This window comes from Martes martes (genome assembly GCF_963455335.1).
Source record: "Martes martes genome assembly, chromosome: 12".
NCBI classification, from domain to species: domain Eukaryota; kingdom Metazoa; phylum Chordata; class Mammalia; order Carnivora; family Mustelidae; genus Martes; species Martes martes.
In genome coordinates, this window is record NC_137900.1 from 21,886,836 (window position 1) to 21,958,924 (window position 72,089).

The 72,089-nt window shown below is 40.3% G+C and overlaps 2 protein-coding genes and 1 pseudogene across 3 annotated transcripts; all 3 read left to right on the top strand.

Moving 5' to 3' along the window:
- Window positions 1-7,615: 7,615 nt before the first annotated feature.
- Window positions 7,616-9,282, top strand: LOC308353294 (spermatogenesis-associated protein 31D1-like; the record flags this gene model as incomplete). Its single annotated transcript, XM_080820169.1, is given in 2 exon segments — window positions 7,616-9,077; window positions 9,080-9,282. Coding segments are annotated over 2 exon segments (1,665 nt in total).
- Window positions 9,283-10,406: 1,124 nt separating this feature from the next.
- LOC308353296 (spermatogenesis-associated protein 31D1-like) lies at window positions 10,407-26,578 on the top strand (annotated as a pseudogene). Its single transcript has 5 exons — window positions 10,407-10,571; window positions 13,470-13,494; window positions 22,657-24,249; window positions 24,360-25,132; window positions 26,285-26,578. The product of its transcript is annotated as a spermatogenesis-associated protein 31D1-like (transcript).
- Window positions 26,579-26,695: 117 nt separating this feature from the next.
- LOC308353297 (spermatogenesis-associated protein 31D1-like) lies at window positions 26,696-46,594 on the top strand (the record flags this gene model as incomplete). Its single annotated transcript, XM_080820172.1, is given in 14 exon segments — window positions 26,696-26,701; window positions 34,782-34,908; window positions 36,425-36,479; window positions 36,713-36,789; window positions 36,792-36,815; window positions 36,818-36,967; window positions 36,970-37,026; window positions 37,029-37,062; window positions 37,064-40,886; window positions 41,809-42,021; window positions 43,323-43,347; window positions 45,324-45,568; window positions 45,886-46,076; window positions 46,447-46,594. Coding segments are annotated over 14 exon segments (5,175 nt in total).
- Window positions 46,595-72,089: the final 25,495 nt, after the last annotated feature.

Consider the following 72,089-nt stretch of genomic DNA (forward strand, 5'->3'; position numbering starts at 1 on the left):
GGTAGCATGGGGAGAAGAAATAAATACGTATAACCATCAACAAAAATGACATGATTATTTAACATTGGTAGAGATGACAATAAGGTATTTTGGTGAAAAGGTAGAAGCTATCTGGGAAAAACCGTTTTCATGGAAGAGATAAACATAGGTGTCATTCAAAAATCCAAAAGGTATTGCTAGGTATAGTTCCAGTTGTGCTCGTTAGACATTATGCTAGAGGAGCCCACTTCCTAAATAAAGGTGAGTTTGGTCTGCTGTGATGCAGCACCCTTTCTCTGTAAAATAAAGGAATCTTTAAAAATGTTGGGGTGGGGGGAAGGGGCACTTGACAGAGAGGAAAGAGGGAGCAACAGGGAGAGACACTATACATGTGGAAGAGAACCTGTAGGGCGTGAATAGCCTAAGAGGGATTTGGGGAAATGAAAGAATTACTAAAAGTTTTTAAGTTTGCCTCAGTTCCATGGGTGTGTCGTGCCCTTGTCTCCCTCTTTGTCATGCTTTCTGTTCCTTGGTGTAGGCTATTCTGCTTTCTCGTGCTTTTTAGTAAACTTTTGAATACTTTTTGGTATTCAGTACTTTTGGATACTTTTGAGGAGCTATGGGGGTGGGGCTGCTGCTGTGTCCATTTCTGGCTTCATACAGGGAAAGATGCATGAGGGAGAGCTGCAGCTGAAGCAGAGTAGATCTTGAGGATGTAAATCCCAGGGTAGAGCAAACCTTCAGAAATGAACTGAGGTCCAATGTGAGATCATCAAGTAGAGAGAAGGGTCTCAGGTAATATCAGGGTAACAGGGGACTGAGAACATTTCACTAAGGTAAATATATGATATGGGACTAGGTGGAGCAGGAGGGTAGGCTGGAGGTATCTAACAGGCCAGGAAGGATGGACACATCTGCTGGGCTGGATAGTGGGGGAAGGGTTGCATGTGAGTTTCTCTCTCCTGTGCTGTCCCCTCCCCAGCACTCAGAAATTTTTGGTGTCTGAGCTAAAGCCCTGTGATGTGGGCCTGGAACTCTAGTCTAGCACATGGATCCTCCATGCCCAGCTGCCTGAGGCAGGAGTGCATTTGCAATGATGTGAATCATCTTTGTCTGAGAAGTCTCTCCCATTACACTTGCTCAGTCTTCCCATCCTTGCTTTCCGGTGTCAGGTGGGACTCCTTCTTCTGGTGCTGTGCTACCAAAGAGGAAGCCGTGTTTACCAGTATTATGGAAACAGAGATGTCATTCAGGTAAGTAAAGTTCCTCAGAGATACTAAATCTTCCCTTTCAAATAGATGAATTCAAAACAACTTCCAAATGAGGCTTTTGCTGAATCTTACAAATTTTAAGTAGATCTTACCTTATCTTATCTTATCTTATTATTTTATTTTATTATTTTATTTTGAGTCTCTATGCTCAGTATAGAGCCCAAGACAGGGCTTGAACTCATGATCCTGAGATCAAGACCTGAGCTGAGACCAAGATCCAGATGCATACTGATTGAGCTACCTAAGTGCCCCTTCAGTTGTATTTTAATTTTCATTTGGTTTAAATATATTTTTTTCTTTTGAGTCTCCTTTCTTGGGCTTTGTATTAGTTGTATGACATTTAATCTAATCTAAACATGTTGGGATTTCCAGTTATCTTTCTGTAGTTGATTTCTTGTTTAAGTCTACTATGATCTGAAAACATACTTCATGTGATTTCTATTTTATATTTGTTAAGGTGTGTTTTATGCCCCTCCATATAGTCCATCTTAGTGAACATTCCATGTAATCTTGAGAAGTATGTGTATTCTGTGGTTGGGTGAGGTATTCTATAAATGTCAATTAGAGCAAGATGATTGATGATGTTTGTTTGGGTCAACTTATCTTTACTGGTTTTCTGCCTGCTGAATCTGCCCATTGCCAATAAGGACTGTTGAAATCTCCAAAAGTAACAGTGGATTCATCCATTTTTTTCTTGCAATTATACCAGTTTTTGCCTCACATATTTTGACACTATGTTCTTACAAGTGTACCTGTTAAGGAGTGTTCTGTCTTCTTGGAGAATTGACCTCTTTGGTGTTCTGTAATGCTCTTCTTTACCTCTGATAATTTTCCATGTTGTGAAGTTTGCTTTGTCCAAAATAATAGAATTACTCTTTTTTTTCTTTTCGTTAGTGTTAGCATGGTACATTTTTCTCTCTTTGTTTTTAACCTATCTGTATCATTATATTTGAAGTGAGTATTTCATAGACAACATATAATTAGGTCTTGTTTTTTTTTTTTTAAAGATTTTATTCATTTATTTGTCAGAGAGAGAGAGAGAGCGAGAGCGAGCACTGGCAGACGGAGGCAGAGGGAGAAGCAGGCTTCCCGCCGAGCAAGGAGCCCGATGCGGGACTCGATCCCAAGACGCCGGGACCATGACCCGAGCCGAAGGCAGCCGCCCAACCAACTGTGCCACCCAGGTGTCCCAGGCCTTGTTTTTTTTATGTGCTCTGACAGTCTCCTCTTTTAATTGGTGAATTTAGACTACTTCCATTTAGTGATTTTATTTTATTATTTTTTAAAGATTTTATTTATTTATTTGACCGAGAGAGGGAGCACAAGTAGACAGAGCAGCAGATAGATGGAGAGGAAGAAGCAAGCTCTCCACTGAGCTGGAGCCCCATGCGGGGCTCAATCCCAGGACCTTTGAATCATGATATGTGCAGAAGGCAGCCGCTTAACCTACTCAAACACCCAGGTCCCCCAAATGATTTTTAAATATAGTAGGATTAATATCTCTACCTTGTCTGTACTGTTTGCTATTCATTATACTTATCCTTCACCTCTTTTTCTGCCTTTTATGGTTTTGAAAAAGCATTATATATAATTCTATTTTCTCACCTTTGTTAGTCGATCAATTATTCTCTGTTTAAAAATATTTTAGTGATTGTTCTAGAGTTTGTAATATATATTTACAACTACTCTAAGTCCACTTTCATATAATGTTATGTCACTTCATAGATAGTGCAGGAGTGTCCAATTCCTCCTGTCCCTTATACCATTGATGCCATTCATTTCACTTATCCATATACTATAATCACCCAACACACTATCATTATTATTATTACATCAATTGAGAATAAGATGAATGAAAGTTTTATTTATCCTCATTCATTCCTTCTCTTCCTTTCCTTTATGTAGATCTGAGTTATTTTCCTTCTCAACAAAGAACTTCTTTTAACATTTATGCAGGGCAGATCTTTTGCTGATGAACTCCCTGTTTTTATTTGTCTAAGTTTTTATTTCTCTTTTACTTTTGCAGGATAATATCACTAGGTATAAAACTTTGGATTGGTGTTTTTTTCTTTCAACACTAAACATTTCACTCCAATCTCTTACTTTCATGGTTTATGATAATAGGTCATAATTCTTATGTTTTCTAAATCTAGAGGTAGGGTTTTTATTTACCTCTGGGTTATTTCAAAATTTTATCTTTTGTTTTCATACAATTTGAATATGATATGTCCAGGTATAGACTTTTAAAATATTTTCCTGCTTGGTGTATCGCTACACCTGTATTGCTAACCTGTTATTAATCTTGGAAACTCTTGGCCATTATTACTTCAAACATTTTTTCTGTTCTTTCTTCTGGAATTCCAATTACATATCTATTATACAGTTTGAAACACAGTTCTTGGATATTCTAGATTTTAGCATTAAGAAAATTGTTTTCTTCTTTGTATTTCAGTTTAGAAAGTTTCTATTGACATTTATCCAGACTCACATATTCTTTCCTTGACTTTATGCAATCTACAGAGAAGTTAATCAAAGGCATTCTTCATTTGTCATACTGCTTTTGTTTTCTAACATTTCCTTTTGGTTCTTTCAGAGAATTTCCCTCTCTCAGTTTACATGCATCATCTGCTTTCATAAATTGTCTACCTTTTCAAGTAGAGCTCTTAACAGAATAATCATGGTTATTTTTGTTTCTACGTATGAGAATTCTGAAATGTGTCATATCAGAATGTACATCTGATGTTTGGTTTGTCTTATCAGTTTGCTTTTCCCTGCCTTTATCATGCCTTGTAATTTTTCTTTGAAAGCCAAACATGATGTATTGGGTAATGGGAACTGAAATAAAGATACCTTTAATGTGAAGTCTTATGTTAATCTGGTTAGGTGTTGGCATGTCTTTAATATTTACTGTAGCTATACATATCAGAGGCTGTAGTTTCCTCTAGTGTCCTTGTTTTTGTCTCCCCTAGTGTCTTTAGGTTTCCCTAAATCTCCCTAAATAAAACCTATACCTTGCAGTTCTTTTTAGCTATGATCCTGTTCCTACACCAGAGCTGTCATACTGTAGTAAGGTGTCAGGGGAGGGGATATGATTAATCATTCATCTTTTAATGGCCTTATGTTCCTGGATTGTGATGTTCACTAGTATTTCAGAGATTTTTGTTTTGTTTTCTTCCACTCTATAGGTGAGAGAGGAAAGCTAGAGGGGGATGCTGTAGTTGGGTAATTTACCTTCTCCCATGGGGCATAATGCTCTGGTAGGCTTTTCCCATTGAGCAGACTTCTGTTATGAAAACACTCTGGGAATATTTCACAATATTTTCAAAATGGGTTACCTTTCTCCTTTCTCTCAGACACTACACTCCCCTGCCAGAAACAAGAGCTTTTTTTCTTTCTTTTCTTTCTTTCTCTCTCTTTTTTTTTTTTTTTTTTTTTTTGTAGTTTACTATGAGAACCAGGTGGGGTTCCTGGTAATATAACCCATGAATAAATGGGAGGCCCCCATTAGATTGTGACCCCAGGAGTTTCTCACTCTCATGCTAGCCCATATGCATCCTCCAGCAATTTGTCAAAGTGTTTGTTTAAGTGTTCGTACCAGGTGAGCAGTGTTGAGCCTCCAGTGTCTTCTGTTTCAGGTAAGCGAATCTTAGGTATGATTTTCTGCACTGACACTCTTGGAAGATTTGAGGTAGTAGTTTGCCACTATGGTTCCAAGAAATGTCATTGATTTTTAGTCTGTTCAGCATTTTGCTTCTTTCACAGACTGAAGTGGTGACTCCCAGGCTTTTTAAATGTTAGATCTGGAACCAGAAGTTGCCCTTCAGAGAATGACTCTTTGTTTTCCTGTTCCTCTTCCCACATTTCTAAATGAGTTTGGTAGGGTCAGAGAAACACCTAAAATGGGAAGTCTTAGGAAAGAACAGACATTAACTCCTCTAGGAAAGGAGATCTGACAGGGCGAAGGATTAAGGAAGCACTAAGGTTTCCACTTGAAACACATAGTCTATTTTGGTATGGTGGTGGCTCTTGGGTAAAAGCCCAAACACAATGATTCTGCAGTTCTGGATTGGGTTATTTGGAGAGTATGAGGTCTGTGTAAGAAAACAAATTTTCCCAGGTCTTGATCATGAGACACATTCCCATGTCAAGCATCACTCAAGCCTGCCTTTACATTGGGCTTATCAGGAGAACAGTGCTGAGCCTCTGAGAAGAGACTGGGGTCTGAGCTATAGCCTAGGATACAGGGTCTACCTAAGGGAGCACAGATGTGACTATCGGGCTTCAGTTTGTAGGTCCTCATTGAACAAAGAACTTCTGAGTGAGAATATCAAGTGTGGACCTCCCAGACAAAATCCTCTTTTGTTTTTCAAAATAAAACCTTAAAATTGAGGAAAGCAAGGAACACCAAGTTCTATAAATTAAAATACAGTCCTGGTGTTCTTGGATAAAGAATGTCTCCATTTCTGAGAGAAGAGTGAGAGATGAGTCCCCACCCCCCATTCTTTTCTTTTTGTTCTAGCATCAGGGGCAAAGCCAAGAGGACGAAAGGTGGGACTCTGGAAGGTAAGGTTCTGCCTATTCCACCTGAGCTCTCCAAGACTGACCCTTCCTGTCCTTTCCATGAGGGCTCAGGTCCATGATCTCTGAGGATGCCAGCTGCTAGGTACATTCCCTCTCAGAAAACAGAGGCCTCAGAGAAGAGGCTCATGGAAATGCAGCCAGAATGCAAAACCCTCCTCAGATTCCCTGCTCTGACCATTACTGAGCATGAAGCAGTGATGGATCTGGGCAATGGGTGCTGTCCAATATGTAGCCATGTGAGACATTAAGAGTCAGAACTTCTGAAGTTCTGAGACTTTCTGAAAGACCTGTGACATCATGGATACTCAACTTCCTCTTTGAGGTAACCATTGACCCATGTTCCACATAAGTTTGTTTTCAGTATCACATGGGATAGATAATACATACAAAAGCCCATTGTGAATGATTAAATAATGTAAGTCTTATTATTATCATTGATCATGTGACCTTATATCCTAATACTTGGTGCTTTCCAAGTCCAATCTACCAAGGATATCTTTAAAGGACACTCTATTCAGCCTCTTATAAGATGTCTTGCTTCTCTCTTCATCATTCTCCTGGTTTCCCAGGGTAGAGAACTTGACAGAATTAGGGGAGGCAAGAAAGGTGATTTCTCTTCTGTAAAGGTGAGTAAACATTACCTTCTTTCCTGTACTGCTCTTTTAAGCAGAGTCTATGTATTTCTAGGGTCTCAGGGAAGCCTGGAATTGACATGGGATAGAAAATTCTCAGAGTTAGAATTTGAAAGTGTTGGGGATGTTGGTGGGTGGGGGGCAACCTTTTCCAGACCAGCCAGGGTCACATATGTTTGTTCTGGTCCTGGTTGCAGTTTTGTACCTCCTGTCTCCCACAGCCCCTAGGCTGGCATCATGATACCATCCACTTTCATTAACTATTATGTCGAGACCCTTTCTGTGGGGTGTGTAACAGCACAACTGCTGAGATGAATTGGCTCCTGTTTCCAGAGGCCCTGGAAGATGCTACTCCCTCTGTGATCCCCTTGGTTTCTACAGCTTCTGTGACTGACTCATCATTCACTTCATCTCCTGACTTCACTACAGTTGCTCCAGGAGACCCAATACCAGCCTCTTTGCCTGAGCCTTCCCCCCAATCCCATCCACCTTCTCACCTAACCCAATGACCCTTTTAGCTGACTTTTTCTTACTCTCTCCCCTGGGCATTCCCTGTCACTAGAGCCAAAAGCATAGGATTCTTTATCCCAGGGAACCATTCCATACCTCTACCCCTTCCTTTTACTTCTTTCCTACTGTATGATGCTCAGACAACTAGAGGCCACTTTACCTCTGAATCCCATCTCTGCTCTTGACCCAATCATTTCACAGGGTATCAACCTCTTACCAAATCTGTCTCAGACAAGGAATCCCACTGATTCATTTGCTTGTCATCATGCACCACCAATGTCATCTGTTTCACCACTGCCAGACTGCCTTTTAACTGTGATTCAATCTAAATCAATTTCCATCTCATTGAAACCTGTTCCTGAGAAGTCATCTCCAGATAGCCCGGGTGGGTTGTCTACTTATGTCCCACAATCAGAGGTAGTGACTGTTCAAACCCATCAGGATCAGATTCTCCTATTGACAGACCCATGCCAAGAACATGTTCCCTTCCTCCCCACATTATCACACTCCGATGTTCACCAAGAGCAAGTTTACCTCCATCAATGAGAAACCTATCTCTGGAGAGACTCTGCTACTAAGCACAAGGAGGCCAGTGGAATTTCTTTCCCTGGCCTTATCTTCCAGGCCCTATTGGAGAGACAAATGGAGAAAAGAATGGATTTCCAGATTTTAGAGAAGAAAGTAAAAGAGGAGGGGCCATCTTCCAAACAAATGTGGTCAGAATACCAATGGACATCTTTAGGGAATTTGTTGCATCCACTTGATGTACAGGTCACCACAGCCTCCAAAAGTGGCTGGAACACTGAAGGCAAACCAGAGCAGCTCTCTATTTATCAACAGCTCCTCTATGTCAAGGCTTTGGCAGAAAACTTGCATCAGAAATATAGCCAGCTCTTCTGGGGTCTTCCTTCTTTGCACAGTGAGTCCATAGTAGCCACTCTCCTGATTTCTAGTAGTACTTCCCCACTAGAGTCTCACTTTGTCTTATTCAATGGAATTCATAATACCTCTGCCATCAAAATACAAGCACCTCCACCACTTCCTCATTCCCAACCATTTCCTCTCCCCATTGTACACCCCCAATCCTTGCCTCAAACCCTGTCCCCATCCCAGCCTCCACCTTTCACTAAGGTGAACACCCACGCCCATTTTCAATCCTGCCTCCCGATCATACCACCTTCTTCATCCCTGATTAGGGACTGTGGAGTGTCTTTCCATAGATCCAAGAATGAATCAGACTCTCCTATCTTGACTGAAAATCAACACCTGGGATGGCACGTGTTGCAGAAGCAACAGGAAAGTTTGTGGGCTTTAGTCCCTGTGTTCCAGAAACCTGAAGAAACCATTTGTCCTCGAGCTCCCAACATTCCGCTGGTTAGCCGGCCATCCCATGCCTATGTACCAGTCTCCATCCTTCCTGGCCATTTTCCTATCATCTGTGAACCCCAGGAGACACTGGAGTTACATAGCCCAAGGACAGTAATCCCACACTGGTGCCTCCATGACTGTAGAAATCTAGACTCCCTAGCAGTGATGGAGCCTCAGCACACATTATCAGAACTCTCTCAGCAAAAAGGCAGACACATTCACTCACAATTCTCTGAGTTTCAGAGCCATAGTAACAGGGATCTAGCAAAGACTGAATTGAATCTCCCTGGAAGTTTCATTGAGAGGGTCCAAACAAAGTTTCAGCTAAGGAAGGTTATGAGGAGGAATCTTGGGTATATTCTAGAGAAGAGTCCAGAAGACAGGCCACAAAGGGTCTCAGAATGCCACCGAGTGAAGGGTCTGAGGGCAGCCTTGGAGACAAGTAACTGTGTGTGTCATTCAAGGAATCACTCGGGGAATGAACTATTGAATGTCTCAAGGAAGGACACAGACCAGAATCAAATGAAAAGTAATCTTAGTTTACATATGAGCAAGAAGTTTTGGCAGATCACTGTGGGTAGGATTCCTATAGGTGTGTGTTATTCATGGCTGGCTGATGACAATACATTGCCTTTCTCTGTGATTCCCCAGACTGCTCTGGAAAACACAGATTCTAAAAAGACAATGGTGGGTAGGGTTTACTGCCAGAGCACCACTCGAGAGCATTCTTTTTTTGATCCCGACAGGTGCTAGAGGCCTATATTATAAGTTTTCATATGAATGAGAGGTGGGGTCTACCCCTCAGGGTTCTTGAATCCATAAAATTCTATACGTTGAGAGTAGCCAAAATATGGCCTCTCCCCCAATTTGACTTTCCCTCCTCAGCTATGCTTATTTCTGGGGTGGATTCCAAAGCTGTCTTTTTAAATCTCCTTGGGTAAGTTCTAAACTTTTTTTTGGGAAACAAGGTGAGAAAAACAAAGTCAGTCCCCACTGTGGATCATCCTCTCCCCGCTATGTCATCTGTGAGCAGTGAAGGAAAGGGGGCCTGAAGGCATCACACTCTGACACTGACCATAAGACTTCAGAGTGTATCCAGATAGCTCAGTGGGGCAGCAGGAATTTTCAACCCCTTACACACAGCATCAGAGCTCAAGTGCAACCCAGTGAGACTGTACCAGACAACACATGTGGCCCAGAGGTACCCACAAGGCAAGCTGGGACTGGACATGAACCAATGCATGAGAATATGAGTTTCAGTAACAGAGTAGAAATGGAACAGGGCAAAGTTATGGAGGGGAAGAATATACAACATTTTGCCATGCCCAACCTATCCAGGGATATATTCGAAACCAAGGAGCTCTATACCCTTCAATCCCAATCTCGGGAAATCTTGACAACCAGTGAGTTGGGAAGCTCCAAAATGATAAATGTCAACATGAATAAAGTAGAAACTGCCATGACCACGGAACACCCCTCACCAAAAATACTGGTTCCCCAAGATTCTAAACTATCAGACCTGAAAAGACAGATCCTGAGTGAGTTAAAGTTTAAACTGGAGAGTGAGGAGCATAACCAGGCTCAAGGATGTCCCACTGACATGTGCCTTCCTTCAGATAGCTTGACTTCGAAGGCTTAACTGACTCAGTCCCAGAGTGTGTGCAGCGGGGATCTGGAAGCATCCCAGGTGCTGCACGTCCAACTGAAGGACAGCAGAATTAGCACGGAGGAGCACCAGGAACCTGGGACTCAAAACTGTCCTTCTGTAAGAGCCAGCCTATGAATTTCTCACAAAGTAAAAGTGCAAAGAAAGTGAGACCTCAGGATCCCAAAGCAAGAAAATGCAGAAGTGAGGACTCAGGAGTAGGGACATCTGCAGGCAAAGAGGAGGGCCACCAGGCTGAGGTGAGAAAATTAGAGAGTGCTTCCTCAACTCTGTCACAGAATGAACAGTTTCCTCTTGAAAGTTACTTCAGAAAAAAGATGAGGCAATTTTCTCAGTGGATCAATTCCAAGAAAAAAAATCACATGGCATCAAGAAAGTCCCCAGCAAAAAGCCAAGTTCATGTCCACCTTAGCGCAGCACCAAGACCCAGTTGAAAGTGTAGCTACTTTTGGGAGTGCTTGGCCTCCTGAAGCTCAGAAGCTCACTACCTTTGAGAATGTCCTAGAAGAGAAGCTGGCACATATGTATGCATCTGAGTTAAGCCAGCAGCAGGACAAACTACAGGTCTGACAAAAGACCTCCTTACAACTACTGGGCTCTCTCTGACCCAGAACAAAAGAAACCGGCAAGTATCATGTCCTGCAGCCAAGAAGCTGCCTGTGCTAACCAGAACCATCTTAAAAGTGTCACACAGAACAGAGATAGGGTCAGACATCCCCAGAAAGCTGAAGCCTTCAAGGATCAGCTATTAAGCCGGGGTCAACCCCCTTCTTCTCTGCCCTCTGGGTAGTCTGTGCCTCATCCAAGCCCCACCTGTGTGCATCAAGTATGCCAGGTCCTTTGGGCCACCAGGGGTGACCCTGACGAAAGTACTGTGTTTAGCGATTTGACTCTACTACTCAGGCAGAAAATGCTTCTCCAGCACCTCCAGGGAGAAAATTTCTCTAAAGAAATTATTCAGCCCTTATTGATGAAGCTTTACAATTTTCATGACAATATATCCTCTGTTGAGAACAACCTTCAGTACAACCAAGAATATTAATCCTCCTCAATAAATGTTTCTTCTAATAGAGAGTGGTGATCTCTGTGTGCTGCACTGGGACTGGGGCTAGGGCTTGTGCTCACAGAAGGGAAGCAGTGCGTTCAACTCTTAGTAGTTAATGCTTTTGGCTTCTACCAGTGCACCAGTCCCTTGTACAAAGCCTGACAGTGGCCTTCTTCTCAGTTTTATCCTAGGGTTTTTTATTTGGTTCTGCTCTGATGTCCTGTATTTAAAACATTTACATTTTTGGGGGGCGCCGGTGGCTCAGTGGGTTAAGCCTCTGCCTTTGGCTCAGGTCATGATCTCAGGGTCCTGGGATTGAGCCCTGCATAGGCCTCTTTGCTCAGAAGGGAGCCTGCTTCCTCCTCTCTCTCTCTGCCTGCCTCTCTGCCTACTTGTGATCTCTGTCAAATAAATAAATAAAAATCTTTAAATAAAATATTTACATTTTTTTCATAAAAAGTATAACGTGCTTACTCTGAAAATCTTCAGGCCTTTACAAATAGTGAAAAAAACACTTAAAGTCTAGAACTTGATTGAAACTCTCTTTCATCTGCTCCCAAACTATTTGTCCGGTAGGACACAATGTCACCTAGGCCTCACCTCCTGGAGGCTACTCAGGCCCAATGATACCATTTCAACATATGAATATATGGGATAGTCTTTGAGCATGAAGACGGTGCCCTCAGGGGTGTTGTCAGGGACATTGTCCTCCTATATGGTTCCTGCCTTCCCAGACATGCAACATTTTACCGCAAGGTTACAATAATTGAGGGGTACCTTAATTATCTATTTCTGTAATGGTTATTCCAAAATTTAGTGAGTTAAAAAATATATACTTATTACCTCATGGCTTTTGTGGATCAGAAATTTGGGTGAGGCCTACCTGGATTCTCTGCTTCAAGGTTGCATTTAAGGTGTCAGCTGAGGCTACTACATTCTCATCTGGAGTCTTGACTGGGGAAGGACCAACTCCCTTACTCATTCACATAATTGCTGGCAGGATGCAGTTCCTCAAAGTCTGTTGGAATGAGATCCTCAGAACCTTGTTGGCTCTTGGCTGGATCTGGCTGGTTCCTTATCATGTGGGCTTCTCCAGCATGGCAGCTTACTTCATCAAAGCAAGGAGAGAGTTTGCAAACAAGATAGAATTTACAATCTTTTGGAAACTAGCAATGTAAATGACATCCTATTACCTTTCCTTTATTCTATCACTCAGAGGCAAATCACTAAGTCCAGCCTATGCTTAAGGGCAGGTTTATTTACACAAGAGTGTGAACACCAGGAAGTGGGATGATTGGAATCTTCTGAGAAGTCTTCCTAATGCAAGGGTTTCATCTTGGACACCTTCCTCAGTTTGCTGGTGCAAGTCTCCAAACATGCCAAGTGGATCTTTGTCCTCATTCATGCCCAAGTCATCAAGGTCAAAATTGCTTAATGCCTAAATGAATTGGCACCTTGTAAGTAACCATCAAAGAGATTGGAACATCCAAAGAAGGAAGGAAAGGTGACATAGATAGGTAAAGGCAGTTTGGGTTTATCCTGAATGGTTAAGTAAAATAAACCCTGAGAACCACCTGACTTACCAGTATTTAAACTGGGGTTGGGGGCAGGGAGGGAAGCTGGTGAAATATGGCCCATCTGGGTCTACCACAGTCTCTCTATTTTGACCTAGCTCCCAGACCATAGATGTGTAGAAGTAACCCTCAGCTTCTGTAGACTTAGCCAACATTATAGAGGACGTGAACCTGACAGGTTGCAAGGTTTAATTTCTGTTCTTGTTAATATATTTAATATAGCACATCCATCATTTCAAATTTAATTCTCATAACTTGAACATCAGAGAGAATGGGTCACTCAACTGTTGGAAAAGGCAGTACTAGGGATCTTAGAGCACATACTCCCATTTTGGGATATTTTCCATGTACCTATGTCTTGAAGGCTCTGATGCCTGGGAACTCTGTCACACTCAGGCACCCCTGTTCTTCCTGTGACCCTGGGGTTCCTGAGACCACACTGCCCCTCCTAGGATTCTGCCTGCTTTGGCACCAAGGCATCTTTCAGACAGGGACATCCCTCAGTGGAGCTGACTTCTAAAAGTTCTGATTTTGTGCTCTGCTACTCTATCACTTGCCTGTATCCAGCTGATGGAGGCTCTCTCCCCTCCCCCCCATGGTTTATCTTCCCATATATCACCTCGGATTCCCTCCTTTCCAACTCCTACTTGGCAAAACATGGTCACTTTTCTATTTGATGAGTTGCAGGTATTCTTTTCTTTGATCTCCCCTTGATTTTGTAGGTTCAGAATGATTTGATAGCTGTCTAGCTGAATTCCTGCAACCAGACAAAAGTAAGGTCTCTTAATCCTCTGCCATCTTGGACTGCAATCTCAATACCTATTTCTTAATCCCCTCTCATAGTTGGGCGATCTGAAGGACAGAGAAGGTAATATATATTTAGTGGGCTAGGATGCAAGTGGGAGCCAGGGATGGAGAGCCCCCTTATACTGTGAGGAAGTATTTGGATGTAAATGACAGCAAATATAACTTAACTGACTTAAAATGGAGAATCTCTTGACTTAGGTACCTGAAAAATTCTGGGAATAAAGTTGGACTAAGGTACAAGTGTTCATGCTGGGGCTCAAATGATGCCTTCAAGATTCACTGTCTATCCATTTCTTGGCATTCTGTACTGAATTTTTGTCAGAAAATTAAAAAAAATTTTTTTTCCTTTTTTCTTTCTTTTTTTTTTTTTTGCTTTATTTATTTTTTTGTTTTTATTAACATAGAATGTATTATTAGCCCCAGGGGTATAGGCCTGTGAATCATCAGGCTTACACACTTTTCAGCACTCACCATAGCACATACCCTCCCCAATGTCCATAACCAACCACCCTCTCCCTACCCACCTCCCCCCAGCATCCCTCAGTTTGTTTTGTGAGATTACGAGTCTCTTATGGTTTATCTCCCTCCCCATCCCATCTTGTTTCATTTTTTACTTTCTTACCCCTCAAGCCCCCCACATTGCCTCTCGAGTCCCTCATATCAGGGAGATCATATGATAATTGTCTTTCTCTGATTGACTTATTTCCCTCAGCACAATACCCTCTAGTTCCATCCACATCATTGCAAATGGCAAGATTTCATTTCTCTTGATGGCTGCAGAGTATTCCATTGTATATATATTTCTCTTTATCCATTCATCTGTTGATGGACATCTAGGTTCTTTCCATAGTTTGCTTTTTGTGGACATTGCTGCTATAAACATTCATGTGCATCTGCCCCTTTGGATCACTACATTTGTATCTTTAGGGTAGATACCTAGTAGTATGATTCCTGGGTCATAGGGTAGCTCTATTTTCAACTTTTTGAGGAACTTCCATGCTGTTTTCCAGAGTGGCTGCATGAACTTGCATTCCCACGAACAGTGTAGGAGGGTTTCCCTTTCTCTGTATCCTCGCCAGCATCTGCCATTTCCTGACTTGTTAATTTTATTCATTCTGACTGGTGTGAGGTGGTATCTCATTGTGGTTTTGATTTTTATTTCCCTGATGCCGAGTGATGTGGAGCACTTTTTCATGTGCCTGTTTGCCATCTGAATGTCTTCTTTGCAGAAATGTCTGTTCATGTCCTCTGCCCACTTCTTGATTGGATTATTTGTTCTTTGGGTGTTGAGTTGGATAAGTTCTTTATAGATTTTGGATACTAGCCCTTTATCTGATACGTCGTTTGCAAATATCTTCTCTCATTCTGTCAGTTGTCTTTTGGTTTTGTTAACTGTTTCCTTTGCTGTGCAAAAGCTTTAGATCTTGATGAAGTCCCAATAGTTCATTTTTGCCATTGAATTTTCCCCTCATGGTCCAGTAGTTTTTTGTCTCTCTTTTGCTCAGCTTCTTTATTCTCCATCATTTGGCCTTCTATATCACTAATTCTCTCTTCTGCCTCATTCATTCTAGCAGTAAGAGCCTCCATTTTTTATTGCACCTCATTAATAGCTTTTATGATTGCAGCTTGGTTAGATTTTAGTTCTTTTATTTCTCCAGAAAGGGCTTTTATTTCTCCAGACAGGTTTCTCTAATATCTTCCACATCTTTTTTGAGCCCATCTAGCACCTTGAGAACTGTCACTCTGAACTCTAGATCTGACATATTACCAATGTCCATATTGATTAGGTCCCTAGCCTTCGGTACTGTCTCTTGTTCTTTTTTTTGTAGTGAGTTTTTCTGTCTTGTCATTTTATCCAGATAAGAATATATGAAGGAGAGAATAAAATACCAAAAGGGTGCCAAAGACCCCAGAAAAATATATGTTAACCAAATCAGAAGAGACCCCAAATCAGGGGGAGAAGAAAGGGGGTTTAAAAAGTTTAATTTTTTTAATTAAAATTATATATATATATATTAGACTGTTGAATAGATCAGAAACACCCACTTGATTTTTGGTGTAATTTGTTCTCTTAGAAGAAACTACCTCCCAGAATTTTAAAGAAGGAAAAACTTTTATATATATATATATATATATATATATATATTCCATATGATGGAGTTCCATCTTTACAGTCATATTCCATCCCTTCATCATGTTTACCCTATATTTTGTGTGTGTGTGTGTGTATATATATAGGTATATATGTATGGAATATATATATATGTATGGAATATATGTATATATACATATATATGTGTATATATATACATATATACATATATGTATATATGTATATGTATATGTATATATGTATATACATATATATGTATATGTATATATGTGTATATATATGTATATATGTACATATACATGTACATATGTATATATGTGTATATATACATATATGTATATATGTATACATGTATGGAATATATGTATATGTATATATGTATATATACACACACATATATATGTATGTATGTATGTATATGTATATATATACACATATTCCATACATATATACATATATATACACACACACATATATATTCCATATATATATACATATATTCCATAAATTCCATGCTTTGCTTTCCCCTCCTCTGGAATTCCACTGTTCTCCTTGATCAGTGAGCTTGGTGTGGGCTGATGTTCTTGCTGATTTTTGGGAGAGGGGCCTGTTGCAGTGATTCTCAAATTTTTGCCCAAGGTGAATTGCACTGCCCTTGCCAGGGGCTGGGCTAAGTAATCTCCTCAGGTTTGTTCTAGGGAGCTTTTGTTCCCTGAACGCTTTCTGTAGAGCCCTGTAGGACGGGAATAAAAATTGCGGCCTCCCGGTCTCCTGCCCGGAGGAACCAAGAGCTCAGTGTCGCATTCCTCAGTGCGCCCTTGGAGAAAAGTGCTCAATCATTCCCCTCCCCCTGGTCTCTGGCCGTGCTCCAAGCTAATCTGGCCTGTGACTGAGCATTTCTGTCTCTGGCACGCTGCCCCATTTAGAGTCTTCAAGCCCAACAGATCCTGTTGCTCTGCTCTTTCGGGGGATGAAGATTGGTCTCCCCAGATCTGCCACCTGTGGGGTCCCTACTCAGACCACTGAGCCTGTCTGTGCCACAGATCACAGTTTGAGGTAACCCTGAGCTGAGAGCTCACTCCTCAGCTCTGTCTCTCTAGATGGCTTTTCTGCTCTGATACCTGTGAGCTCTGCCACAATCAGACACCTGCAATCCTTCTGTGACCCCGTGGGACCTGAGATCACACTGTCCCTGTGAGGGCTCTACCCCCGCTTAGCTTCTGGAGTGATGCCCCTCAGTGGAGCAGGCTTTTAAATGTTCGAATTTTGTGCTCCATTTCTCCACCGCTTGCTGGGAGCTGGCCCCTCCCCCCCAAGTCTATCTTCCTGTTGCTTCAGATTCACTTCTCCCCACATCCTACCTGTCAGAGATGGTCGATTTTTGTTTCTAAAATTGCTGCTCTTCTTCTCTTCGATCTCCTGTTGGGTTTGTATGTATTTGGAATGGTTTGATAACTATCTAGTTGAACTCCTGCGACCTGATGTCATCTCTGTCTGCTACTCCCCCACCATCTTGACTCCTCCTCCCGACTGACAATTTTGTAGCTTTAAGTGTATCTTCCAAGTTTTAAGTGTAGCTAAAAATGGTTGGGTCTCTCAGTAGTCCCTGCAGAAAATCCCACTGTGCCTTATTGGCTCCACTTTTGGCTTAGTTTTGCCCATCCCTGATGAATCACCATTGTCAAAATCATAAAATCATCTTTTGGTCAAGTTGGAGTTATAGATGCATTCTTAAAATAGGAGTGTTAGGCAAAGACAACTCTACCTGCCCATAGACTGAGACTGAGAATGTGTTTAGTTCTCTAGACATGAATAAAGGGACTGTTTCCAGAAGGTGAGTGAATGCTAGACATCAAAACAAAAACAGATGTCTACTCCAGACCTCTTTCTTTGCCCCATTTCTGCTTTCTTGTCCAGAGTTATGCATGACTAAAGCATGGAGTTGCAGGAAATGCTGATTCTGAGGAGACTTAGGGATAAGAAAGAGGTGGAATGGGGTCCAGGAGAGGAACTTGAAGGAGGAGGAATCAGTCAGAGTCCCCAACATCCATGTGGATAGACCATCCAAGCAATCTGGTCTCTCACTGTTCATCCCTTCTCATCCCTGAGCCCTTATCTTCCATTCCAGTTTAGTTATGGCTATATCCTAGAACTTATCACCAGGAACACTTCTGCCATCTGAAAAGACAGTCTGACATTCCACTGGAGTTCATCCTTTCAGCTTATGCCCCCAATTCTTCAACTTAGTCAGGAACTACAAGACACTTTATACATTTCCCTGTCCATCTGAGAATGGTTTGTCTCATTTCCTCCCTCTCCAAGGAAAACTTCATTGTTTGTCACTTAATTCCAAACCTAAAGAGCTCTAGTTTTGACAGCTTTTCATTTGCCTTTCATCTGTCATGCTGGGCAAAAGTGAGTGTGTCTTTTTAAACCCGTATACTAATAAAGGGGTGATTCATCTAGGATAAAATCAACACAAGTAATTATGTTGATGCCACCATAAATGTTCTATAATAATGGCCAGCTTCAACAATCCCTGAAAACAATCCATTAGTTCCTTCAGTGTTTACTGTGTAGTAGGCATTCTTCGAAGCATTAGGGGCACACCAGAGAAGGAAACAAAGCTCCCTGTCTTAGCCGACCTCATATGATTGTTCTTTAGTCAATTCTCTTGTCTAAGTGCTCAAAACACTTTCACTTTTCTACAATTTCTCCACTCTCCTCACTCGTTGAGCATGTGTGCTGGGGAATAAATGGGGAATAAAAAGTCACCAGAACTTTTCATCATTAAAAAACTTCAAAAGAATAACAAAATGAAAACGTGAACATCCATCCCTTCTTTCTTCGTTCCTTCCTGTTATACTGGAAGGATATCCTTGGGGATCTGTCCTTGCTTTCCAACTTAGCAACACTTTTTTTGCACTACCCATCTACTCCTGATTTTTTGAGGAAGATGATAGATAGACAGATAGATAGATAACTGATAGATTTGACAGTACCATGGGCAGTTGGCTGCTTATTGATCTTGCCTCTAGGAATACCATGCACAGTCTTAAACGAGGTGACTGATCTCTCCTCCAAAAGAAGTAGGTCACTTCTTCTGGCTAGGTAGGCTCAGAGGATACAAGATCACAAGTTCATCTACCTACAGATCCACATCGCAAATCTCAGAGTTCCACTCTTTCCCTCTCTAGGTCCTGTAATGTCATGGGAGATTTGCTGAGGCCAAGAATTCTTCAAAGCTCTGCCCATATCACACTTGAGTTCTCTGTCTACAGCCATTTCCACCCTCTGACTTCAGGTGATGAGAATCTTTTCAAAGGTACGAAGGAGGCCTCTGACACTCACGCTTTACTTTGAATTATTAAGAGGTCTGAACCTGCCTTTTCTTTCTTTGTTAAGTACTTAGCAACAGCCACTCAATTTCAGTCTTTAGAGTTGATATGTCCCCATATCTCTCCAGTGCCTAAGAAATTGTGCCAGTTAGTGCATTCCCTCCACCTGCATCTCATCCCATTCACCTCAAGTGAAAGTCTTAGTAGTTGCCTGTTACAGTGTCCCAAAGACTATCAGGACATTGCCTACCACTCGTGATCCAGCTGGCAAGTTAGATCTAACTACAAAATTCTATCCTTAGTATCTGCTTCTCAGATATTTTTCTAGGACAAACCAACTTAGGTTGAGTTTCTTAAAAGTAGAGCGTGAGATAGGGATTCTTATTCAAGTCACTATAGGAGTATTCTCAGGAGAAAAGGAGTGAACAGTGCCTGACAGAGCAGGCCATAAAAGCTAATCATGAATATGGTCTCAATCAAAGATGAGCTTTAGTCTGAATCCAGGAGGAAGTTTTGGAACACATCCTGCACTAAGCAATCTCACCCTAAGATGAGGAACCAGGCTTTCATCCCTTGGTACCAGTCAATTGTTAACTGAAATTTGTTGGGTGGGTACTGTGTAGCTTTCCAAGTGAGGAAGCTCCTGTTTGGCCAGGGGTAACTCTCTAGATAAAGGGCCAGCTGTGAGTTGTTAGCAGCAAGCACTTGTGGCAGCTAAAGGATGGGCACAGTGGCAGATGAAAAGGATCCATACACCAATACCATCCCTACAACAGATCAGCGGGATGTCTGAGATTCTGTACTCCAGAATAGCTCTTGGGTGATGCCAATGTGACTAGGCCAAGGACCACACTTTGAGTGGTATGCAATAGATTGTTTTGTATTCAGGTTTTTCTACCTTTTGTCCCTACATCCCTTTTACTTTTCTTTCCTTCATTTTTCTTCTAATTACGCTGATTCTATGTCTGATCTCCAAACCAGTTTGTGGGACTGCATTCAGAGATTTGGGTATCTCCCAAGTTTTTTTCAGAAGAAAGGGAAGAAAAGCCTCAATTTACTACTTTTCTTTTGATACATCCAGTTGCCTAAACTAAAGTTGATTTTAAGCAGGATGCTTTCTTCACATGAATGAACAGTTCTTTTTACTTTTTACATTATTTATTTCATTTTTATTTTTTATTTGCATATAGTTGATACACAATATTGCCTTAGTTTCAGATGTACAACTTAGTGATTTGACAAGTTTTTGCATTATGCTGTGTTCACCACAGGTATAGGTCTAGTTATTTTGGACAGGTTTATTCATTTATTCATTCATTCAAGATTTATTCACCCATTCAGAAGAGAGAGTGTGCACATGTGCATGGAATTAGGGGGAGAGGCAGAGAGAGGGAGAGAATCTCAAGCAGACTCCCTGCCATTCAGGGAGCCCCACCTGGGGCTCCATCTCAAGACCCATGAGATCCTGACCTGAGTGGAAATTATGAGTCTGATGCTTAACCTTAACCAAATGAGCTACCTAGGGGCCACAGGTCTTTTTAAATATTATAGTCTTGGGATCTGATTCAAGAACAAGGCAGGACTCTCAGCTTTTCGTGAGAAGACCAGCAACAGCAAAACTACCTTAAAGTAGGAACCACGACCAATCTTTTGATTTCAGTGTAGCACTAAAAGAAGCATTTACAAGCCTAATTACTGTGGGGTCCAATTGGATGGGGGCCCCCAAATGTGAGGTGTGCTGATCTGGTGGAAGCCTGCAGGGCACGGGTGGTGAAAGAATTCACCTAAGGTCAAACAAAGGAGATAGAATACACCTTGAACACACTGCAAGGGAGGAGCAGGCAGGACAGAAGAACAGAGACTGGGGCAGGCTGTAGTTATAGGTGGAAGGTGAGGATGTATGGGAACATATAGAATTTTCCTTTTTTGGTACCTGTGTCTTGGTGTAAGTAACCTATTGATCAGCTAGGGCTTAGGGATATTTTGATATGGGTCACCCATTGGGCTTGTTTGAACTCAGCCAGTGTGTCACTGTGGGCCCTTTGGCCTGACTCATGTTTCCATTGTTCAAGTTGATTGCCTGAAATTGGCCTCTACAATTACTTCCAACTTATCTGGAAATGCTGAGATCCCAAAAAGTTAAGTCACAAGAAGTGACTGGCAACTTTTGGATAAGGTACATCCTCATCCTTGGGCCTCTTGTTTTGCTATGCTACAATTAATTTGAAATTGGATCACTGCACCTTGAAAACAATTTTCAAAGTAGGGCTACCAGCCATCATTTTTATACTTACGCTTTATTCTTAGAGCACAGTGGAGTAGAGCATTGACATGAAAATAGAAACACTGTGTCAAAGCCGAGCTTCAGGGCTCTAGACACTCTAGAGTGGACTGAAAGGTCTGACGTAGTTTAGGATGCCAATATTCACTTTAGAGAAAATCTCCCATTATTATAGCATCATCCTCTTTACTGTAGAAAAATTTTTAATAAGACCATGATATCTGCTTCAGATTGGAGAAGATGACTTTTATTGCTCTCTGCTGTTTCTTAAGTGTTGCCATTTTTCATGGCATGGAGATGATTGGGAAACAGAATGTATTCAGTATAGTGCAAGACTATCTTTCTCTATTCACATTAAAATTAGGACATTATTACCATAATCATTAACATTATCCCCCTTCTCCTCCCCTTCCTCCTCATCAAAATTATTAAGTCTCGCTGAGGGCTATGTACCAGGCCTCTCTTGGCTTCCAAAAGTAACTATTTATTAAATGAAAACGTGGGTGAGACTGCATGTCAGGATGAGGAAGAAGCGGTGCCTCTGGGCAGGTCTGATCTTCCAGGCAGGTGACCTGTTCCTGCAGAACTGAAAGGAGACTCTGCTGGGCCAGGGTGAAGGCTGTCCTACCCTTTCACAGATGACCAAGTTAATAATGCTAGGCCAGGGGTGTCAAATAAAGGGCATCCCAGTTTAAGAAAGACATGAGAAGTTAGGACGCAGTTCAGCGGACAGATGTCATGAAGATAAAAGAGTTTAGAAAAGAAGATGTAGGAAGAGTGGAGGGAAATACTGGGATTCTTTAAACCTGACAAAAAGGAACCTGGAAAAACTGTCACAGGTAGTTGATTTTCAAACATACGTGGGGATGATAATATAGGGTGGAGCTTCTCACACCTTTTCCTGGCAAGGCACTCCTAGGAAAGGATATACAAGGCCCACAAGGCAATCAGGTGAGGCTCTTCAAGACTACATTCTCCAGGAAGGCTGTGACACTCCTGGGTCCCACCCTGCCACCAGAGGAAGGGATCAATAGCTTACTTAGCAGCCTATATCCTATACCAGCCTTTGGGGAACTGTATGCTTGTGCTCCTCCCCAAATTCATATGTTGAAACCCTAATCCTAATGTGATGGTATTAGGAGATGGGGACTTTGGGAGGTGATTAGGTCATGAGGGTGGGACCCTCATATGTTAGTTTAGTATCCTTAGAAAAGAGACCCCAGAAACCTCTCACCCACTTTTTCTGCCACATCAGGTTGTAGGGAGAAGATGCACCTGCCTGTGAACCAGGAGGAAGGTCTCAACAGACAATGAATCTGCTGTGCCTTGATTTTGGAATTCCCATCCTCCAGAACTATGAAAAATATATGTGTGTCGTTTAAACATGGCATTTGTTACAGGGCTACAACTCACTGAGAAGGGATTTGTACACCTATTAGGGTACTGATGTACAGGACACAGTATTTTAGGTAGAGTAAGAAGATACCTCAGATAACATCTTGAATGCCTCCCCAGAGCAGGAATCCCCAGTAGTTCCCCATCCACTTCCTCCATCCTTGCCTGAGAACCCGCCTCAACTCCTGCCTCAAACCCAGCCCCTACCTATACCTCATGTCTAGCCCCAGGCCCACCATCAATCGCCACTCCCAATCCTGCCATCTGGTCCTCTACTCGACATCAAGATCTGTGGAGTGTGTTTTCACAGACCTCAGAATGAATCCGAGAGTCTCACATCAACAGAAATGGAACATCTGGAATGGAACGTGTTGCAGAAGGTACAGGAACGTGTGTGGGGTTTACCCACTGTAGTCCAAAGATCCCAGGAGGACTACTGTCCTTCAGCTCCTAACCCTTCTCTCAGCCACAAGGCCACCAAGGCCCAAGTTGTACTCTCTGTCCGTCCTGGACAGTTTCCTCTGAATGAAGAGCTTTGGAGAAAACTAGAGAGTCACCTTTGAAAGAGGTTCATCCATCACTGGTGGGGCATTCCCCGCAGGATCTATGAGTCTCTCTCACTGATGAGCCATCCGAGTATTCTTCCACAGCTACCTGAGTAGCAGCGCTTTCGTGGACGGTCATGGATCTCTAAGAGTCAGAGCAAATTGAATGACACTGAAAGTGTCAAATGACGAGGACTCAGAAATGCTTCAGCTAGAGGATGGTGACCTGAAGAAGGATCAGGGACACAACCCAGAGGATGGCCCAAAAGATGATCTGTTGAGTGACCTAGAGAGCAATTCAGATAACGATATGGGGGTATGATTCTGAGAAAGAACTTAGGAGCCCATCAGAGAAAAACTCCACGGTGTCTGTGGAGACTACAGGTCAGAGACAACTTGAAAATGTCCTGAAAATACATTTGCGCAAAAAGTCTGAGGAAATCAGTGAGGGTCAGCTCCCTGGGACTGTGCATAATTCATGGCATACAATGAAGCAGACATCACTTCCTTCCAGAAATCCCAGACTGAATTAAAACAAAGAAGTTTGCCACCATCAGAGGTTGAGGACTACTCCCTGAATACCTGCCAGCAGCTTCCCTTTCTTGAACCTTGTGTACAACAGATGCTGGAAGCTCATATTAAAAGGTTTCATTGGACGATGCTATGGGGCCTTCCCTCGAGGGTCTTTGAATTCATAGAGATCTTTAAATCGAGAATGGCCACATCCCCTTGTAGCCTTTCCTGCTCAACCAACCCAATTCCTGTGGCAAATTCTAAACCTGGGGGCTTCAACTCCCTTAGAGGAAGCTTGAAATCTCGCCATGGAGACAAAGCAGGAACATCAAATTCAGCCCCCATTCCAGATCGTCCTCGCCCTGCCACTTCAACTCTGGGCAAGGAAGAGCAGAGTATTCCGAGGCAATCAACCTCTAATATCAACCGCCAGCTTTTAGAGGATGTTCCAAAAGCTAAGCATGGCAGACAGACTCTTAAACCTGTCAAACATGTCACCACAGCCAACAGATGGCCCCCAAATCTGCCTGCAAGGCAACCTGGGGCCAGACATGAGCCAAAGGATAAGAGTGTAAATTCCAATGATAGAAGAGGAGGGCAACAAGGCATAATGATGAAGAATCGAGAACCTGTTGGCCCCCAGAGTCTAGGGAGATATTCAGGACCAAGGAATTTCATACACATCAATCACAACCTAGCATCTTGACAACCAACAAGCCAGTTAGCTCCCCAATTATAAAGGGGAATGAGAATCAAGTCAAAACCACCATCCCACCAAACATACCAGTACCGCAAGATCCTAAATAATTGAATCTCAAAGAACAACTCTTTCATGAGTTAAAGCTTATGCTGGAGACCAGGGAGCATAGCCAGACCCAAGCCCAATGTACCGGCCTACCCCCCGCCTCAGATTGTTTGAATTATAAGGCCTCACTTACTCCTGCCCAGGGTGTCTCCCACAGGGACATGAGAGCTTCCCGTTGCTGCATGTCCATCCAGAGGACACAGGAATTACTATGGAACAACAGCAGGAGCTCTGGGTCCCTAAGCATGTCTTAAGGAAATGCCAGAATAAGAATCCCCCACTGGCTGCAAAGACCATGCGGCCTCTGGGCTCCATGGCACAAGAGCGTGGTGGAGGGGATGCAGGACTGGAGACATCCCAACCGAGAACGAACAGGTTCCTTACTGAAGGTGTGGCATTGAAGAAGAGGTTCCCTACTCAAGACGTGGTATTGAAGGTAAAGCTGGGAAGCCAGCCTTCCCAGGCCCTATCACAGAAGGGTCAGCTGCCTCCTGAAAGCCTTTCACAGAAGGGTCAGCTTCCTTCTGAAAGCCTTTTCAGTAAATAAATGAAGGATTTTTTGCAATGGCTTACTCCTGGGATAAAATGCAAAAGGCGAGAAAGCTCCCAGGAGAAGCATAGTCCCCTATCATCTGTGGAAAGCAGAGTCCCGCTTAAAGGTAGAGCTGCCTTTACCAGGACACCTGAAGCTCAGAAAATCATGACAGCTGTTGCGAAGTTCCAAGAAAAGAGAATGGGGCGTCTGCGTGCCATAGGCAGCACCTGCCCTCAGCAGCCCATTCCCTCCCCAAGTTTGGGAAAACTCAGCAGGAAGCATAAGTGCAGGCCCAGGTACAGCCTGTCCCAGGGTATCGTTTCAAGTACAGGGTTTCCACTCATAAGGAGACAAATACCAGGTCCTGCCAGCAAGAAGCTGTCTTTGCTGGCCAAGGCCTTACTGGAAGTAACAGACAGCTCAGAAACAAGGACAGACAGCCCCAGAAAGTTGGGGCATTTAAGGACCAGCTACCGCATCAGAAGAATCCCCTCTCCATGCCCCTCAGGGATCCTGCATCCCACCCAAAAACCACCTGCAGGCTTCAAGCTGCCCAGTGGCCTCCCGCCACTCTCACCACTCCTGAAGGCACTATGTGCAGAGATGTGTCCCTACTATTTAGACAGAAAACTTCTCCAGAATTTCCAGTGAGAGGGTTTTGGGGGGCATTTCCTACACCAAAATAATCCCTTGTGAGGAATCAATATTTCTCTAGTAAACTGATGTCTGTTCTGTGTACTGTCTTGGGAGCATGGGTTTTGGGTAACTCAGTTCAGCTGTTACTGATTGCTTCCTTTGGCTTCTAAAAGGTGACCAATCTAATCTCCTGGACCTCTTGGGAAATATGTATCATGTGCTCCCCAAAGCCCCTAAAAGCCCATTTCCTCTCCAATGAAGTTTGGGAAATGGGCTCTCTCTCCTGTCCCATGGCTTAGCCTTACTGAAAATGTATAGTAGCTCACACCTCTCTCCTCATTGAATGTTTTACACCCTTTACAGTAAGTCTTCTATATCTGAGGAGGATCAAAGACAGGTATATCTTTCAGAAAATAATGATTAAGACACAGTTGTTACTTCACTGCTAATTGTGTTACAGTAGCTTAATCATTTAGAAGTCAGTGATCAGAGGATCCCATAGGTGGGTGAACTCTGAATGGGAGTGTTTTGTGGTGGAGGGGAGATGTTGTCTGGGTTGATCTTGGGCTGGTTTGGGTAGGGTTGAAGAATAGCCTAGATGTTGCTAAAGAATCTGTCCTGTGAGTCACGTTAAACTTGACACTGAGGTTTCCCACTGGAAGTGCTTCACTTCACTGGGTGTTTCTTCAGGCTGCTGGACTGAGGATGCTTTTTGCAGAACAAAAGCATCACTTAGCTGTTACTGGTAGCAATGTTGACAAGGCAGCTACCACCTTCCAGGATAAGACACCTTTGAAGAAACGAAAAGGTGAAAGAGGGACCTTGCTGGTAGAACAAAAGTTTATGTCTAATCATCCCCTTCTCAGGACCCTGTCCCACTCCCCTCCTTCCTCAGTCTGTTCCAGGCACCACCACTTTGAGGCAGACTGGAGCCTGGCACAGGCTTATACCAAAAAGGCATGGTTCTGTTCCCTGAGTATGTAAGCAGTACCTGCAGGCTGTCAGGCCTGGCATCCCCTTTTGGGGGAAGGTGATCTTGGTGCCTTCCTTCCATCCACACTCGATGACAATATACAAGATACTGCCTTTACTATGCCTAGGATGGCGGTATGCCACCTTCAATATTCATGGCCTTAGTGGAGCCTTGGTAGCTCTTCCCCAGAAGACGTGCAACTTATGAACCAGAGGTGAGTTCTAGATTGTGTACCAGGATACAGATGTTTGGGGGCTTACCATGGAACTCCATGGAATGCTTTTTGTTTTGTTTTTTGGGCCAAGACTGTACACATTCCCACACTTCCAATAGGGCTCTGGAAGGAAGGCAACTCCACCTCAGACTGGGACTCAATATGGGGTGAGTGTGCTAGAGAACACCTGAGGTAGTCTTCTGGACAGCCTCAGGACTGCTCAGTGCTAAAACAAAAAACCTGGTGTCCATGACCTCTCTCACCACCACACTTGTAGCTTCTTGTCCAGGTTATCTTTGACCCTACACTATTTGAATGCTGGGGTTACAGAAAGAATGCAGATTTGATGTTGTGGAGGCCCTGAGGGGGACAATAGGTGGGAAGGGACCCCAGGCAGGGAACCTGAAGAGGTGAGGAGGAGGTACAGGAGGATCTAATATCTATGCGGACAGACCAGCCAATAACCCAGCCTGCCAGTTCCTACATAATCTCATCTTAAGGTCCATTATGGCCAATCCAGTGTACTTTGTGCCACCCTGTAGAGCTTATTCCCGGCAATACTTCTGCCATTGGGAATACTATAGTCTGACATTCTGTCCTCTGCCTCATGCCCCTGTCCTTCCAGCTTATATGTCCCTGTTAATTTTTCTACTCCACATCATTCACTTTCCACTCCTTGCCTATCCAGCAAGGCCTTGTTCTTCCTTTTCTCGCTCTCCAAGGTAGAACTGATGGCTTGTCGGGTGACCAACATTTAAAAAGCACCAGTCCAGCATAGGAAATAGAGTCCATGGTAGTGTAACAGTGTTATCTGGTGACATGTGGTAGTTGCAGTTGTGAGAACAGCACAGCATAGAGTTGCATACCTGACACTAATGTGATATTGCATCAATCATTCCTCAATTAAAAAAAAAAAGGCTCCATTACAAGTGGACCCCATCTAATCTCCTTCAGTCCTTCCTGTGAAAATCTTGTGTCTCTGCCTTTTTTTCTAGAAATGCCTTTCTCTATGTAACTGATTAGTGTTGGATTAAATTTCCCATGTCAAAACTGAGTCTTACCCACAACTGAGTCTACTGATGCCACATGAAATTCAGCCCCAGCACTACCTGGAAATCATTCATTCACTCCACAAATACTTATCCAAGTCCTACTAATGTGAGCAAAATAAATGGAATTAGGTCACTATTTCCTTAGTGCATTCTTTTCTCAGTGTTTTCAGATCTAATTTATTTTATTTTATTTTTAATTTCATTTGAGAGAGAGCAGGAGCACAATCAGGAGTACTGGCAGAGGTAGAGGGAGAAGCAGGCTTTCTGCCAAGTAAGGAGCAGGACTCAATCCCAGGACACCAGGGTCATCAGCTGAACTGAAATCAGATTCTTAACTGACTGAGACACCCAGGTGGCCCTCAGATCTAATTCAAATTTCCTTTACTTTCCTCAAACTTAGGCCACCTTCGCTTACCCAGCAGATGTGCTGGACCACAGCTCACAGAGGAGCAAGAAAGCAGTGATAGAGCTTCTCACAAAACAAAACAAAACAAAACAAAACAAAAGAAAACCAAATGCTTCCCAAAAAATCTCCCCATTCTTCTTTTCCTCTTCCTTCCTGTTATAGGGAAAGAGTTTTCCTTCCCAATCTCAAAGGAAATATACTTTCTGAAATGTCTTTATTGAGAGAGAGCTAACTTCTAGTCTTGATGGACTGATCTACCCTTGCCAGGTCTCCTCCTGACCCCTCCCTGTCCTTATGAGGCACCCAACATCTTTTTTTTTTTTTAAATGATTTTTACTAGAGAAATGTTTAAACATGTCCAAGAGCACATAGAACAATATAGCTTCCCACATATCCGTCACCCAACTTGCACCGTTATCATTGGGCGGGTGTGATACACTGTGATTGAAGTGCAAAAGTCCCTTTAAACATTTTGCCATCCATCTCTGAGATATATGCAATGTGTCCATGTCAAAGCTCTCACATTTCTTTGATATTTATCACTTGGTCTACACACTTATTCAAAACAGGTGTATGCAGCATTTGTGACAAAAAGGCACTGGGCTTTAGAGGTTTTGGCAATCAGTTCTGCTCTGCCTTATAGTCAACCCCAAGGAGCCATTTGAGTGAATTCCTCAACCCCACACAAGAAGTAATCTTACGGAGCAAATTCAGGGCAGAATTTCACTGTCCCTTAATCATTCAGTAAGTGTAATATGCAAAAAGTATAGAAGAACACTGTATATGTTGTAAAAGACTTGACACTATGTGTTTTCAAATATTTAGAAGAAAAATTTGTCCTGTTATTTTCCAAATAAATCACTGTGTTTCACCCTCTTTCCAAAATGGCATTAAAAGTAAAAGATTAGATGGAAACTGCTCAATATCATTAACCACCAGAAAAATGCAAATCGAAATCAATATTTGCCAAAATTTCACACCCATAAGGATGACTAATCAAAAAGAATACAAATGTTGGTGGGAATGTGGAGAAATTAGAACCCCAACCCAATGTTGGTGAGAATGAAAAATGGTACAGGTATTTTAGAAAACAGTATGGCAGTTGCTCAAAATGCTAGACATAGGGTTAACATAGGACACAGCAGTTCCACTTCTTGGTATATATTCACAAGAAATGAAAACACAGGTCTACACAAAAACTTGCAAACAAATGTTTATAGCTATCTTATTTATAAGGTCAGAAGATGGAAACAATTCAAACATCTGTCAACTGAGAAATGGGTAAATTAAATGTAACATATCCCTATAATATAATATTTTTTGGAATAAAAAACACCAATCCATGCCACAATAGTGATGAACCTTGAAAACACGTTAAATGAAAGAAGTCGGTCACTAATGGCCACATAGGACTCCATTCACATGAAATGTCCAGAATAGGAAAATCTAGAAGCAAAAAGTAGTACATCTTAGAGCTGGAGGGAGGAGAGGAGAGGAGAATAATAGCAAAAGGTTGCAGATTTGTTTCTCTTAAGTCATGACAACGTTTAAATGACTGTGGTGATGCATATACTGAAAATCAAGGAATTATACATGTTAAATGGGTGAATTTTATGGTATGTGAGCTGTATTTCAATAAAAGCTGTTAAAACAAGTAAAGGATTTAAAAACAAATGTTAAGGATGATAAGAAGGAACATAAAGGACAAAAGTTGTCAACACATTTTTGGAAGATGGAAATCTGGTGGAGGACTGGTAACTGACTAGCAGAGCAAACAAAGTGCTGGCAAATCATTCACACTGCAAAACCCAGAGGACGAGCAACCTGGTGGCACTACAGAAAAAAGAAATTAGGGATTCCATGTTAGTAAACATGTTGAATTATTGTTCTTTGTTGTTTGTTTTATATTGCATATAATTTCTAAAAAAATTTTTTTTGAGTGGGGATGCTCTTTGCCAGTTTTGTAAAACCTTGTTGAAATGTTAGCATTTCAAATGTGCAGAGAGGATCCCAGGTTTCTTTTATTGGACAGAACTTGAGACAACTGTTTTAAAGGCAGCATTGCACACATCTGGGGTCAGAGATGGCAGAGGCAGTAGCTTCCGGAATCAAAGTCAGAAATCTCAAAGGTTGGGTTAAATTCATTTTTAAAATGTATTTGAAAATAAAGTTGTGGAAAAGTTGCATAGATTGTAAAGCCATAGATGGTAAAACCATATACACTTTATCCAGATTAACCTATTAAGATTTTGACCTGTTTACAATCTCTCTCTCCTTTCCTCCTTCCCCTTCTCTCTATATAAGAAGACGCATATACACATAGGAAAACTATGCATATATTCTTCAATAATTGAGAATACATTTCATGCATCACACACTTTCTCCCTGTATATTTCATAGTGTATTTTTTTTTTAAGATTTTATTTATTTTTTTTTTGACAGAGAGAGACACAATGAGAAGAGGGAACAGAAGCAGAGAGAGTGGGAGGGGAGGAAGCAGGCTTCCTGCTGAGCAGGGAGTCCAATGCAGGGCTTGATCCCAGGACCCTGGGATCATGACCTGAGCTGAAAGCAGACACTTAATGACTGAGCCACCCAGGTGCCCCCATAGTGTATTTCTTATTAAAAAAAATATTCTCTGACACCACAGTTATCTCCTTCAGTAAATTTCACATTGATGCAAAACTTTTAACTAATCTCCCACTCAAATTCCATTTTTATCAATTTATCAAGTAATGTCCTGTGTGTGTGCAAACCTCCTTACAGGAGTTAGTATAGGATGACATACTACATCTAGTTGCTGTGTACCTTTAGTTTCCTTTAATCGGGATCAGTTTCTCAGCCTCTTTTAGAACAAGGCCAGGTTTGAAAAATCAATTCAATGTGCCATATTTACAACTCCTTCTCACCTGGAAATTTTTTTGGGTGGAGATTATCTTGTTCAGATTTTGAAGGATGTTTTTATAGTTGTGAGTCCTAAGGGCCTCAGGGACAGTTAAGACCATACTTTCTATTTAAAAACAATTCCAGGAATTTAAAGATATGTGGGGGGGGATTTTTCTTAACAGACATACGTCCTGCAGTCAAGGTAGGATATGTGAAGTGGGGCAAGCTGGAAGTGTACCTTCCTTTGGGAGAGACAATGGTGAAGCTGTGGATGCAGGTTAAGAAAGGAAAAGAAGGCTGTCATTACTGGCAAACTGTCCTCATATGGGAGGGAAAGGATTGGGTGTCAAGGGCCAAAGAGTGATTCATTAGTGAGGGAATGTAGGCGAGTCAAGTAAGGAAATGATACAGGGCTTAATTTCAACAGTTATTAATCTAAATAATGAAACCGTAAGGGTTCCAACTATTAAATGACTAGGTAGCATGAGGAGAAGAATTAAATACATTTAACCATCAACAAAAATCACATTATTATTTAAAATTGGTGGAGATGACAATAAGGTATTTTGGTGAAAATTCTACAATGGTCTGAAAACATACTTTGTGTGATTTCTATTTTATATTGTGAAGGTGTGTTTTGTGGTCCTAAATATGGTCCATCTTAGTGAGCATTTAATGTGAGCTTGAAAAGTATGTCTATTCTGTGGTTGGATGAGATATTTTATAAATGTCAATTAGAGCAAGTTGATTGATGATGTTGTTTGGGGCAACTATATCTTTACTGGTTTTCTGCCTGCTGAATCTGCCCGTTTCTGTTAAGGACTGTTGAAATCTCCAACAATAACAGTGGCTTCATCCATTTTTTCTTGCAATTATACCAGTTTTTGCCTCACCTATTTTGACACTATGTTTTACATGTATACCTGGTAAGGAGTGTTTGGTCTTCTTGGAGAATTGACCTCTTTATTGTTATGTAATGCTCTTCTTTACCTATGATAATTTTCCTGTTGTGAAATTTGCTTTGTCCAAAATAATAGAGTTACTCCTATTTTCTTTTTGTTAGTGTTAGCATGATACATTTTTTTCTGTGTCTTTGTTTTTAATCTATCTGTATCTTTATATTTAAAGTGAGTATTTCATAGACAATATATAATTGGGTCTTGTTTTTTTCTGTGCTCTGACAGTCTCCTCTTTTAATTGGTGAATTTAGACCACTTCCATTTAGTGATTTTTAAATATAGTTGGATTAATATCTCTACCTTGTCCGTACTGTTAGCTATTCATTATACCTATCCATCCCCTCTTTTTCTTTTTTTTCTGGTTTTAAAAAAGCATTATATATAATTCTATTTTCTCACTTTTGTTAGTCTATCAATTATTCTGTTTAAAGATATTTTAGTGTTTGTCCTAGAGTTCGTAATATACATTTACAAGTACTCTAAGTCCCCTTTCATATAATAGTATATCACTTCATAGATAGTGCAGGAGTGTCCAATTCCTCCTGTCCCCTGTACCACTGATGCCATTCATTTCACTTATCCATGTACTATAATCACTGAACACATTATCATTATTGTTATTATTAGGTCAATTGAGAATAAGATGAATGAAAGTTTTATTTGACCCCCATTCATTCCTTCTCTTCCTTTACTTTATATAGATCTGAGTTATTTTCCTTATCAACAAAGAACTTCTTTTAACATTTATGCAGGGCAGGTCTGTTGCTGATGAATTCCCTGTTTTTATTTGACTAAGTTTTATTTCTCTTTCACTTTTGCAGGATAATATCACTAAATATAAAATTTTGGATTGGTGTTTTTTTTCTTTCAACACTAAACATTTCACTCCAATCTCTTACTTTCATGGTTTATGGTAATAGGTCATAATTCTTACTTTTTTTCATCTAGAGGTAGGGTTTCTATTTCCCTCTGGATTCCTTCAAAATTTTATCTTTTGTTTTCTATCATTTGAATATGATATGTCCAGGTATAGACTTTTTTAGTATTTCCCTGCTTGGTGTACTCTGAACTTCCACAATGTATCACTAACCTGTTATTAATTTGGAAACTCCTTGGCCATTATTACTTTAAACATTTTTTTCTGTTCTTTCTTCTTCTGGTATTTTTTTTTTAAGATTTTATTTATTTATTTGACAGAGAGAGATCACAAGCAGGCAGAGAGGCAGGCAGAGAGAGAGAGAGGAGGAAGCAGGCTCCCTGCTGAGCAGAAAGCCCCATGTGGGGCTCGATCCCAGGACCCTGAGATCATGACCTGAGCTGAAGGCAGAGGCTTAACCCACTGAGCCACCCAGGTGCCCCTTCTTCTGGTATTCTAATTATATATCTGTTATACAGTTTGAAACACAGTTCTTGGGTATTCTAGATTTTAGCAATAAGAAAATTCTTTCTCTCTTTGTATTTCAGTTTGGAATGTTTCTACTGAAACTCCCATATGCAAACTCCCATATTCTTTCCTTGCCTGTACGGACCTACTGATAAGTCAATCAAAGTCATTGTTCATTTGTCATACTGCTTTTGTTTTCTAACGTTTCCTTGTGATTCTTTCATAGAATTTCCCTCTCTTGGCTTACATGCATCATCTGTTTTTATATGTTGTCTACTTTTTACATTAGAGCCCTTAACATAATAATCGTGGTTATTTTAGATTCCATGTATGAGAATTCTGAAATTTGTCATATCTGAATGTGCACCTGATGCTTGGTTTGTCTGATGAGTTTGCTTTTTCTTGCCTTTAGCATGCCTTGTAAGGTTTCTTTGAAAGCCAAACATGATGTATTGGGTAATCAGAACTGAAATAAAGAGACTTTTAATGTGAAGTCTTATGTTAGTCTGGTTAGGTTTTGGGGTATGTTTAATATTTACTGTAGCTATGCATATCAGAGGCTGCAGTTTCCTTTAGTGTCCTTGTTTTTGTCTCTCCTAGTGTCTTTAGGTTTCCCTAAATCTCCCTACATAGAAACTATACCAGTGGCGTCTGGGTGGCTCAGTGGGTTAAAACCTCTGTCTTCAGCTTGGGTTATGGTCCCAGGGTCCTGGGATCGAGCCCTGTGTTGGGTCTCTGCTCAGTGGGGAGCCTGCTTCCCCCCAACCCCCACCGCCTGCCTCTCTGCCTACTTGTGATCTTTGTGTCAAGTAAATAAATAAAATCTTGAAAAAAAAAAAAAAGAAACTATACCTTGCAGTTCTTTTTAGCTATGATCCTGTTCCTACACCAAAACTATCAATATTGTAGCAAGGTGTCAGGGGAGGGGATAAGATTAATCATTAGTCTTTTAATGGGTTTATGTCTCTGGATTATGATGTTCGCTAGTGTTTAAAGTTTTGTTTTTTTGTTCCACTCTATCAGTGAGAAAAGAAGCCTAGAGGGGGCTGCTGTAGTTGGTAATGTACCTTCTCCCATGGGTCATAATGCTCTGGTAGGCTTTTCCCATTGAGTAGACTTCTGTTATGAAAACACACTGGGAATATTTCACAATGTTTCCAAACGGTTACCTTTCTCTTTTCTCTCCAACACTACACTCCCCCGCCAGAAATATGAGCATTTTTTTCATTTCTTTTGTAGTTCTTTACTGTGAGAACCAGGTTGGGTTGGGTCGCTGGTAATACAACCCATAAATAAATGGGGGTCCCCATTAGATTGTGACCCCAGGAGTTTCTCACTCTCATGCTAGCCCATATGCATCCTCCAGCAATTTGTCAAAGTGTCTGTTTAAGTGTTCCTACCAAGAGAGCAGTGTTGAGCCTCCAGTGTCTTCTGTTTCAGGTAAGCGAATCTTAGGTATGATTTTGTGCACTGACACTCTTGGAAGATTTGAGGTAGTAGTTTGCCACTATGGTTCCAAGAAATGTTATTGATTTTTAGTCTATTCAGCATTTTGCTTCTTTCACAGACTGAAGTGATGACTCCCAGGCTTTTTAAATGTTAGATCTGGAACCAGAAGTTGCCCTTCAGAGAATGACTCTTTGTTTTCCTGTTCCTCTTCCCACATTTCTAAATGAGTTTGGTAGGGTCAGAGAAACACCTAAAATGGGAAGTCTTAGGAAAGAACAGACATTAACTCCTCTAGGAAAGGAGATCTGACAGGGCGAAGGATTAAGGAAGCACTAAGGTTTCCACTTGAAACACATAGTCTATTTTGGTATGGTGGTGGCTCTTGGGTAAAAGCCCAAACACAATGATTCTGCAGTTCTGGATTGGGTTATTTGGAGAGTATGAGGTCTGTGTAAGAAAACAAATTTTCCCAGGTCTTGATCATGAGACACATTCCCATGTCAAGCATCACTCAATCAAGCCTGCCTTTACATTGGGCTTATCAGGAGAACAGTGCTGAGCCTCTGAGAAGAGACTGGGGTCTGAGCTATAGCCTAGGATACAGGGTCTACCTAAGGGAGCACAGATGTGACTATCGGGCTTCAGTTTGTAGGTCCTCATTGAACAAAGAACTTCTGAGTGAGAATATCAAGTGTGGACCTCCCAGACAAAATCCTCCTTTGTTTTTCAAAATAAAACCTTAAAATTGAGGAAAGCAAGGAACACCAAGTTCTATAAATTAAAATACAGTCCTGGTGTTCTTGGATAAAGAATGTCTCCATTTCTGAGAGAAGAGTGAGAGATGAGTCCCCACCCCCCATTCTTTTCTTTTTGTTCTAGCATCAGGGGCAAAGCCAAGAGGACGAAAGGTGGGACTCTGGAAGGTAAGGTTCTGCCTATTCCACCTGAGCTCTCCAAGACTGACCCTTCCTGTCCTTTCCATGAGGGCTCAGGTCCATGATCTCTGAGGATGCCAGCTGCTAGGTACATTCCCTCTCAGAAAACAGAGGCCTCAGAGAAGAGGCTCATGGAAATGCAGCCAGAATGCAAAACCCTCCTCAGATTCCCTGCTCTGACCATTACTGAGCATGAAGCAGTGATGGATCTGGGCAATGGGTGCTGTCCAATATGTAGCCATGTGAGACATTAAGAGTCAGAACTTCTGAAGTTCTGAGACTTTCTGAAAGACCTGTGACATCATGGACACTCAACTTCCTTTTTGAGGTAACCATTGACCCATGTTCCACATAGGGCAGTTTTCAGTATCACATGGGATAGATAATACATACAAAAGCCCATTGTGAGTGATAAAATAATGTAAGTTTTATTATCATTGATCATGTGACCTTATATCCTAATACTTGGTGCTTTCCAAGTCCAATCTACCAAGGATATCTTTAAAGGACACTCTATTCAGGCTTCTATAAGATCTCTCACTTCTATATTCATTATTCTCCTGGTTTCCCAGTGTGGAAAACTTGCCAGAGAGAAGTAGGGGAGGCAAGAAAGGTGCTTTCTCTTCTGTAAAGGTGAGTAAACATAACCTTCTTCCCTGCACCCCTCTTTTAGGCAGAGTCTATGTATTTCTGGATCCTCAGGGAAGCCTGGAATTGACATAGGATGGAAAATTCTCAGAGTTAGAATTTGAAAGTCTTGGGGATGTTGGTGGGTGGGGGGATACCTTTGCCAGACCAGCCAGGGTCACATATATTTGTTCTGGTCCTGGTTACAACTTTTTACGTCCTATCTCCCATAGCCCCCTAGGCTGGCATCATGATACCATCCACTTTCAACAACTATTATGTCCAGACCCCTTCTGTGAGGTGTGTAACAGCACACTGCTGAGGTGAATTGGCTGCTGTTCCAGAGGCCCTGGAAGATGCTACTCCCTCTGTGATCCCCTTGGTTTCTACAGCTTCTGTGACTGACTCATCATTCACTTTGTCTCCTGACTTCTCTGCAGTTGCTCCAGGAGACCTAATACCAGCCTTGTTGCCTGAGCCTTCCCCCCAATCCCCTCCATCTTCTTACCTAACGCAATGACCCCTTTAGCTGGCTTTTGCTTACCTTCACCCCTAGGTACTCCCTGCCACTAGAGCCAAAAGCCTAGGATTCTTAATTTCCAGAGAATCATTCCATACCTCTACCCCCTGCCTTTCCTCCTTCCCTACCATATGATGGTCAGACAAGAGGCGACTTTACCTCTGAATCCCATCTCCACTCTTGACCCCACCATTTCACAAAATAACAACCTCTTACCACATCTGTCTCAGACAAGGAAACCCACTGATTCATTTGCTTGTCATCATGCACCACCACCTCTGTCTGTTTCACCACTGCCAGACTGCCCTTTAACTGTGATTCAATCTAAATCAATTTCCATCTCATTGAAATCTGTTCCTGAGAATTCATCTCCAGATAGTCCTGGTGGGATATCTACTTATGTCCCAACAATTAGAGGTAGTGACTGTTCAAACCCATTGAGTTCCGAATTCACCTATTGGCAGGCCCATGCCAAGAACATGTTCCTCCCCACATTATCACACTCTGATGTTCACCAAGAGCAAGTCTACCTCCATCAACCAGAAAACTGTCTCTGGAGAGACTCTGCTACTAGACAGAAGGAGGCCAGTGAAATTTCTTTTCCTGGTTTTATCTTCCAGGCCCTATTGGAGAGACAAATGGAGAAAAGAATGGATTTCCAGATTTTAGAGAAGAAAGTAAAAGAGGAGGGGCCATCTTCCAAACAAATGTGGTCAGAATATCAATGGACATCTTTAGGGAATTTGTTGCATCCACTTGATGTACAGGTCACCACAGCCTCCAAAAGTGGCTGGAACACTGAAGGCAAACCAGAGCAGCTCTCTATTTATCAACAGCTCCTCTATGTCAAGGCTTTGGCAGAAAACTTGCATCAGAAATATAGCCAGCTCTTCTGGGGTCTTCCTTCTTTGCACAGTGAGTCCTTAGTAGCCACTCTCCTGATTTCTAGTAGTACTTCCCCACTAGAGTCTCACTTTGTCTTATTCAATGGAATTCATAATACCTCTGCCATCAAAATACAAGCACCTCCACCACTTCCTCATTCCCAACCATTTCCTCTCCCCATTGTACACCCCCAATCCTTGCCTCAAACCCTGTCCCCATCCCAGCCTCCACCTTTCACTAAGGTGAACACCCACGCCCATTTTCAATCCTGCCTCCCGATCATACCACCTTCTTCATCCCTGATTAGGGACTGTGGAGTGTCTTTCCATAGATCCAAGAATGAATCAGACTCTCCTATCTTGACTGAAAATCAACACCTGGGATGGCACGTGTTGCAGAAGCAACAGGAAAGTTTGTGGGCTTTAGTCCCTGTGTTCCAGAAACCTGAAGAAACCATTTGTCCTCGAGCTCCCAACATTCCGCTGGTTAGCCGGTCATCCCATGCCTATGTACCAGTCTCCATCCTTCCTGGCCATTTTCCTATCATCTGTGAACCCCAGGAGACACTGGAGTTACATAGCCCAAGGACAGTAATCCCACACTGGTGCCTCCATGACTGTAGAAATCTAGACTCCCTAGCAGTGATGGAGCCTCAGCACACATTATCAGAACTCTCTCAGCAAAAAGGCAGACACATTCACCCACAATTCTCTGAGTTTCAGAGCCATAGTAACAGGGATCTAGCAAAGACTGAATTGAATCTCCCTGGAAGTTTCATTGAGAGGGTCCAAACAAAGTTTCAGCTAAGGAAGGATATGAGGAGGAATCTTGGGTATATTCTAGAGAAGAGTCCAGAAGACAGGCCACAAAGGGTCTCAGAATGCCACCGAGTGAAGGGTCTGAGGGCAGCCTTGGAGACAAGTAACTGTGTGTGTCATTCAAGGAATCACTCGGGGAATGAACTATTGAATGTCTCAAGGAAGGACACAGATCAGAATCAAATGAAAAGTAATCTTAGTTTACATTTGAGCAAGAAGTTTTGGCAGATCACTGCGGGTAGGATTCCTATAGGTGTGTGTTATTCGTGGCTGGCTGATGACAATACATTGCCTTTTTCTGGGAGTTCCCAGACTGCTCTGGAAAACACAGATTCTAAAAAGACAATGGTGGGTAGTGTTTCCTGCCAGAGCACCACTCGAGAGCATTCTTTTCTTGATCCCAGTACACGACAGGTGCTAGAGGCCCATATTATTAGATTTCGCATGAGTCAAATGTGGGGTCTACCCCTCAGGGTTCTTGAATCCATAAAATTCTATAAATTGAGAGAAGCCAAAACATGGTCTCTTCCCCAGTTTGACTTCCCCTCCTCAGCCATGCATACTTCTGGGGTAGATTCCAAAGCTGACTTTTTAAAACTTCTTGAGGGAAGCTCTAAACCTTTTTTCAGAAACAGGGTGAGAAAAACAAAGTCAGTCCCCACTGTGGATCATCCTCTCCCCACTATATCATCTGTGAAAAATGAAGGACAGGGTAGCCTGAAGGCATCACACTCTGACACTGACCATAAGACTTCAGAGTGTATCCAGATAGCTCAGTTGGGCAGCCAGACTTTTCAGCCCTTTACACACAGCATCAGAGCTCAAGTGCGACCCAGTGAGACTGGACAAGACAACACATGTGGCCCAGAGGTACCCACAAGTCAAGCTGGGGCTGGACATGAGCCAATGCATGAGAATGTGAGTTCCAGTAACAGAGTAGAAATGGAACAGAAATGGAAAGTGATGGTGGAGAAGAATTTACAACACTTTGCTATGCCCAACCTGTCCAGGGATATATTTGACACCAAGGAGCTGTATACCCTTCAATCCCAATCTTGGGAAATCTTGACAACCAGTGAGTTGGGAAGCTCCAAAGTGATAAACGTCAACATGAATAAAGTAGAAACTGCCATGACCATGGAACACCCCTCACCAAAAATACTGGTTCCCCAAGATTCTAAACCATCAGACCTGAAAAGACAGATCCTGAGTGAGTTAAAATTTAAACTGGAGAGTGAGGAGCATAACCAGGCTCAAGGATGTCCCACTGACAAGTGCCTTCCTTCAGATAGCCTGACTTCGAAGGCTTCACTGACCCAGTCCCAGAGTGTGTGCAGCGGGGACCTGGAAGCATCCCAGGTGCTGCACGTCCAACTGAAGGACAGCAGAATTAGCACGGAGGAGCACCAGGAATCCTGGGACTCAAAACTGTCCTTCTGTATGGGCCAGCCTACGAGTTTCTCACAAAGAAGAAGTGCAAAGAAAGTGAGACCTCAGGATCCCAAAGCAAGAAAATGCAGAAGTGAGGACTCAGGAGTAGGGACATCTGTAGGCAGAGAGGAGAGCCTCCATGCTGAGGACAGAAAATTAGAGAGTGCTTCCTCAATTCTGTCACAGAATGAACTGTTACCTCTCGAAAGTTACTTTAGAAAAAAGATGAGGCAATTTTCTCAGTGGATCAATTCCAAGAAAAAAATCACAGGGCATCAAGAAAGTCCCCAGCAAAAAGCCAAGTTCATGTCCACCTTACTGCAGCACCAAGACCCAGCTGAAAGTGTGGCTACTTTTGGGAGTGATCGGCCTCCTGAAGCTCAGAAGCTCACTACCTTTGGGAAGGTCCTAGAAGAGAAGGTGGCACGTATGCATGGATGTGAGGCCTCAGAGTTAAGCCAGCAGCAGGAGGAACTACAGGCCCATGTAGGGCCTGACAAGAGACCTCCTTCAAATAATTGGGTTCTTTCTGACCCACAACAAGAGAAACGGGCAAGTATCAAGTCCTGCAGCCAAGAAACTCTCTGTGCTGCGCAGAAATGTCCTACAAGGATCAGACGGAACAGAGATAGGGTCAGACAGCCCCAGAAAGGTGAAGTCTTTGAGAGTCAGCTATTAAGCCAGAGTCAATGCCCTTCTTCCCTGCCTTCTAGAGAGTCTGAGCCTCATCCAAGCCCCACCTGTGTGCATCAAGTATGCCAGGTCCTTTGGGCCACCAGGGGTGACCCTGATGAAAGTACTGTGTTTAGCGATTTGACTCTTCTACTCAGGCAGAAAATGCTTCTCCAGCACCTCCAGGGAGAAAAATTTCCCTAAGGAAATCATTCAGTCCTTGTTGAGAAAGCTTCACAATTTTCATGACAATATATCCTCTGATGAGAACAACCTTCAGCACCACCAAGAATATTAATCCTCTCCAATAAATATTTTTTTCTCTAATAGAGAGTGGAGTTCTCTGTGTGCTGGGACTGGGGCTGGGGCTTGCACTCAGGGAAAGGAAGCAGTGCATTCAACTCTTAGTAGTTAATGCTTTTGGCTTCTACAAGTACACCAGTCCCTTGTACAAAGTCGGACAGTGGCCTTCTCAGTTTTATCCTGGGGTTCTTTATTTGATCCTGCTCTGATATCCTGTATTTAAAACATTTACTTTTTTTTTTTTTTTCATAAGAAGTATAACGTGCTTACTCTGAAAACCTTCAGGCCTTTACAAATAGTGAGAAAAACCCTTAAAGTCTAGAACTTGATTTAAACTCTCTTTAATCTCCTCCCAAAGTCTTTGTTGGATCGGACACTATGTCAGCTAGGCCTCACCTCCTGGAGGCTATTCAGGCCCAGTGATACCGTTTCAACATATGAATATATTGGATAGTCGTTGAGCATGAAGTCAGTGCCCTCAAGGATGGTGCCAGGGACACTGTCCTCCTATATGGTGCCTGCCTTCCCAGACATGCAACATTTTTCTCCAAGGTTACAGTAATTGAGGGGTGCATTAAGTATCTATTGCTGTGTAATGGATATTCCAAAATTTAGTGGGTTAAAAAATACATACTTATTATCTCATGGCTTTTGTGGGTCAGAAATTTGGGTGAGGCCTACCTGGATTCTCTGCTTCAAGGTTGCATTTAAGGTGTCAGCTGAGGCTACATTCTCATCTGGAGTCTTGACTGGGGAAGGACCAACTCCCGTACTCATTCACATAATTGCTGGCAGGATGCAGTTCCTCAAAGTCTGTTGGAATGAGATCCTCAGTACCTTGCTGGCTCTTGGCTGGATCTGGCTGGTTCCTTATCATGTGGGCTTCTCCAGCATGGCAGCTTACTTCATCAAGGCAAGAAGAGAGTTTGCAAACAAGATAGATTTACAATCTTTTGGAAACTAGCAATGTAAATGACATCCTATTACCTTTCCTTTATTCTATCACTCAGAGGAAAATCACTAAGTCCAGCCTATGCTTAAAGGGAAGTGTAATTACACAAGGGTGTGAACACCAGGAAGTGGGGATGATTGGAATCTTCTGAGAAGTCTTCCTAATGCAAGGGTTTCTTCTTGGACACCTTCCTCAGTATGCTGGTGCAAAAGTCTCCAAACATGCCAAGTGGATCTTTGTTCTCATTCATGTCCAAGTCATCAAGGTCAAAATTGCTTAATGGCTAAATGAATTGGCACCTGGTATGTAACCATCAAAGAGATTGGAGCATCCAAAGAAGGAAGGAAATGTGATATAGAGAGATAAAGGCAGTTTGGGTTTATCCTGAATGGTTAAGTAAAATAAACCCTGAGAACCACCTGACTTACCAGTATTCAAACTGGGGTTGGGGGTAGGGAGGGAAGCTGGTGTAATATAGCTCATCTGGGTCTACTACAGTCTCTCTATTTTGACCTAGCTCCCAGACCATAGGTGTGTAGAAGTAACCTTCAGCTTCTGTGGACCTAGCTAACGTTATAGAGGAAGGAATCTATGTGTTGCAAGGTTTAATTTCTGTTATTGTTAATATATTTAATATAGCACATCCATCATTTCAAATTTAATTCTCATAGCTTGAACATCAGCGAGAATGGGTCACTCAACTGTTGGAAAAGGCAGTACTAGGGATCTTAGAGCACATACTCCCATTTTGGGATATTTTCCATGTACCCATGTCTTGAAGGCTCTGATGCCTGGGAACTCTGTCACACTCAGGCACCCCTGTTCTTTCCATGATCCCAGGGTTCCTGAGACCACACTGCCCCTCCTAGGATTCTGTCTGCTTCGGCACCTAGGAGTCTTTCTGGCAGGGATGTCCCTCACTGGAGCTGACTTCTAAAAGTTCTGATTTTGTGCTCTGCTACTCTATCACTTGCCTGTATCCAGCTGATGGAGGCTCCCTCCCCTCGCCTCCATGGTTTATCTTCCCATATATAGCCTCGGATTCCCTCCTTTCCACCTCCTACCTGGCAGAACATGGTCACTTTTCTATTTGATGAGTTGTAGGTATTCTTTTCTTCGATCTCCCCTTGATTTTACAGTTGTTTGGAATGATTTGATAGCTATCTAGCTGAATTCCTGCAACCAGACAAAAGTAAGGTCTCTTACTCCTCTGCCATCTTGGACTGCAATCTCAATGCAGATTTCTTAATCCCCTCTCGTAGAAGGGCAACCTGAAGGACAGAGAAGGTAATATATATTCAGTGGGCTAGCATGAAAGAGGGAGCCAGTGATCGAGAGCCCCCTTATATTGTGAGGAATTATTTGGATGTAAAAGACGGGAAATACAAGTTAACTGACTTAAAAGGAGAATCTGTTGACTTAGGTACCTGAAAAAGTCTGGGAATAAAGCTGGCCTAAAGTACAAGGGTTCATGCTGGGGCTCAACTGATGCCTTCAAGATTCACTTTCCATCTATTTCTTGGCATTCTGGACAGACTTTCTGTCTGACAATTTTGTAGCTTAAGTGTATCTTTCAAGTTTTATGTGTAGCTAAAAATGATTGTGTCTTTCAGTAGTCCCTGCAGAAAATCCCACTGTGCCTTATTGGCTCCACTTTTGTCACATGCCCATCCCTGACCAATCACTGTTGTTAAAAGCACAATATCACCTTTTGGCCAATCCTGAGTTATAGATGCATTCTTAAAATAGGAGTGTTAGGGAAAGACAACTCTACCTGCCCATAGACTGAGACTGAGAATGGGGTTAGTTCCCCAGAGATCAATAAAGGGACCATTTCCAGAAGGTGAGTGAACGCTAGGTATCAAAAATAAAACAGATGTCTACTCCAGACCTCTTTCTCTGCCCCATTTCTGCTTTCTTGTCCAGAGTTATGCCATGACTAAAGCCTGGAGTTGTAGGAAACGCTGATTCTGAGGAGACTTAGGGATAAGAAAGAGGTGGGATGGGGTCCAGGAGACGAACCTGAAGTAGGAGGAATCAGAGTCCCCAACATCCATGTGGATAGACCATCCAAGGAATCTGGTCTCTCACTGTTCACCCCTTCTCATCCTTGAGCCCTTTACTTCCATTTCAGTTTAGTTACGGCCATATCCTAGAACTTATCACCAGGAACACTTCTGCCATCTGAAAAGACAGTCTGACATTCCACCCGATTTCATCCTTTCAGCTTATGCCCTCAGTATGCCAATTCTTCAACTTAGTCAGGAACTACAAGACACTTTATACATCTCCCTGTCCATCTGACAATGGTTTGTCTCATTTCCTCCTTCTCCAAGGAAAACTTCATGGTTCATCACTTAATTCCAAACCTAAAGAGCTCTTTTTTTTCTTTAAATTTTTATTGATTTTTTAAATTTCTTTTCAGTGTTCCAGAATTTTGTGTTTATGCACCGCACCCAGTGCTCCATGCAATACGTGCCCTCACCACCAGCCTCAATACCCACCACCAGCCTCACCCAACCTCCCACCCCTTCGCCCGTCAACACCCTCTGTTAGTTCCTCAGAGTCCACAGTCTCTCATGGTTTGTCTCCCCCTCCAATTTCCCCCAGCTCCCTACTCCTCTCCATCTAAGAGGTCTACTTTTGACAGCTTTTCATTCGCCTTTCATCTGTCATGCCGGGCAAAAGGTAGTTGTGTCTTTTTTAGACCTGTATTCTAATAAAGGGGTGATTCATCTAAGATAAAATCAACACAAGTAATTATGTCGATGCCACCATGAATGTTCTATAGTATTAGTCAGCTTCAACAATCCCTGAAAACAACCCATTAGTTCCTTCAGTGTTTAGTGTGCACTAGGCATTCTTCGAAGCATAAGGGACACACCAGCGAAGGAAACAAAGCTCCCTGTCTTGGCCGACCTCATAGGATTGTTCTTTAGTCAATTCTCTTACCTAAGTGTTCAAAACGATTTCACTTTTCTACAATTCTCCAGTCTCCTCACTCGTTGAGCGTATGTGCTGGATCACGGCAGGGGAATAAAAAGTCACCAGAACTTTTCATCATTAAAAAACTTCAAAAGAGTAACAAAATTAACACGTGAACACCTATCCCTTCTTTTTTCTTTCCTTCCTCTTATACTGGAAGTTTTTCCTCAGGGATCTGTCCGTGCTTCCCAACTTACAGCACTTTTTTTCACTGTTTGAATATTTGGCTTAATCATCTACTTTTCTCGAAAACTGGGAACATATTTACCTCAATACAGTCTGGCACGCCAGCAGAGTTCAGAAACTTCTAGGCAGAAGAGCCAGTAAAGGAAAGGATTTCAAAGACGAGGTTCTGACCAGCCTGCTCTGGGGGCGGAGCCACGCACAGGGCGAGTCGCACCTGGGGGTGTGGTTACGTACAGGGGAAGCCACACCCTGCGGCGGGTCACGTCCAGGAGGGGACTGCATCCAGGGGCGGGCTTCAACTCGGGAAAGCCACACCCAGGGGCGGTATTACCACAGGGTGAGCCACGCTCAGGGGCGGGCCAGGTCCAGGTAGGCGCCCTCGGGATGGGGCCACGTGGAGGTTGAGCCACACCTGGGGTGGTGACTGTGTCCGGGGCAAACCGTGCCAAGAGCGGGACAACGTTCAGGACAACGCGTAGTCGGGGGCGGCTCACGTCCAGAGTGAGCCCGATCTAGGTGCGGGGCTGAGGAGGCTGTGGTGTTTGCTTCTTCATGGCGGCGGTGCTGTACCGTCTGATTGTTAAGCATTTCACCTCAGTCTTCTGGATCCTGTGTCCATCACTTCTGAAAGTCGAGTTTTGATTTGCCTCAAAGTCAGATTTTGACGGAGAACTTCCGGATATCAGAACGACCTTCCCTTCTGCCCAGAAGGACCCTTCCCACAGTCGGCCTTTTCCATCCTGGCTGCTGGCTCTAGCGGCCTCTCAACGCCTAACGGCCTCAGAGAACGTGCTGAGGCTTGGGGGTGGGGCCGCGCCTGGGCCCCGCGAGCCGCCTTTGCGGAGGTCACTGGATGGAACTTGCTGAGGTGATCCTAGTAATAAGTATAGCGGCGCTATGGACCACTGTTAAGACTTCACCTTGTACCAGCTGCCTGCCCTTGTACAAGCAGCCTGTCTCAGATCTCATCTATTATTTGCAGAGATAATAATATCTGACAGGGGTGGCCCTGAGACTTGGAATGAAGTGAAAAATTTAGAGTAGTGTTAAGGGTTGATGTTATTGAAGGGTTTGGGGCGCCTGTGGTGACCTCGTGGGACTTCCGGCCCCCGGAGAGCCTAGTGCCTTGCAAGTGCTTGCGCTGGTCGGGACAGTGAGACGTCAAGATGTGATTCATACACTAAATTAACAGTCATCATTTCTGATTCGCTGCAGAACCCGAAATTGGAAGGATGGTCACAGTTCGCCAGTTTTCAAACAAGCCAACAAGAGCTTCAACCGCTGGGACCTAGCGGTGAGTTCAGTAGGAATGGTTGGTGGGAACCTCAGGTATAGGTCAATCGAGGCATTATGGACAGGCTAGAGGCAGAGCCATTTGTCACCCCTTGCATGAACCAGGATAGCAGGACGCGCACCTCTCCAGCAGGCAGGACTACGTGTCTTTGATTAGGCAGAAACACTCAGGTAATTGCCTTCAATTGCGGGCATTGATACCTTCATGCCTACTGTGTGTCCTGGTTTTGTGTTAGGAAGCGTCACCATGTTTATCATAGTAAGAGGTGGAAGAGAATCCCATTTGTGACTGTTTCCACTATTAGAAAGTATTAAATATGAATTTGAAAGATATGTTAAGCTAGAATAAACTTCGTAGATTCCCACTTTCAAAACAATTACTGTTAACTTTCTGGTGCATCTTCTTAGAGATTTTACTATGTCTACTTTTTAAAAAAATTAATTTATTTATTTGACAGAGATCACAAGCTGGCAGAGAGAAGGCAGAGAGAGAGGAAGAGAAGCAGGCTCCCTGGCAAGCAGGGAGCCGGATCTGGGCTCGATTTGACGACCGTGGGATCATAACCTGAGCAGAAGGTAGAAGCTTTAACCCACTGAGCCACCCAGGTGCCCTACTATGTCTACTTTTAATACTGCTTAAATAATATATATTTTAACTGAAAAACACTATCATAAACATTTTTAAGTTAGTATAAACGTTCATAACGTTTTTATGATAACATTCTTTTAAGTGGTGGGATATTCAACTGCTTTTTGTTGACATTTGGTTAGTTTCTAACTTTGAAATTTTACTATTTTTGCTTGCCATGTTTGGTCATAATTGTACTTATTTATAAACCCTCCTGTTCCAAAGAGCATCAAGCTTTTCCTATGTCTGATTAACCCCGGATTCTGCCCTAGGCCAAATGCTTTTTTCTTTCTCCTGCTTCCTTAGATGTGTTGTGTGCTCATGTGCTTAGCTGATTCAGCAGTAGACTGTCCTCTGAGTGTCAAGCCAGTGAAACCAAATGCTTGCTAAACATCCTCAGTATAAGATCTTACAGCCTGAACCTGTCGTCTTCCTTTATCTCTCTAACCTTCCCTTCCCTGTTCAGTCCCAGTTTCAGTAGCACCTGAAAATCCAATAAGAAACACAAGAGCCACTTTACATTCTTCCCTCTTTATTGTAGCTAACAGCTACTTTGTGGAGAAGCTGGAAAAATATGCCATGCAGAGAAATCCTAGAACTCTCACAGTATAGTGCATTCCCCAAATAGATGATAGATCCTTCAGGTCATGAGCTATATTTTGGTAATTAATTTTAATTATATTAGTGATATATGTTCACATTCTCCTGAGTCAAAATTAAAAGTTAAATACCCCATTCCAACACAAAGTGTCTCATTCCACATCAATCAATTAATTAATTTCTTTGTTACTTATATCAATATAGACTATTGGTTTCCTAGTTGATTCAGTTCAGTCTGCTACTGTCTATTTATTTTGGTGCCCAAATTGTCATTTTTAGCTGATTACCTCAGTCTGACTGCTGTGTTCTTTTGATTTATCTCAATCATTTTTTACTTTCTGACACAAAAAAGATGTTTCAAGCTGATTGTATACTTTTCCCTGCCTAATCCTTCAGTTCTTGATTTCTTTAATGGAAAATGGTATTTAGAAGCCAACGTCAGTTTGCTAGATTTGTTCATTTATTATTAGGATGTTGCTGCTTGTTGGCTGTCTCAATAAATAAAGTTAAGGAATATGTATATATATGCAGACACACACACATTCACACATTTAAATATTAATTTATTTTTCTCATCTCTGCATGTGTTGAAAGTTGTGAGTTCACACCAATACTTCTAGTTATAATCTACCACCACAGTGTTCATTGTAGTTTTCTCCCTTTCCAGTTTTGTAACTTCTTTCTCCAGCTATATTGGCTGGAGCTTTATTAAATTTTTAAAAATCTTTTCAGAGAACTAGTTTTTGGTTTAATTGATTATTCTTCACTTTTTTTGTTATGTGTTTTCTATTTCATTGATTTCTTCTCTGGCTTTTATTATTTCTTTCTTTTTTTTTTTAAACTTACTTTGGGTTTAATTTGCACTTCTTTTTTGTAGTTGCTTGAGGTAAAAACAAAGGTAGAAAGGTAGAAAATTTCAGTGTGTTGTGTTTTGTTTTCATTCTGTTCAAAGTATTTTTAATTTCCCTTTTGATTTATTCTTTGGTTCATGGATTATTTAGAAGTTTTTATTTAATTTCCAAATATTTGGTGGATTTTTCACAGATTTTTCTGATACTGATTAAAAAAAATTCCCTGTGGTACAAGTACATACTTTGTCCAATTTGAAGAGTTTAAATTTATTTGGTAATGTGTGTGTGTGTGTGTGTGTGTGTGTGTGTGTGTGTGTGAGATTTATGTTTCAGTACAGAATGTGTTCTGTCTTGGTAAATCTTGTACATTTTTCTCTTGTGTGGAGTGTTGTATAAATGTTAATTATGTCAAATTGATTGACAGTGTGTTCAAGTATTCTATGTCCAAACTGATTTTTTGTTTATCTGTTCGGTCACTTACTTAGAAAAGGCTATTGAAATCTTTGACTATAATTGTGGATTTATCTATTTCTCCTTGAAGTGGTTTTTTTTTTCTTTATATATCTTGAAACCTTGTTATTAGGTATGTCAGTGTTCAGACTATTCTTTGTTGTGTGGGGGTGAAGTCTGTTTTTTAGCTTAGTGCTCAGGTAGTGGTTTGTCAGAGATTTTCTTAAATGACTGGGGAGAAAAGAAAAAAAGAAGAAAGAAAAGACTCCAGATCTTTGCAGATTGGCTGTGTGCTGGAGCACTCCCTTCTTGTTTTTGCTGAGCCTAAAGATTAGCTACTGGTGAAAGAGTAGTGTTCTCTCAGGTCTTTTCAGCACATTGTCCTATTGTGTACATGTCTGTGGCTTCTAGATTCTCTGGTGTATGGAAGAACTTTTCAAAGACTCCTAGAGTCCCTAGTCTACCGTTTTGCATCACGTTCCTCTGCCCAGCTTTGTTTTGATTAGGATCGTTTATCTTTTTCTTTTTTTTTAGAAAAATAAATTTAGACTGTTTCGGGCGCCTGGGTGGCTCAGTGGGTTAAGCCTCTGCCTTCGGCTCAGGTCATGATCTCAGGATCCTGGGATCGAGTCCTGCATCGGGCTCTCTGCTCAGCAGGGAGCCTGCTTCCTCCTCTCTCTCTCTCTCTGCCTCTCTGCCTACTTCTGATCTCTCTCTGTCAAATAAATAAATAAAAAATCTTAAAAAAAAAAAAAATTTAGACTGTTTCTTAATATTTGAAGTGTGTTTCTTATAGGCAATGTGTAATTGGGTCTTGCTTTTTAATCCTATCTAGCAGTTCCTGTCTTTTCTTAGTTTTGATTTTTTTTTCAAAGATTTTATTTATTTATTTGACAGACAGAGATTACAAGTAGGCAGAGAGGCAGACAGAGAGAGAGGAGGAAGCAGGCTCCCTGCTGAGCAGAGAGCCCGATGCGGGGCTTGATACCAGGACCCTGAGATCATGACCTGAGCGGAAAGCAGAGGCTTTAACCCACTGAGCCACCCAGGCGCCCCCCCCTCCCCGCTTTTTTTTAAAGAGAGGAAGAGAGAGATGGAGGAAGGGGCAGAGGGAGACGGAGAGAGAGAATCTTAAGCAGGCTCCCAGCCCAGTGCAGAGCCTGATGCAGGGTTTGATCCTGCAGTCCTGAGGTCATGACCCTATCTGAAGTTAAGAGTTGAACACCCAACTGACTGATCCCCAGGCACCCCAAGTTTCTGTCTTTTAGTGAATGTTTAAACTGGTGGTAGGTGGAATAATGGCCCCCAAGAGATGTTCATGTCCTAATCCTTGGAATCTATGAATATGTTACTTTATATGATAAAAGATAATTAAGTTTTCAGATGGAATTAAGATTGTTTATCAACTGTCTTAATAATGCATATATCTTGGAATGCCATGTGGATCCAGTGTGAGTCCTTAATATCTGAGAACTTTTCCCAGCAGAAATCAGATAGATTTGAAGACAGGAGGAGAGGCAGGAGAAATTCAAAATTTGAGTGTCTTTGATCTTCTATTGCTGGCTTTGGAAATGGGGGAAGGCAACCATGAGCTAAGGCATTCAGGCAGTTATTAGAAGCAATAACAGCCCTAAGCTGATAGAAAAGAAATACACTTTGGTTCTGCAATAGTACGAGTCTTAATTCTTCAAACAACTTGAATTAGCAAGGAAACAGTTTCAGAGAGTCTCCAGGAAGGAATACATCTTGCAGATCTTGGTTTTAGCCTGATGAGACTTGTACCAGACTTCTGTTGTTCATAACTGTAAGAGAATTAATTTGTATTGTTTCATGACACTAAGTTTGTGGTAATTTGTTATGGCAGCAATAGAAAACTAATGTAGGCTGTTATGTATCATGTGATTATTGATTTAGTTGGGTTTGAATCTTTTTTTTTGCTATTCATTTGTTCTTTGTTCTTTGTGTCATTTGTAATTCTTTCATATATTTCATCCCTTATTTGTATTGAATATTTTATGTGTCATTTATTATTGGGTCTTATTAGTTCTGTGTTTTTTTGTGGTAACTTTATGGTTCATCATACATATCTTTAATATATAACAGTCTATCTTAAATAATGTGCCACTTCATACAGTGTCTGTCTTTTTTTAGTGTTTCTCTTTTACTTGTTTTATTCTGTTGAAAATATTTGTTTAAATGTATGTCTCTCTATATTTTCCAGAAATACTTGGATACAAGTGGATAGAAATCTAACCCAAAGTAGCTTAAATAAAAAAATAATACTCATATGAATATTTGCTAATTCCTGAACCAAAAATGTGGTCATAGGGATAGAGGTATTGATGGGCCAGGCAAGGTTGTGGACCCACCTTTACGATCAGAATGGCACTGGGTTGATTGCTCCATGAGATAACATGAAGTGGGAGTATAGTACTTGAAAGATCAGGTGAATTGGATGGAAAAGTATGCTTGACAGAAGAGAAACACTAGAGTTCTCATTTTTCACTAGATTCCCAAGATAGACTGTAAGCTACTTTAGGTCAGTTTTATTTTAAATTATTTCTTTTAATTACTTTTTAGAATGTAAGTAATGTGTTATTAAATTATCTAAATTAAAAAATTAAAACAATATCCATAAGCTTAAAGACCCCTATGGATCACCCATTCCTAGGTGGTAAACACTATCCTAGGAGGTAAACACTATCTAGGAGTTAAACACTATCACTGTCATCAGGCTGGTATACATTCTGTGCTATGCATAGACCTAAAATATGAATAGTTGTTTATCTCACATAAAAAGGTGTCATAATATGCATATTGCTCGGCAGCATGTTTTTTTTTAATTCAACAGATATCTTGTCAATCTACCCATAACAGTGCATGTAGATTTACCTCATTCCTTTTAACTGTTGCATAGTATTTCTTTAAATGGATATTCAACAATTTATTTTTTTTGTATTGTTGCTCATTTGCTTCCTATTTTTCATTATTATAAACAATGCTCCCATGAACACCTTTGTATATGCTTCCTTGTGAATGTTTTCAAGTCATTCTCTAGAGTATATATCTAGAAATGTAACTTCTGGGTCAAATTCTTTAGTTTTCAAATTGTATTTGTTTGCTTAAAATTTTTAATGAATAAACTTTTGAATAGGAAGTAATGCACATGGTAAAAAAAATATGAAAAAGTTTTGTAATGAAAAGTAGTCTCTTTTAGTTTGGAAGAGTTCCTCAGCTGATGCTTGTTGGCCATAAATGCTTAATATTAGAAACCATTAATTTTGTAGCATATCTTTCAGTTTGGATTTGTTTGATATTCCCATATATTTAGTTTTAGACTTTAAGCCTTTGGTAAGAGTAGCACACAAGTAAGGCTGATTTCTTATTTTGTCCTATCAACTTATCAATATTTATCAATATTAATCCTACTACTGATAATGCTCAATTTAATCACTTGATTAAGGTGTTGTGTGCCAGGCTTTTATACTTTTTTTCTTTGTAATTACTATTTTGTGGTGGGTTCTTTGAAACTACATATATATCTTTTTATTCATCAAACTTTTCATTCTTCATTTATTCATTTCTATTAGTATGGGCTCATGGTTTTCTATGTTATTTAGATAATTATAGTCTGTTATTATCAATATTTATTTTGATGTTCATATTGTCACAGGATTAGATAGTAGGAACCCCTTCAGATTATCTTCTGGGTACTTTTGACATATCTCTATCATTCTTTGAACATTTTCTTATTTTCTTATATAGCACCATATGTCAAGACCATCTGGTATTTTCCCTGTGCCAGTCCTAGAATCAGCCATTTCTCTAAGATATCCTGGTTCTGTTTGCTGGAGTACGGTATTTAGAAGCCAATATATGGGTGCTAAGAGTGCTAAGTGTGTTCATTGTTACTGGAGTACTATTACCCCCATGCCTTCTCAGTGTATACACACACACATGCACATATATAATATACATCTATATTTATCCATATCTATATACATTAAAAACTATGAGTTTACACTAATATCTCCACTTCCAGTCAAACCCAAACTTCAGGGTTAATTTTAGTTTTTTCCCTTCCATATCTGTAATCCCCTTCTCCAATAGTGAGAAATCTGTCTCCCATTATTATTATTTATTGTAATTACAGTGTAATTGACATTTAACAAGACTCCTATTATTCTTAAAATAGGGAACACTAGTGATATTTGGTAGACCAATATTAATTTTTCCTGTCTCTGACTCGGGTTGTTCCAAGGGCAGTAATCATGCAACATGAAAGCATATATGACTGAGTTTTATTTGATAGTTTAATCTACATGTATCCTTTTAGAAAATGTCAAATGGAGTTAAAACTCTAATTTCATATTTGTAGGTATTTATACTGTGTTATCACTGTCAAGAGAAGCAAAATCTTAATTTGACATCTCAGGAGGTAATCATAGTTACACTTCAAATGAGGGAAATGAGTTATTTGATATGAAACTGTCTTTTTTTTTTTTAAAGAATTTATTTATTTATTTGACACAGAGAGAGATCACAAGTAAGCAGAGAGGCAGGCAGAGAGAGAGGGAGAGGCAGGCTCCCCACGGAGCAGAGAGCCTGATGCAGGGCTTGATCCCAGGACCCTGAGATCATGAACTGAGCCGAAGTCAGAGGCTTAACCCACTGAGCCACCCAGGGGCCCTGGAAACTGTCTTTTTATAAAAAATATTACTGGGGGCACCTGGGTGCCTCAGTGGGTTAAAGCCTCTGCCTTCAGCTCAGGTCATGATCCCAGGCTCCTGGGATGGAGCCTAGCATCAGGCTCTCTGCTCAACAGGGAGTCTGCTTCCCCCCCTCTCTCTGCCTGCTTCTCTACCCACTTGTGATCTGTCTGTCAAATAAATAAATAAAATCTTAAAAAAAAAAAATCTTACTGACTTTCATCTTTTTAGTGGCAATAAAAGGAACTGATTCCAAGTTGCCACTATGAGCAACTCTCTATGAATTTATTTTAAACATTTATTTTAAATTTTTTCTCTTTAGTTAGAAAATCTTTTTGATAATTTTCTAAGCTGCCAGCTACCCTTTTACTTTCCAAGATTTATAGTTAACATTAAAATCAGATATAAAATGTTAGACTTTTTCATACTTTAAACATTTATTTAAAATTTTTTCTCTTTATTTGGAAAATCTCTTTGGTAATTTTCTAAGCTGCCAGCTACTATTTTACTTTCCAAGATTTATGGTTAACATTGGAATTAGATGTAAAATGTTATAGTTTTTCACACTTACATGTTTTAAAATTAAGGAATCTTTAGTTAAAGGTGATATTTGATTTATTAATGATAACATATTTCTTCCTAATAATTTAAAGTATCTTAAATGCGCTATCAACTATTTTTTTTCAGGTATTTGGCCTGACATCACTTCTCCACCCATACATTTCCCTGTTTATATCTTTTTTTTTTTAAAGATTTTATTTATTTATTTGACAGATTGAGACCACAAGTAGGCAGAGAGGCAGGCAGAGAGCGAGGAAGGAAGCAGGCTCCCTGCAGAGCAGAGAGCCTGATTCGGGGCTCGATCCCAGGACCCTGAGATCATGACCTCAGCCAAAGGCAGAGGCTTTAACCCACTGAGCCACCCAGGCGCCCCCCCTATTTATACCTTTAAATATGGTGCATTGTGCTGATCAGGCTGGACTTCTCTGCACTCCAGTGTTGAGTATTGAAAGGTTACTTCTATATTTATTTATTTATTTATTTAAACTTTATTTTTTTTTTTTTAAAGATTTTATTTATTTATTTGTCAGAGAGATAGAGTACAGGCAGGTGGAGTGGCAGGCAGAAGCAGAGGGAGAAGCAGGCTCCCTGCGGAGCAAGGAGCCTGATGTGGGACTCGATCCCAGAATGCTGGGATCATGACCTGAGCCAAAGGCAGACGCTTAACCGACTGAGCCACCCAGGCATCCCTCTATATTTACTTTAGATATCAAGAGGAAGCTTAAACTTAACATATACAAAATAAAACCCTTGTTTTTGTTACATAACATCTGGTGTATTTTTTTTTTTTTCTTTTAAGATTTTTATTATTCGTCAGAGAGAGGGATAGAGCATATCAGGGGGAATGGCAGGCAGAGGGAGATGCAGGCTCCCCTTTGAGCAAGGAGCCCAATGCAGGACTTGATCACAGGACCCCGGAATCAAGACCTGAGCAGAGGCAGATGCTTAACAGACTGAGCTGGCCGGGTGTCCGCGTTTGTTTCTTCTTAATCAAACCTTATCTTCTCACATTTTTTTCTTATCTCAGTGAATAGCTACATCCTTTTTCAGGTTTCTCAGGTCAAAAGTTTAGAGTCAGCTTTGATTTCTTTCTCACTTTTATACCTCATAATTGGCCCATCATTAAATCCTTTATAGTATATCCAGAATCTGCCCAATTCTATTTCCTTCTCCTCTATCATAATGATTTAAGCCATCATCATCTCAGCCCTGAATTCTTACAGTAGCCTCCCAGTTGTCTCCCTACTTTGATGCTTACTTTACAGTCTCTTCTCTACCTTGAAGCCAGGGTGATTTTTACAAAACATGTATCATTTTACATCTCTGCTCAAAACTTCCAAAAGCTTCTCTTTTTGACTCAGAAAAAAGCCCAGTGACCTGAGTTCCTTCCATATGTTCTAACTTCCCTCTACATTTGTGTCCTCATCCCCAATATTCTTTCCTTCTCTCATTCTATTCTAACTATGCTATTCTATTCATTGCTATTCTAGCTATGCTACATCTTGCTGTTCTTTTTTTTTTTTAAAGACTTTATTTATTTATTTGACAGACAGAGATCACAAGTAGGCAGAGAGGCAGGCAGAGAGAGAGGAAGGGAAGCAGGCTCCCTGCTGAGCGGAGAGCCCGATGCGGGGCTCGATCTCAGGACCCTGGGATCATGACCTGAGCAGAAGGCAGAGGCTTCAACCCACTGAGCCACCCAGGTTCCCCCATCTTGCTGTTCTTATAACATTCTTATAGCATTTGCTTACCTCAGGGCCTTTGCAATTATTAGTATTTCAGGCTGGAATCCGCTTTACTCTGACATTTGCTTAGCTTAAATCCTTCAGCTTTTTTTTTTCCTTCCTGTGTTTCTTCTCAGATATTGTCTTATCATAAACAGCTTTCCTGACTGTCCTAAGTAAAATAGCATCTACCTCTTAATGCTCCCTATCTCCTCAATCCTGTTTAATTTTTTTTCCACAGCACTTGCCAACTTACAGCATGTCTATGTCTGCTTATACCCCCACTAGGCTATAAAGTCCATAAACTCAAAGACTTTGTTTTTCTCACTAGGTGTCCCTAGTGTTTGGAACAGTATCTAGAATGTAATTGGTGTTCAGTTAATATTTGTGGAATAAATAAATAAATAAAAGCAACTTCTGAGAGAATCTATTTCGTTCAGATTCTAATAGTACTAGTCAAGTCATTTCCAGATGCTTCCTTCTCCTCTTCTCTGACTCCATCCCTGATGAAAGCAGAGGCAAATTTGTATGTGCAGCTGGGTATGGGATGAGTAGGAAAGTGGAAGGTGGGGAAATGGAGAAAAAGAAGGCCATATTGTTCTCCACTCTTCTAGCCCGAAAGTACTACCAATTTGGCAGAGGGAACTTTGAATTTTAAATGAAGTTGGTGTTTATTAATCAACAATAACCTGGACCGGGCATCTTAATTACCTAGTTAGAATATTCTTGGCACTACAGAAGAGTGTTTAAGGAAATCATGGGACCTTTCTTTGCACAACTTTTCCTTCAAAGGGCAAGAGAAAAATGAGTCTGTAGATTGGTTACAAAGAGGCTGTGAAGGGAACAGATAAAGGGCTTCCCCCCACCCCATATTCTGTGGAGTTCTGCTTATTAAACACAATGGTTACCCTTCTTTTGTGGTTTTTATCATAATGTTTGTTTACATGTTTGTTTCCTTTACTGGACTATGAGCTCAAGAAGAAAGGGCCAGCATTTTATTAATCCTGTTTATCTAAGACCTGCCCTGGTGCCTGATACATAGCAACCATTTAGTATTTGTTGAATAATCTCCCTGCCCCCATCTCAATTCAAGGATTACTTGAATAACAAAAATACCTTGAGTGTCAAAAATGGAGTATTTGGTGATACACAGGAAGCTTATTGCTTAGATAGTTAGAGGTTATAGCGTATTCTAAGATTTGGATCCATTTACCATGATGAAAATTCCCATTCTAAGGGAAAACACTTTACTTTTGAAATATTTCACAGGGTTGGCTTTATTCTTTGCTTCTTGTCCAAGGTCTTAACTATCTAATATGTTTCCCCTGTTTCAGCAGGGCACCAATGTGGCTTTTAGGAAGCCCATGTTTGGAATAAATGCTAAAATAATCCTCAGGCTCTCTGCTCAGCAGGGAGCCTGCTTCCCCCTTCTCTCTGCCTGCTTCTCTGCCTACTTGTGATCTCTCTCCCTCTGTCAAATAAAATAAATAAAAATCTTTAAAATAATCCTATTCTCTCCACATCTGGTATGGCTGTGATTCCTCTTTAAAGGCAGAGTCTGGATCCTTATTATTTAAAAGTTTGAAAGTCAACATCTTGTGTATTCTTGTGGTAAATGCAAAATATTTAACAATGTTCTGAAAGATTGAGGAGAGGGTCTGTGTTTCAATATAAAAACTATAGCATTATTATCACTGTGATATAGAGATGAAAAGTTATAAAACATTTTGGCTCAAAGAGATGCCACATGAATTTAATAATTTTCATGTGGATAATCATTTTCCAAACAAACTGTAGCCATGACTTAATCCCTCCTAGAAAGACAGGAGTGTATCTTCAAACAAACTGCCTAAGCTGTTTGTTCACAGTTTGCTTTTTGATTCACATGATGGATTATGAGGGGTAACAACCAGAGCTGTGACAGCTTTGGCTAAATCCCACCTGGCGTTCAATCCCTTTCTCCTTTAAAAAGCTCTCCAAGTTCATAATTCTACAAAAGGATTAATCAAAGTCATTGGAGGGGTGCCTTGGCTTGGAGGTAGGGGGAGGGAGGGATTTAATATGCCAATTAAAAAATCCATTGTTATAGAAAAATTCTTGGGTTGTTTTATTTGTATAGTGAAAGCAACCCAAGTATGAATATTATTTGAACAGTAGTGCACTTGGGCTGACAATGAAGTGAACTAAAAACATTTAGGGCCTATCCCACTGCTTTTAGTAAATCTTTACTGGTCAGTGACAGCCCAGTGAACCTTCTTTGGGCACAGTGAAGCTGCTAGTTTCTTAGCCTCTAGACATCATTTCATCCATAGCACTCATCCACGATCACATTATATATCCAACACACATATGAATGTGAAACCTCCTCCGTCATATTCATCAGCTTATCTCCTTTCTACTATAGTTACTGTCACCTTCACCCCCACCCCCCTCCCAGCTAGAACTGTCAGTAAGGAAGGAAAGAAAAACTGTAATAGTCTTTTAGTGTATGTATGAGTTCCAGACAGAGGAGTTGCAAAATACAGGACTAAATGGTTACTAAGTATTCCTTTCAGTTCTGTGATGTTATGAAAAATACCTCATTGTTTGAATAGGCAAGTTAGCTTTAATTGAGGCCAGCAAATGTCTACTTTGGGATATCAATATATTGGTTAGTCTTCATCACTCATGAAATTTGTAGCAGATAATTTGTCATTAATAACTTTAATACTAATGTTTAAGAATAAATTACTTAAAAATGGGAGTTAAGGGGCACCTGGGTGGCTCAGTGGGTTAAGCCGCTGCCTTCGGCTCAGGTCATGATCTCTGGGTTCTGGGATCAAGTCCCGTATCTGGCTCTCTGCTCAGCAGGGAGCCTGCTTCTCTCTCTCTCTCTCTCTCTGCTTACTTGTGATCTCTCTCTGTTAAATAAATAAAATCTTTAAAAAAAAAAGAAAAAAAAAGAAAAAAATGGGAGTTAAATTAAAGCTGCCCTTATAGGTAGTAAAATTGTTTTTCCTTTACTTGTATCGAAGCAGCAGAAGAGAGGACAGAATTAATATGGAGAATTGCTGACTCTGTCCATGGGAGTGTGACAGTCCTGGGAGGACATGTTAGGAAACAGATAGAGGCTGAAAGGCCCTAAAAAGTAAATGCGATAGATGGCAAAATTAGATGGCCTTATACTCTTTCATACTCTGTCATCATTCCCTGGATGGAAAGTAATTTGCTACCTCATGCTTCCTTCTTAAAGTAGTTTTTGAGACTTGATTTCTAATATTTAACTACTTACCATGCATTTAATTATATATGTTAACAAGAGAGGAAAACCCATCAGTAAGAAACCACAAATCAAATCTTGCTTTCAGAATGAACTGTGGATTTCAGCTACTTGATCAGACTTTATACCTGAGTTGTTATTAAGTGCCAATATTGTTTGTATCTTTATTAACAGCATACCTAGGATGGAAGTGAACAGGAGTACAGGGGCATAGGGGTTGTCAACCTATGGGAGAAGGAAATAAATTTTTAAAATTTGGTGTTTGGTCCCTGGACCGTTCAAGAATGGCAGTCTGTTAAAATACTGATGTGTGCATATAGTGTCATCTGTTCAGGATGTTCTAATAATAGCCAATCTTTGAGACTCTGAGCTTCAAGTTTAAGAGAAACATGAAATGAGAATGTGGAATTAAACTAGTCTTTTTCCTCTTTAGATCTTTGATGGCTTTTTGTCTTTTCATTATTCAGTTTAATTATTGCCTTAATATTTTGCTGTGTCTTTGTGTTTTGCACCATTTTGCACATTTTGCACTATATCTCAGGGCTGCCGGACCTGAAATTCAAGTATAAGTTGTTGAAATTTTTACATTTTTAACAACACCTTAGAAATATGTTGGAATATGGTATAATCTTACTTATTTTCTTTTTTTATGTTACTGTGTTTATTGATATCAGTTAGGCATTGTGGTTTATATAATACATTTTTTCTTTCTTTCTTTTTTTAAAGGTTTTTTTACTTATTTATTTGACAGACAGATCACAAGTGGACAGAAATGCAGGCAGAGAGAGAGGAAGGAAAGCAGGCTCCCTGTGGTCCTAGGATCCTGGGATCATGACTTGAGCCTATGATAGAGGCTTTAACCCACTGAGCCACCCAGGCGCCCTATATACATTTTTCTATCTATAACATGTATAAATGCATTTAGAAGTATACAAATGAAAAGTATTTGTTTCTATCATATAATTGCATGTTAACTTTTTTGTCTGTACATATAATATATATATTTTTTAAAGATTATTTATTTATTTATTTGACAGAGAGAGAGAGAGACAGCGAGAGTGGGAACACAAGCAGGGGGAGTGGCAGAGGGAGAAGCAGGCTTCCCGCCAAGAAGGGAGCCAGATGTGGGGCTCAATTCCAGGACCCTGGGATCATGACCTCAGCTGAAGGCAGATGCCTCACGACTGAGCCACCCAAGTGCCCTTATTTCTTTTTTATTATTATTAAGTTCAATTAGCCAACATATAGTACATCATTAGTTTTTGATGTAGTGTTCAATGATTCCTTAGTTGTGTGTAATACCCAGTGCTCATCAGATCATGTGCCCTCCTTAATGCTATAACATTATTTTCAATGTGTATGTAGTCACAGATATTTTTCAGTGGCATTTGAAATTAAATTTTAATTTTTCATTCTATTTTTCTTTGAATTTGATCAGTATACTTGATTAAGAAATCAGCTTTCTTTTTTTTTTCTGCATGAAATGAATGATTTTTGCTTTTACCTTTTAGGTAACAAACGTACTTTTAGGGCAGCTAAGCTTTGGGGATGGGAAAAACAGTAGGGAGTTCCCAGGATGAAAAGTGTTAAATCCCTGAAGTAGCAAACACTGAAGCCTATGTAGCGACAGTTGTTTGGCACTAGCCTAGTACAAGCAGGTTTTGACATGCAAATCCTGTTTTGTTGCTCTTGTTTTCCTGGTACCCAAACAAAACCAAGATAATCATTTTCACCCCACCCACAACTGCTCAAAATGGGCCCTTAATTAATAAAGAAAATAAAGACACTTTGCTTATTTGTTTTTTGGAATCTGAGTTCTGTGGAAATACTCAGGCTAAAAGCAGGGGGAGGATAACAATATTTGTTAAATGATGAGCATATGTCTAACATTTTACTAAATAATATCAAATGCAAAAGAAAATATTAACATTTCTATGAACAGGGACCTCCAGATAGGGTACACGTAGAAGGCAGTTGATAAATGTGGCATGTTTTCTATAGGATTGGCATTGTGCAACATTTGTGGTTATGGACCTCTTAAAAATCTATTAAAAGAATAATACGTAGTCACACAAAATTTGTATGCAATTTCAGGGGGTGGGACCAAGAACCTCTGAAATAGAGAAGGACAATCATTTTAGGTCATCACTTCTTCATTATTTACTCAGAGAAGTCCTAGTTGAGGACAGTTACTACTTTTTATGTTCTCTCACAGCACCATTTATCTCACCTTAAATGTTCATGGCTATAAATCAACATTTATTAGTGTGATTATTTGCTTAATATCTGTATCCTTAACTTGATTCTAAACTCCATGGGAACAAATAAAATCCATACTTACTGTTTCTTTTTTTCTTTAAATTAATTAATTAATTTATTTGACAGACAGAGATCAAAAGTAGGCAGGGAGGCAGGCGTGGGGGGTGGTGGTGGTGGAAGTAGGCTCCCTGCTGAGCAGACAGCCCAATGCGGGGCTCGATTCCAGGACCCTGAGATCATGACCCAAGCCAAAGGCAGAGGCTTTAACCCACTGAACCACCCAGGCGCCCCCATACTTACTGTTTCATTCCCATGGTGAACACAGGTCTTGGGGCATAGTAATCACATAAATATTTGTTGAATAACTCAACAAATGAATGTGGATGACATTAAATATAGAAGTTGGAGAATACAGCTAGGGTTCTATGTGCTAGAATTGTTGAAACAAGTTTCATGGGGGAGGCAACACCAGTTCAAACCACATTTATTGAGCACTTTTCATGGATAGGGCTTTGGGCTATGCATGGGGTGGGAGTGATAGCTAGAGTTTGTTTTTGGAAGTTAGGAAGTTATGATAGTCACAGAGGTCACTTGGGAAATAGCAGACTTAAGGAGTACTGTGGGTAAGTACAATTGATGAGAAAACTAGCACACCTGGTACATGATGGATAATTGCAGAAAACATGGTGGGACCAAGTTATGAATTGTTTTGAGCAAGATGTCAGACAGGTTGGCTTCTTCATAGGCAGACCTTGTGATGAGGTTTTGTGTGCAAGTGATTTCTTAAGGAAGTGCTACTAGATGAAACAAGTAAGGGAGTAAAGGGAAGGGGAAAAAAGCAAGGGAATAATCCAAACGCACACACACACACGTGTGTGTGTGTGTGTGTGTGTGTGTGTGTGTATTTAGGTAAAGTCTTTGTCTTAGTCTGGTCTGCTAGGGAGTTCTGAAGTATAAATTACACCTCAGAATATGCCCAGATCCAGCCAAGGGAGCTAGGCAGTCATACTCCCACATTACTTAGGCATTGACTTAGAGCTACCCCAGGGGATATAAATCCCCAGGCCCTTTCTGTTTTCTCTGCAGGAACAAGGATGCAATAGCACTAGTCACACAAGGGCAGCCATCAGAAGAGTAGCATGTATTGAGGGGCATTAGGAACAAATCACACTGAAGCCATGGGATGGTGCATAGAAAGGTCAAAGGAATGGGAGGGAATCTCAGGAGAGCACCTGCAGCGTCTGCTATGGGAGTCTTAGTTTGACTTAATAGGCACTAGAGATGCATTGAAGTGGTTCCCAAACCTGGCTGTACATTAGAAACACCCTAGAAACACCCAAGGAACCTTTAAAGAAAAATTAATGTCTGGGCTCCATCCCAGATAAATTAAATCAGAACCTCTTTAAGTAGGACTTGGGCATCAGTGCTTTTTGAAAGCTCCTCCTCTGAGATCAAAGGATTGACTTGAGTATAGGCTCCTGAGAAAGCATGTGGCAGAATGTAAGCAGTGTTTTAGGGAGGTAAGTGGGCAGGGATTTATAGGCTGGGTTGAAGGGAGAAAAAACTGGAGACGAGAGTGTTGGCAAAAGGTCATGCTGTGGACTATGGTGGTGGCAGTGAAAATGGAAGTAAAGGAACAAATTTAAGAGATATCTTAAGGAAATATCCAGGAAATGTAATAACATTGAATGTGAGAGCTTGAAGGGACAGAGGAGTCAAAGGTGGCTTAAAGATTTCCCGGGTGGGAGTCTGCCTTTGAAGCAATATTCATTGAAGTACTGTGATGCTCAGACTGTATGGAAAATTTTATCAGTCGAGTCCTTTGACATTTTCAGCAGGAAGAGGGAAGATGGTTGTTATTAATGAGGAAGTTTGTCAGGGGACCTACATTATTCTTTGGACACAACTTAGAAATTGTGCTAACTGACTCAGGCTAAAAGTGATTGTTAAATCATAGGACCCTTAAAATAATAAAACTCAATATATCTTATGTGACCTGGGAAATTTGTTCCCATGGAACTTGGAGCTTGGGTATTTGGAAGATGGTGTTCATAATCTTCTATCATACTGTGCTAGTGTCAGTATTCTCATTGACAGGATTGGCATTTGTTAATTCTGCTATTATTATTGCTAAATATATACTTTTATAGCCATCTGTCTTACCTTCTTAGTCATGAATTCTAAACCTCGACATAACACATTATTATTAGACATATCATTAACATTTTATGCTTTTTGAAAATGGGGTGAGATGCCTCTTATGTTTTTGGAGTAATGTGAACAACTTTTCCCTCTTGACATAATAATTATGCAAGTAATTGAAGTTTAAATATTTTGCCTTAATTGTGTGATATTTCTTTATAGGTACACAACAAAAAAATAGTCACAACTACTAGTGCCACTCTTTTTGTATAATACTTTCTTAACATATCACATGAAGAATCCATTAAGATACGAAAATAAGGACCATTATCCCCATTTTACATTTATAATAGTGGAGGCCAGTTTAGTGACTTGGCCATGGTTGCTTAATACAGAAAGTGGTGGGAAGGAAGCATGAAATCGGGACTTTTGTTTCCCAACTCAAATCTCTTTTCTTTATGCACTTCTCCCTCACTCTAAAGCCCTGGGAGATGGTTTTCCTGAGTTCTGCTTTTCCTAAGTAGTGATCATAAATTTGGTTATCTTACTTGCCAAATCTGAGCTGGGACCTTTAATTTGGAGCCACAGCAGTGGCAATAATAACAGATCTTTCTCTGATACTATCTCTTAGCTGCCAGAGACCATGCTTGGCATTTTACAAGCATTTTCTCTAATCTTCTTAATAATCCTATGTAGTAGGATAATAATATAGTAGATAAGTAATAACCTAATTTTGTAAATAAGAAAACTGACATTTTCTTTATAAAATGATGTTTTTCTTTCACAAATAACAACAGTTGTTTTTATTAGGCATTATACTTCAAAGGAACGAAGAAGTGGAAAAATGTATTCCTAATTTTAAAATATATACTACAGACAAATATTTATTGAAACTGTACTCTTCAAATAGCTTTCTTATATGTATGCTTAATGTTTTACTTCGATTTCAATTTGATTAGTTTCTAATGATAGTTTTTTTAGAATTATTTCTATCTCCTCTAAGATATCTATTAGTTTTTAAAGTAATATTTTTGAATATTTTAATTTTAATATTTTTGGATATTTCTGAGTATTTTTGGGTAATGAAGGATGGTAGTACCCCATATCCACAGTGGGTATGTTCTTTTTTTTTTTTCTTTTTTAAAGATTTTATTTATTTATTTGACAGAGATCACAAGTAGGAAGAGAGAGAGGAGGAAACAAGCTCCCTGCTGAGCAGAGAGCCCGATGTGGGGCTCGATCCCAGGACCCTGAGATCATGACTTGAGCCGAAGGCAGAGGCTTTAACCCACTGAGCCACCCAGGCACCCCCACAGTGGGTATTTTCTAAGACCCCTAGTGGATGCCTGAAACTGCAGAGAGTACTGAATCCTATGTATACTATGTGTTTTTTCCCCTATACATACATACCTATGATAAAGTTTACTTTTTTTAAGCTTTTATTTTAATTCTAGTTAGTTAACATACAGTGTTATATCAGTTTCAGATGTACAATACAGTGATTCCACAGTTCCATATGACACGTGGTGCTCATGACAACAGGTGCCCTCCTTAATCCCCATCACCTATTTAACCCTTTCCTTCATGCACCTCCCCTCTGGTAACCATCACTTTGTTCTCTATAGTTAAGAGTCTGTTTTGTGGTTTCCTCTGTCTCTCTCATTTTTCTCCATTTGCTTGTTTATTTTGTTTGTGAAATTTCACGTATGAGTGAAATTGTATGGTATTTGTTTTTCCGAGTGACTTATTTCAGCTAGCATTATACTCTCTAGCTCCATCCATGTTATTGCAAATGATAAGATTTCATTCTTTTTATGGCTAAATAATATTCCAGTGTGTGTGTGTGTGTGTGTGTGTGTGTATTGTGTGATACATACACATGCAAACATACATATATCTGTTACATCATCCAGACTTCTCCCCTATGCATTTTTTCCTTTGGTTGGATCTAACATATATTCTTTTGCTATTTAAAAAAAAAAAACCTATAATGATAAGTCTAATATTTTCCTGAGTCCTGTGGATTGTTCTAGTGAATTATTGAAACTGAAGGTGGACCTGGGAAACCCTGAATTTATAACTAGCTGGTCTCAAGTGAGTGTAGCCCTTTGGGAACCCCTGAACTTGTGGCTGGTGTATAAAAAGCAGTCTTGTGGGGAATGTTCCCTCTGATTTTGCTATTTGGTTTAATCATTGCAGTTAGTGTCAGAAGTCTTGGGCAGATTTGGCGGTCTGTGCCTTAAACCTTGAGTCTGACCAACTTTGGATAAGGGGAAATTAGGTTATTACTTATCCACCATAGTAGATATATTAGGTTATTACTTATCTACTATATTACTATCCTACTACGTAGGGGAAAGTATAGAATTCCACAGGGTATATATATGAATGGAGAGTGAAATTCTATTTCCGAAAATGTTAAGTTAAGCTGGGGATGTTAAGCTGAAAAGATATGGTTGGCTTTGTGGTGGCCATATGGACTACCATGTGAGGATAGCTGCATGAAGAATGTAGATAGGTAGAGTAATAGAATCATGAAATGGAGAGGGAAGGAGGGTCCTGATAATATTTGAACCTGTTGATTTTGCTGTGCCAGACGTCATATGTATCCATGGCTTCCTGATTCAGTAAATCATTAAATTTCCTTTTTCCAGAAACTGGTTTGAACCGACTTTCACCATTGCAGTCAAAAAGTTTGTCAAACATCTGTTCTTTGGACCCAGTGTTTCTCCTGGAGAATTGCAAAGCTTCACATGTATTACTGAATGAAATTTTGATCAAGAGTCTCCTTATTATTGTGTAATCCTGGTAATCAATGAGAACTTCATTTCATATATACTTTAAATTTTTATTTATTAAGGAAGGAGGCTTATCTCTATGAAACGTTTCATTAATGAGGCCCAAGTTTATCCCCCTGATTTGTATTGTTTATCTTACTATGTATAGAAGAGGCTTCATGCAGCCTTTTTTTTTTTTTTTTTTTTTAATTTCGTGTATTTGTCAGAGAGAGAGCGCGCACACAAGCAGGGGAGCAGCAGGCAGAGGGAGAGGGAGAAGCAGACTTCCCATTGAGCAGAGATCCTGATGTGGGGCTTGATCCCAGGATCCTGGGATCCTCACCTGAGCCGAGGGCAGATCCTTAACTGACTGAGCCACCGAGCACTCTGGCTTCATGCAGCTTTAAGTTTAACATTAGGAAAAATTTAACATTAGGAAAAATACAGATATACAAGGAAGCAGCATGCACAACAACAACATAGAAGGGGTTTTATGATTTTTTAGGCACAGATTCCAATATCCCAGTTACTTCACACTTGCTATATTCATGGAGATTGGGAGATGAGGCTGTGTGGGCTAACCATCTCAACTTAAGTAAACTATTAGTTCCAGGGTTCCTTCAACTTTTATACAGCTTATTAAGTAGCCTCTTTAGGATACAAGTAGGGCCCATTTTCCAGTTCCCTGAATCTTAACAATATAGATTCTTTACTATTAAATAAATAATTTCAACAGGGAGTTGCAGGTGCTTGGCAAGAACAGATCCTTAGCTGGAGATTATTATTTACCCTGGAACCACTGCAAATATACTCCTAACAATTTCTTGAGTTAGTCATAGCCATCCTTGAGGCTAGAGGAAAGAAATTGTTGTTAACTCTTTCAATCTTGGATTTAGAATATTCTTTGTAATTCTGCCTTTTAGAGTTTGTGATCTTGTGTTTGTGAGTATTATTGGCAAAAGTTATTTCATGTGCAAATTATGAAAGAGGTTTGTATATTAATGATATGGTCTCTGACACCCGTCTCCCAACTCACTCCCTTACTTTAATTCTCTGTGCTTTATTTGCAAAATGAAGATAACAGTGGCGTCTACATAATGGGATTGTTTTATGAATTCACTGAGTTAATGTATGTAAGGCAATTAGTTCTGGCACATAATAACTGTATTAGATACCATTTTATATTCTTCCTCAGTAGTTATAGCTCTTGTTTCTACTTAATGTCTTATTGTGATTGTTTCCAAAACAATTTAAGATAGTGATCTTTGGTAATAAGTATACTTGTTTCTAATTCTTATGGAGAACTCTTTAATGCTCATTGGTAAATAGGTTTATTGTTAAGTTTAAGACATTGTTATCACTATTTCTTTTAATTATGTACATTTATTACATTTGTTTATTTGTTAGTTTGGTTTTGGTCACAAGTAACAGATATCAGCATACTGACTAAACTGTGTTGCCATAAACAAAAACACTGCTTTCCTATCCCATACAATTCACTCCATACTTAACTTATTTTCCCTCATGGTCTGATGGTGGATTCCAGTCATAACAACATACTTATTCACATTGAACAAATGAGAGAAGTCAATTTCTTATAACTCTCTGGAGTAAGAAATCTACTTTCCTAATGAATTTACGTTTACCTGTCCTTGAATTAATCATTGACTAGCAGGAAGAGAGTGGCCTAAATTAACCAGGACCTAAATTATTCAAGAAAGTGAGATGGAATCGGTGACCATAAGAGTCACTGCTAAGAGAATCCCAAATATGCCTAGTTAAAAAAAAATAATAAAAACTGTATGTTTATTGATTTTGATCAAATATGCTTCTGCTATCTAAGGAAACTTAGTTAAAAAAGTACACTTGGGGGTGCCTGGGTGGCTCAGTTGGTTAAGCCCACTCAGGTCATGGTCTCAGGGTCCTGGGATCAAGCCCCTCATAGGGCTCTCTGCTCAGCAGGGAGCCTGCATCCCCCTCCCCCTCTGCCTGCCTCTCTGCCTACTTGTGATCTCTCTCTCTCTCTGTCAAATAAATAAATAAAATCTTTAAAAAAAATACACTTGGTGAAAATTTTCCTATATATTAATCTATTTCCCAATATTAAACCATCCCTACAGTCTTGGGATAAATCGTACTTAGTCATAGTGGATAGTTCATATATAATTCAGTTACATTTGTTATGTTAGTGTTTTTTTAAATAGGGTCTATACTGATAAATGAAATCTATGAACTTGTATAAATGATTGCTATTTGTATTTTTAATAGCCTTTTGAGATATAAGTCACATACCATATAATCCAACCATTTAAAATGTACAGTTCTGTAGTTTTTATTACATTCAGAGTTATGTATCCCTTACCACAATCAATTTTAGAACATTTTCTCCTTCTAAAAAGAAACTATACCTTTAGCTGTCACCTCACCCCACCCTCCACTACACTGTGTCCCTTCCCTCTTCCCCAGTCCTGGACAACCACTAATTTAGCATCTATCTCTATAGATTTGCCTGTTCTGGAAATTTCATATAAATGGAATCATACAATATGTTGTCCTTTGTGACTTTTTTTTCTTTTTTACTTAGTATATTTTGAAGTGCTTGCTATTATTTAAAATTAGTATTTTGTATCATTTTAATATTAATTCCATAAGATTAAATGGGTCATTTGGCATCTTTAAAAATATTTATATGTAATTTCTATAACATAGGTAGCATTTGTTCCTTAGAAATTTTGAATAACCAGCAGTAAAATCATCTGTCCTCAAAATAATTTTCTGTTACCTTTTCTTTTTTCTCTTTCTGCAGTGTTTAGGAGGTCCCCAAGACACACTTACTTCTGACACCAACTGCAAGTTTAGGTGTCTACAAGATTGCCCTCAGGTTCAAAAATTCATTAGAAGAATTCACAGAATTGAGCAAAGCTCTAATACTCACAGTTACAGTTTATTACAGTGAAAAGAAACAGATTAAAATAAACCAAAACAAAGGGGCACCTGGGTGGCTCAGTGGGTTAAAGCCTCTGCCTTCGGCTCAGGTCATGATTCCAGGGTCCTGGGATTGAGCCCCACATCAGGCTCTCTGCTCTGAGGAGAGCCTGCTTTCTCCTCTCTGCCTGCTTGTGATCTCTATCTGTTAAATAAATAAAATCTTAAAAAAAAAAAAATTTAAAATAAACCAAGACAAGAGGTTCATGAGGCAGGATATAAGAGACAGCAACTACAGAGTTTTCATTGGGGGTTGGTCATGTATATGTGGTTGACCACCTGTGTGACTGACCATAGGCTGTAGCCCTTTCAGAGGTCAAGGTGCTGTCACATGACCCTAAGTTCCGTCACCTCCAAACATAATTCCTATTATTAGTGGAACTATTTGTCATGGCCCATGGTCTTGCTTATCTTTTTTTTTTTTTTTTTTTTAGTGGATTATGCCCTTGGTGTCAAGTTTATGAATTCTTTACCTGGCTTTAGATTTTCTTTTATGTTTTTATTTTTCTAAAATCTTTATAGTTTCACATTTTGCACTTAAGTCCATAATCCATTTTTAAAAAAGATTTTATTTATTTATTTGACAGAGAGACAGAGATCACAAGTAGGCAGAGAGGCAGGCAGAGAGAGTGGGGGAAGCAGGCTTCCTGCTGATCAGAGAGGTGGGGCTTGATCCCAGGACCCTGAGATCATGACCTGAGCCAAAGACAGAGGCTTAAGCCACTGAGCTACCTGGGTACCTCTGTAATCCATTTTGAACAAATTTTTAGGTAAAGTGTGAGACAGGTTGAGATTCTTTTTTTTTTTTTTTTTTTTAAATTTATGGATGTCTGTTTGCTCTAGCACCATTTATTGAAGGGCTTCTTTATCAAATTGTTTTTATACTTTGTCAAAATTTGTTGGTCATATTTGCATGGTTCTCTTTCTGGGTTCTCTGTTCTGTTACATTGACCTATGTGTCTGTTTCTCTACTGATGCTGCACAGTCTTGGATATTACACATATTACTATAGTAGTTTTATTTATATACATAAAGATATATACATACAGACATGCATATATATAAATACACATAAATGAAAACATACATGTAAGTAGATACTATAAAATAAATTTAGAAATCATGTAGATTGATTCCTACCACTTTATTCATCTTTTTCAAAATCATTTTAGCTATTCTAATTAACTTATCTTTCTGTATACATTTTAGGATAAAGTGGTCTGAAGAAATCTTGCTGGGAATTTGATAGGAATTATGTAATTCAGTGTATCAAGATGGAGAGAAACTTGATGAACTTTAGTCCATGAACATGTTATATCTTTTATTTAGATACTCTTTGAATTTATTCATCAGTGTTTTGTAGTTTCTAGCATATAAATCCTATTTTTTTGAACAATTGTAAATGGAATTTTTTTTTAAATTTTGGGATTCACATGCTTATTGCTAATATGTAAAAACATAAAAAAAATGTTTACTTTGTATCCTTGACCTTACTGAACTCACTTAATTCTTAGAGTTTCCTTTAGATTCCTTGGGATTTTCTATGTACACAATTATGTCATCTGCAAATATAAACAATTTATTTCTTCCTTTATTATCTGCATTCATTAATTTTGCTTACTGCATTTATTAGAACTTATTTTTAGTATTTGAATAAGAGTGATGAGTGTGGACGCTCTTTGTTTCCCATATTAGTTTTTCACCATAACTATCATGTTAGCAGTAGGTTTTTTTGTAGATGTTCTCTATCAAGTTGAGAAAGTTCCCTTCTCTGTCTTTTTGATTAATTTCTTTTAAAACATGAATGGATGTTGAATTTTATCAAATGTTTTTCTGCATTGGTGTTCTGTGATTGTCCTTAACTTGTTAGATTACATTGACAGATTGTGTATTGATATTTTGCATATTAAGCCATTGATATATTTTTTTAAAATAATGAGACACCCTTTCATCTCCAGAAAAATTCCCATTTAGTCATGATGTATAATTCTTTTTATATATTGCTGAATTCTATTTGCTGATATTTTGTTAAGGATTTTGACATCTATACTCATGAGGACTATTGGTCTATAGTTTTGTATGTGTGTGTGACTTGTCTGTCTGATTTTGATATCAGGGTAACACTAGCTTCTTAAAGTGAACTGGGAAGTGCTCTTTTCTGTATTTTGGAAGAGATTGTATAGAACTGGTATTAATTCTTCTTTAAATGTTTTATTGAATTCTTCCATACAACCACCTGGGTTTGGAGATTCTTTTATGAGAGTTCTAAAATTATAAATCATGTTTCTTATTAGTTATAGCTATCTTATAGCTATCTTATAGCTATTCATCTAATATTTCATATTATATGAATTATAATAATTTGTGATTTTTGAGCTATTAATCCAGTTCATCTAAGTGTGTAGAGTTGTTTATAGTTTTCCCTTATTATCTTTTCTAGATATTTATCCAGAGGATCTGTACTTATATTCTTTGTTTCACTGCTGATACCGAAATTTGTTTCATCTGTCTTTTTTATCATTCCTGCTAGAGCATTGTCAATGTTGTTGATTTTTTTTTTCAAAAAACCAGCTCTTTGTTTCACTGATATTTTTCTGTTTCCTCTGTTTTTTATTTCATT